Genomic DNA, 71,041 nt, shown 5'->3' with positions numbered 1-71,041 from the left:
ACACATTACCACTCAGGTTGTTCTTCAGTATAATCATAGGTGTCCTTCTGCCGTGTCATGGTCTACACCTATAATGAGAATTGCACCAGTGTTGGCTGATGTTTTGTGTTGCAAGAGTGGTGACTGTCACAGAATCACAGAATCCTAAGGGTTGGAAGGGACCTCGAAAATCATCCAGTCCAACCCCCCTGCCAGAGCAGGATCACCTAGAGTAGGTCACACAGGAACTCACCTAGAGTAGGTCACACAGGAACTCATCCAGCTGGGTTTGGAATGTCCCCAGAGAAGGAGACTCCACAACGCATCTCTGCCCAAGAACAAGAAACAGGGATGGTGCAATAATTAGAGAGGTTTTCAGAGATCACTTCTGAAGTCTGAGGGGCTGGTGGCATGAACAACGACTGGGTGAGCTACTGTGTTTCAATGCCACTCACAAAGGAGTGTTGACTATTTCAGTTTGCACTGGACACTTATCCTTCCTCCTAGTATATTTTCTGGGCTTCTTGAGGCTTGGCATGACTGAGGAGGCTAAATTTGGACAGGTATTATTGAGTGGAATATATATTCTGGTCAGGTGCCACTTTCTTTCCCGGTTAGTTCTATACATACATAGCTGATTTCATCATTGTAATGTGCTGACAGGTCCTCACAGGAGCAAAATCATTTGTCTGATCTGCTGCCTGGGCTGATTAATTGGTTCACTATGCAAAACAGCCCTACCAAGATCTAACTTTATTGTTGTGAGTGAGAAAGAATAAGAGGCTCATTTGGTCCTCACTCCTGCAGCAACAGTTTTCTGTAAACTCTACTTGTGGTGTTGGTAGAGAGAATCAGAATGTTTTTTGCATTATTCTTGTTGGATCTATTTCCCTGGATGTTTCATGCACCAAAGTGAATCTGCAGAGAATACTGCAAGGGTCATCAGCTCTGTTTTTTTGTTTGTGTACTTCTCTGTCTCTCGCATTCTCCTCTCCCCTAGAATTGCAACAATTGATCATCACTTAATGTAGGCACTGCCTCATAGAATCATAGAATGGTAGAGTTGGAAGGGACCTTTAGAGATCATCTAGTCCAACCCCTGCAGAAGCAGGGTCACCTAGATCAGGTCACATAGGAACATGTCCAGGCGGGTCTTGAAGACCTCCAAGGAAGGAGACTCCACACCCTCCCTGGGCAGCCTGTGCCAAGGCTCCCTCACCTGAACAGTGAAATAGTTCTTCCTTATGCTTAAATGGAACTTTTTTTGTTCCAGCTTCATCCCATTACCCCTTGGTCTCAATGAGGTTTTAGACACTTGGTGCAGGAGGGCAGATCCAATTCACTTAATAGTGAATTTCCCTTTGCAGTCAGTTGAGGCTGATATTTCAGAAGGCCCATGTGAGGAGGCCACTTCTCCCTAAAATAGTCTTTTCCAGTTTTAGTTATATTCAATAGGAAATCAAGCACCTCCAGACCATAATCCATCTTGTATATATTAGATATATACACCTTTTTTAGAGCAGGATTGTCATGAAGATCAGTAAATCTGAGAGTTCTTTCCTATAGATTTACCAAAGTGTATCAGAGTTGCAGAGTTGTTTGAAGATCAAAGCCATTCTGGTGAGGCCATCACACATAGCTGGTGGAGGAGGGATTTTTTCTGTGAGATGAGTTGAATGCACTCAGGAACGAGGACAATTCAGGCTGAAAGAGATCTCAGGAGGTCTCTACTCCAACCTCCTGCTCAAAGCAGGATCACTTTTGAGATCAGTTTATTCCTTGGCTGTCCACATGATGAATGAGTTTTCCCTTTTATCTGGCCTGACCTCACTTATTTCAGCTGGTACCTGCTGCCTCTCATCCTCCACACATGCACAGTAAAAAACATGGATGTAGTTTGGTTGGCAGGGGGCTTTGAAATGTGTGCAAAGCATAAGCAGAACAAGTAAAGGTAATCCCTAAGGAAGATATGAATAAATCCAGTGTTTCTATGTCTCTTTACATGTTACTAGTAATTATTTTGTTAAGTGATAAGGTGACTCATACTAGGTCAAGGTGCAAACACTGAGCAGAAGAGGCATTTTCAAAAAATCTGGAGCTATTTGTCAAACACAGAAATGTGTAAGACTCAAAACTGCCATTTTAGAAGAGTGTTGTTTGGAAACACATGACTTCTACAAATGTAAATAAGTGCTTTTCCTAAGAACATAAATTTTTCCCTACTGAATGAAGCATAACAACTATAACAAAAATTATTCCTGGGAGGACCTCAGAACTATCTCATTACCTTGCCAAGTCTGATGGTCACTGAGCTGTCCATGGGACTGCTCTCTCTCACCAGCCTTGTCCTGCTGAGCAATGTCCCTGCCTGGATTGAGGTTGGTCTCTGCCCCTCATGTGGCAGCCCTGTTCTTGCTGCTCCCTAAAATGATCTGAAATGGCAAAGTTTGATTTTTATGTGCAAACTTCACCTGTTTTCAAAAAGTCACATTTGCATATAGTGAACCCAACCTGACTGGTCCCATACTGAGCATATGACATGGCAAGCTTGGACAGAATCCAGGCAGGTAGCCTTGCCACAGGCTGGAGTAGAAGGACCATGTGTTTGGCAGCATTCCCAAGGATGCTCATGCTGTGCCACTTCAGCTGCACCGGTCAGACACCCCCATCACCACTGACATTGAATTCTGAGTGATTCCAGTTCACATGGAGACCTCCCAGAGTCCCCACACAGCCCACAGTACGCGAGCACTGGGAATCCTCAGGATGGCCAAAGGTGTTGCCTCCAGCAGCTGCCTGCCATTGCTCAAGCACCAACTGGACCAGAGTGCCCTGTCACCAGTTAAAAGGAAGGTCAGGGCCAGGTGCTGCAGTCTTGGAGGAATGTAACCTCCACAGACCTGGGATGATTCTTGGAGGAGAGAGCAAGTGCTCCAATAACATGCAGTCATGCTTACTATGGCTTTGAAAGCCCAAGTGCATGGTGGTAGCACAGGGTGCATGATGATATCACAAATGCTGCTTCAGCTCTGGGCTTGGACAGTCTGTCTCCTAACTCTTGGCCAGGAAATATTGGGTTGGACTTGGGGAAATTTAGACTGATAGTTTGAAAACCTCATCTTTTCTAAAAATGGGAACAGACCATCTGGGAATGAAATCTCCATCACTGGAGGGTCTGAGGAGCAGGTTTGATAGGCAGCTCTAAGGAATGCATTAGATGGTTTTCATCTTGTCTTTGGATGCAGGAATGGACCCTTTTGGCCAGTGTCCTTTTGATTCTCCAGTTACCACGAGACCATGCCTGCCTTTCCTTTGACTATGGAGCAAGCCAAGAAGTGAGAATTCTAACTTGGGACCACAGTTCAGTGCCTGGAATTAGATGGGATGAGCTCAGTGTTTAGCTGTTCATCCTGAGCTCATTAGTTAGCGAGTTACTAAATCTGCCACTTGAATAATTTCTGATAGGAACGAGACAGCTGGTGTCTGGTGGTTGCCCATTTGTATTCAGCTCGTGTTTGAACTTTTCTGACTACACTTTTGAATGATCCTGTTCACCAGCCTTTTTTATGCATTCTGATCCTGCTCATCAGGATGCCCACGTGGACCCCAGGCTGCAATTATTCAGCTCTATTATATGAAGACTTTGGAAGGTGGGTGAAGGCAGTGGAGGAATATCAGCAGCCTTAGGCTCTTGTTTGACTTCATTCCCATTTAATTCAATACTTTTCCAGTTGATCTGAGAGAGGACAGACCACTTTTAAGAAAACTCCTCTTGCTGATGTTGACAGAGTTAAATCTCTGGTGGTTAGTTGTACCCAACCCAAGTAATTCATCTCTCCACTTCAGGGCAAGTCTTGGCCATTGGAGAGGACGTTTTCACCATTCCCTTGTGGTACAGAAATGACAGGAAGGTTCCTGCTGCATGCATCAGAAAGCAAGCCCAACTCCTCTGACAATACCTGATGAAGCTGCAGAACACCATACTGATGCTACATGAATAAGTACCATTGCTATTTATCAGATTGCTGCAGCTTGCATAATACAAACTGCTGGAAGACCTTAACACACAAGGAAATCCATCTGATTCAATAGGCAACCAATTTGTCTGAGAGTTCTTACAACAGGGAAGCTCTCAATTTTTGCCTCTTTGCACTTACCTGATTGTCTGACCTTGTGCACCTAATTAACTTGCAATGCTGTCGTCAAGGGAATCCATGATCTTTCCAAACAATTTTGTGGCAGCTGGAGATCCTCTGTAGGGAAGACACAATCTGTTTTTTGATTGCTGTGTCCATTTTTCTCTATTCCCTTTCTGTATACCCTTTCAAAAGAATCGCAACTGAGGAGAAAGAAAACTAAAAGAAGGGCAGAAGAAATGCCACACACTCTTGAGACAGTGTTGTGTAACAGTAAATCTGAAAGAGAGCATCTGTAGATCGGAGGTTGAAATGTAGGTTGAAATTCCCTTCATCATTCATTGCAACAAATAACTCCTGAGTGTTTAGTTTCCATTTACATCTGACAGATTTAACCAGGGCATATTCATTCCCACACTCTTTTCCATCCTGCCAGTGGTGGCTCTGCTCCACTTGGCATCTTCAAGTACACCTATGGGTTCTTTTACTTGAACATAACAGTAGGGGTTGGGAGTTTTGGAGGCTATTTCTGTCTCTGACACTAACCACTAAAGGAAGGACTCAATAAAAAGGCTCTGACCTTTTAAAAGACAAAGTTAGAGTGAAGTATGCACCAAGACCTCCTCTGCTGAGAGACAGAAGAGAGAACACTTGTGGATATGTCATTCCACACCAAATATATATGTTTAAATAAGTAAAGTAACTGACCTCCAAGGTCAATACTAATAATACAATAGTAATGCCTCTATAATGCAGTGATGCTCCATGTTGAATGGAGACAATAGGGGGTCAGTTTGTTCTCCCTAGGAACAAGCAATAGAACAAGAGGAAGCAGCCTCAAGTTGCACCAGGGGAGGTTCAGGCTGGATGTGAGGAGGAATTTCTTTCCTGCAAGGGCTGTCAGGCATTGGAAGGGGCTGCCCAGGGAGGTGCTGGAGTCACCATCCCTGGAGATGTTTAAGAGATGGGTGGATGTTGCACTTAGGGAAATGGTCTAGTGGGTGATAGGGCTGGGACAAAGGCTGGAGTTGAGAATCTTAAAGGTCTCTTCCAGCTAAAATGATTCTATGATTCTAATAAGATTTACTAAGTATGATTTGAAGGCATCCATGAAATTTTAGCTGCTAATATGTGTCAGGTGTTCACAAATCCCCGTGCAGGAGCTAAAATTGAATTTGCTGTTATTTTTATCCAAAATCAGAAAAAGCAATGATGTCTGCAAAACTTTTCTCCAGTGAGAGAGATTTCCAGAAGAAATCCTTAACTGCATTAGTGCTACTTCTGAGACCAGACAGTGATTATTCTTGCAAATAAGGAGGAGGATGGAGAGCTCTTGTGGTTTATGTATGTGATTTATGTATGTGTAGGCTGCTCATATTCACTTAAAGGTCTCAGTCTTGCCTCGCTCCTGTCCATTGGTGTGCAGCAGATTACATGGGTGGTGCTGTAATTAATCAAAGCACAGTGCCCAGTGGTGGCCTCAGGACTTTCCTTTTCCCCTTTTCCCTTTTTTTGTTCCAGAGGATTAATTGTACTGCCCATGGTAATGGGCTAATAAGTGTTTGTTCTGTCTTCTCAGCACTAGCCTCTATTTGCTGTCTCTGACAGGTCTTTGCCTTTCACATCAACTTGCCTTTTACTCTCTCCCTGCCTCTGAAAACATGCTGAGTGACACTAATTCCTGTTAGAACTGGACTCTTGAGTTGGATTTTCCTTGAGTTTGTGTTAAATCTCTCTAGTCTTGGCTATCCTGAACATTTTGAGCCAACAGTGCACCTTCCCTCCTGACTGGCCAACAGTAAGTAAACACAGCACCAGTCTGCAACCCTGTCCTTGCAACTACCCACAAATAATCTCTTTCCACGCTAAGAATTGGCCATTTGTTCCCACTCTTTGCTCCTTATCTCTTCTCCAGTTTTTAATCCATGACAGGACTTTACCTTTCACCCTTGGATTGCCAAATTTCTCAATAGCCTCTTGTGCAGGACTTTATCAAAAAGCCTTTTGAGAGGCGGTGGAGTCTGCCTTGCCCTGCGGTTTCATTAACCCTTTCAAGGCATTCAAGCTGAAAAGTGAGAGCCTGAGAGGAGGAAGAAGATAACCTGTCACAGGAAGTTTGCTCGTTGGCACATCTGTCATCACTTTTTGTGTTTTCTTGGCCAAATGGCTTCCAGTTGCAGGAGTAATGTGTGGTTTACATTAACCTGCTTTGCATGGGGGTGGGCTGGTTGTTTGCTGCTTCACTGCACTTTGAGAGAGAGCAGGGGAAGGCCACTCAGGCCACTGTGCATTTTAAGGCACAGACTTCTTTTAGTCTCTAGGTCTTTAAGACAAGTCCAGAGTGACCGCTCCAGACCCCATCCTTGGAGACAGACCTGCAGGTATTCTGCCATGCCTATGGCACGTTCCCGCCTCACTTGTTAGAATGTGAGCCCGGTGCCATGTAAGATGGCCAGGAGCATGTGTTTGTGTGTATTATGGTATGGCTATGCAGGCAGGAACCACACAAGTGTTACTTGGGTATGCTTGGAAAGGCAGCTGGAGGTCGACATGTGGGTTGTCTCTAATATCCAGAGTCACAGGAGATGGCTTGCAGCATCAAGTTGGGCAAGAGGCCTCCAGAGGCCCCTTTTGACTCTGCTTTCCTTGCTTATGCTCTGACATGATCTTAGCAACATTTGGCACTTACTGGCGCTGTGCTTCCCTGCCAAATCCCTCTGCAAAGACTTAAGGCAGCAAGCACCTGGGCACTGCAGGGCCCTTCTCATTGTGCAGCCTCAGTGGGTGATAGAGCAGGGCTGGCAAACCCAGGCCCTTCACTCTGTTCAGAAGCTTCTGTTCGCAGTGACCAGCCTTTTCGATTTTGCATAATCATACCCAGCCCCCTCCACGGGCTGAAATCTTGGGCTCTCACAAGGAATCCCAGCCCTATCCCACCACTTCAGTATGCCTCCTTTATTGTCACCATGTCCCTTATCTACTGATAATGTCCCATTTATTGTTGTTGTCTCTTTGCTTCCACAGTATCAGGGCCTCCCAAACCCCACCTGAACCCAACCCAATCACATCAGTGTCTTGTCCTGAACAGACTTCCTTGCCTGTGGCCAGCTGTGGCCAGGCCTTTTGAACCTTCGCCTCACAAGATGTCACTTAAAAAGTGCTGCCAACTCTCAAATCTACAATGCCTTCACTTCAAAGCAAGATAGATGAACTCAGGATCTCAGGGCATACAGCAATCGTGTATCTGGCTTTTGCTCTGCTTCTTACATGCTATTTCACCTGTGTTATCATCATCATGGCTGGACTTCTGTTTTCACATGGTTTTGTTATCACCATAAAACTGGCAGACAGAGTACTGGCAGTAAGTGATCCCCCCTACATTTCTCTTTGCTTGTGACAACCATGACCATTCCTTCCTCATCCTCCAGCCCTGAGTCTTTGCTCCACTTGCATCCTGCATCTGTGCTCCTTGAGGCTTGGTCACACATGCTGCAGCACTGTGACTTATGCCAAGAAAATACAGCAACTGTAAGTGCATCTGGACAGGAGCTCTCAGGGTCCTTGGGGCAGGCAATCAGAATTTCACCATTGACTTTTGAATTTTATTTATTTATCTACTCCTGGCTGAAACACAGACATATATTAATTAAATACAACTGCTTGGGGTGTAAATAAATACAGTTTTGTTTCGTGTAGCACAGTCACCATGCAACCAATAGAGCAGGAGTTGCACAGCACGGGCTGAAATCTTGGGCTCTCACAATGAATCACAGAATTTCTAGCAGTAGTAGAAAATTTAAGCAGAAAGATAATAGCATATTTCAGTCACTACCTGTAATCTTTAGGGGCATCAAAAGCCTCTGGAGGGATCTGCTATATATAGTGAAGAGCCTGAAGAAATACCACTGCCAAGAAATCAATTCCCAGCTCATAAACAAGCAGTTAGCTGTTTACAGAGAAACAGCTTCAACCAGGATATATGACAGTACAAATACAGCTCCTTCTCCTGAGGCAGCTGCATCACCAAAGCTTTAACCCTGCAGGCAGTGATCAGAAAACCAGCCAGTTCTTGGAAATGTCTTATTTAACCATTTTGCCTCCTTAGGTAGCAAACAGCATAAACTTGTTTCCTGGGTGCGAGCCTTGCTCAAGAGTCAAAGCCACAGTGGTGTTGTGTAAATACCATTAAAAGTTGACAAAACAACAAACCTGACAACAAGAAGTAATAAAATATAACAGCCTGTTTGAAAAAGAAGGGAGGCATTCAAATCACCAACGTCACTGCTCGTGCTGGGAAGAGACCCTTCAGAAGAGCAAATCTGTCATCAGCAGAGCGCCCTCTGCAACCTCCTTTCTTCACCTTTTGCCAAGGTTTAACAGCTTTTCATTTAATTTTGGCACTTAGATACATGAATGCTCCAGCTTTTCTGAAATACTACTGCTGGCCAGGTGATACCCTCAGTTTACAGGTTTTGCAAAGTAGCTGTATTTTTGCTCAGAGGACTTTTTCCAGGAAGTTTTCTGACAGTCGTAAAAACAAGTGGTCCTGCCAAGGTTCTGGTTGAACTTTTATAACAGGGCCAAAAGTGTTAATCTGAAGGAGAACATTGCAAATATCAGAAATTCAATTGCATTCCCCACTCTTGCAGCCAAAAATATTGACCAACAAGATATGAAACCTGGTGTTACACAGTACTGGAAAGGGATAGGTTTTATACATAACAGGGAAAGTGACTATCATTTCCTTTAAATGTCATCACATAAAATAAAACTGAAAAAAAGCATCTTTTCTGCACCTGAAACAATAAAATACTGCTGTGGGATTCCTGCAGGAAGCATATGACTTAAATCTGAGTGAAGCAGATTTTGCTCAGCTCAGCTTGAGAGCATCCAAATTAAAACTGAGCGGCTTTTCTGTCCTGCAAAAACACAGCTTTTGCTCTATTTGATTTTGGGACTGACAAAAAAAGAGGAGATTGTTATGAGTCAGAAGCAAATTGTTTTAGTACAAAACAATTTCTAGTAAAATCACTCACCTCAACTGTTTTAATTTAGCTTTCTTAAGTGCGTTGCAGCGAGACTTTATTCAGCCTTGAAGTTCCAGTGTCTCAGGATGATATATATATCAAGCTCATTTTAAATCCCAAGTTTAACGCATCATGTGTTAGCTTTCAGCACCTGATAAATGTTATGGGTTTCCTAATGCTCTTGCAGAATTGGAACCACCAGTCTTGCCCCTCTCCAACTGTTGTTTGATGTGGCGTTAAAGGCTGAATATTTTATTAACAAAAGGAAAACGACACTTAAATTAAAACACCTCATGCAATAGCTCAACTGCATAATGCTCAACCTCAGATCAAATCTGTGCTCTTAGCTGTCTCCAGAACACACAAATTGGATAGTTTTGCCAATTAAATATTTTCTAGTAAGATGCTAGAGGTGGATCAGATTCAATAACCTGCCAGAAATCCCACTTGCTGGAACCTAAGGATGTCTTTTTACAAGGAAAATTGTCATAGCAAGAGAGTTCTAGGAGTATTCAAACGTTGTAGTCTGCTAAGAGCAAGCAGCATCATTTTAGGCACTTTGCACAGCCAGATTGAATCAAAATATTCAAGCAAAAATATTGAAACTGGGTGGAAACACCCCTAGAATCGTAGCTGTGGTGGTTGGAAGGGACCTCTGCAGCCAGCCTCCTGCTTAAAGCCAGACTCCTTCCATCTCTAGATGAGGTCAGATGTGGCTTTGCTAGCTACATTTTGAAAATCTCCTAAGACAGTGGCTGAGCAGCCTCTGTACGACCTGTTCCAGTGCTGTGCTACGTTCCTCATGAAATTATATTTCCCCTGCTATTGCTCCCAGCTGCAGGGTGGCCATTGTCTTTTCCTACACTGCCCTGTGCTGCTGAGGAGAGTTTGGCTCCACCATGTTTGTCATTGTCCACCAAGGAGTTGTACACAGCTCCTCAATTTCTCCTTTAACTCCTTTTTGCCAGACTAAACAAGGCCAGCTGCCTCAGCTTCCATTTCTAGAAGTGTAGAAGACCTCTGACCCTATTAGGAGAAATGTATTATGAATCTGGGGATCCAAAGAAGCCCCATGGTGTTTCCATGTTGAATGCAGCAGGCAAATGCTATTTTTAATGCACAGTCAGAAGGAAGTCCCATGGCCCTTTGTAGACTTGGCCAGTGATGGAAGCCTCTGACTGACTACAATAAAGAGCATGGCCTTTCCAGGAGAGCAGGGATGAGGCTGGTTCATGGAGGGTTAACAGGGCCATAGTCTCTGGAGAAATTGTCTCCTGATGAAACTTTCATTCCTCTGAGAGCATCTCAACCCAACTAGCTTGTTTCTTTAATCTCTTGTGTGTCTTCTCAGGGTGATTCAGATTGTTATGGGTTTTATTTGCAAATATGTGGTTTGCAGCTAGAGGAATGCTGGCTCTCAGTCTACGAGGGCTGAGGGAACCAGCTGAATGTCAGATTGGTGTGGGCAAGCACCTGCTGCACAATGAACACAACCCCTGCCTTTCTAAATCTCTCTCTTCCTTTCCCTGCTCTTTCTTCATACCCCTTTAACTTTTCACCATTGCTTAAGTTTCTTTTTCTGTCTTTCAGCTCCTCTTTTAAAAATAAACACTTCCATTTTGCCCATTTTTGACTTCTTTCCCTATCCTCTCTGTTCCCTGCCCTTCCTGGCTATGCCTAAGTCCTCCTGCCAACGTTTGAGTCAAACTTGCAGCTCCTATTCCAACTGCAATTATCAAGTGCAGGAAAAACTCACACTTTCTGCAGTAGGTCTGTAAAGCTGAGGTGGATTTGTAAGGGAAATATATTAGAGCCAGTGACAGCAAGCACTTGTTCCACATTCAGGAAACGTCAGTAGCAAGGGAAGGGCAGTCGGCTCTCTGAGTGTCTGGGGACGTGCTCTCTGTCTCCGCCGTGGTGGCATGTGGAGATTGTAGCACATTTGTCCCTAATTTACGTATGTCAGGCAGCCCAACTGGGGCAGCCACTCTTACTGGGTGAGCAGATGTCCAGCAATCCTGACACATCCTTTGTGCACAGGAACATCTGTGCTGTAGCACCGGAGCGGTCAGGATGGCGGCTTTCGGGAAGGCCTGGGGGAGCTATGGCTGTGGCAGGAACATCCACTACTGCCTGACCTTGCCATGGCAGATCTGGAGGGCATGTCCCTATGCTCCAGCAGGCTTTTGCAGCCATACAAGCAGACAGTGTCAGGGCAAAACAGGGGACCGGCAGCTTGCTATGTTGCTGTTGGTATCACTGTATTTTTGGTGCCTGGATTCACTGGTTTCAGCACAGAGATGGTGTTCCCTTTCTGTTTTTCCACTCAGATCATCAGCAGTGATGCTGAGGATTTCTTGGTGTCCCTTAAGCCCAGCAGAGATCCAATCTTCAATTATATGTCCCCTGAGCCAGGAGAAAAACCTGCAGCACGCTATGGAAGTACGTGGAATTCCTCATTTTGTAGGGCCAAAAATAAGCAGGTTTACTCATATAGATGTGAGGCCTTTTTAACCACTGTGAAGGAAGACAGGTACCTCAAGCCCAAGTGTTGTGAAGTCCCATTTAGAGGACTTTAGGATAGGGAGGACACAGTGCCAAACCTTTGGGCTTGCTGTCAGAGCCAGTGTCATCTGCTTCACTGGTGTCCCAGCAGCAGCAGCCCCTGTATGGCAGGATCCTGTGTGAAGCACTCTACATCTCTGAAGCCAACAGGGCTAGGTCTGGAGAGGCTTTAGTCATCAAAGAGTCCTCACCCCCATCCTGCAGGGCTGTTCTGAGTTTTGTCTGGAAATACAGTGCTTTCAGACCTGGGGTCTTAGGCTGTTGATGAAGCTGACTCCACATTTACAGGACCTAAGGCAAGGCAAGTCTGTAAGGCATGGTGACATGGTTACCTAATACGGAAAGCAAAAGCAGGGGAATGGAGGCATTGCTCCATAGCTTCTCCAGAAGCAGCATGGCATTGATAGTGATACCCTCACCATCAGATATCACTCTCCCCAGGGAACAAGGTAGTCAGGAATAACACTCCCACGTACAGCTGACAACGCAGAGGGAGCAATCACCACTCCAAACTTCCTAAATAGCATGCAGCAGCCTTGATCGTTGCAATTACCATCACCAGAGAAGGCAAGGGCCAGAGAATGCTCTTTCAGCCTTGACAAGTGTGGTCACCAGGTCACACATATTTCATGTTGTCAACAGGCCAGTGCATTAAAAGGTACAGGCTCTGGGTTGGACACACATCCAGGACAGAAGTAGTCTGTAATCATCTGATGCTGCTCCTCACTTCCATGATCTCATTGCTGGCATCTGTCAGCACCATCCTTCAGGGAAACCCCTCACTGATAAACGGTCTCCGCTCCTGTCAGGGACACGGTGCTGCTCTCACTGCCATGGCCAGACGTGGGGAAATCCAGCCTCTCTGGGTAGATTGGCTTCCATATTTGGTCTTCTACAGCAGTAGAAGAGATGGTGTCTTCATAAGGTAGAACTGACATAGGTCTGAGTGACCTTTCTCACATTGAGGAGCTCTTCAGCAGCTCCTAAATCAGGGAGCACTAAACCAAATGGCATCTCTGTAATATTCTGCATTTTTTATTCTCTCAAATTCCTGGAAAGGGAATGGTCATCCCACATTGCATCTCTGAGGTTTTGTGATGGCGTCTTCTGCAGCACCCTTGAAGGTCCTTAGAGGAAAACTGGCATCCAAGGGAAACCACCGCAACCAGGGCTTTCAGAAAGATAAATGTGCTGAAATTAAAGGCCACTCTTGACAGTGTTATATTAGTAAACAATCCCTTCCTTTCCTAGTCCCAGAGAAAAGTTCTCTCCTAGTTGGGAATGCAGCTCTCCGTGCCACAAGCTGAACATCTGAAATTAGCCAAGGGGTTTGAAGCCTTTGCCAGCAATGCTCAAACAGCATTACCTCCTGGATGCGTGCCCAGGCCCTCTCTGTCCCTGCTCAGGAGCCACAGCTGGTGGTGGCTCTTAACCCTTGAGGCCATCACGCAACTTCTCGGCCAACACAGAAAATGATGGAGAGCTCTGCAGACATCCTCAAAGCTGCCTGGGCCCGCCAGGCCTTGGGGAGAAACACACACAGGCTGAAGGCTGCATGGAAGAGCTCACAGCTACTGATGTGTTGGAGGGGAGCCCACAGAAATGCTGTGTCCCATGAGGCCACACAAGTGCCACACATTCCTGCTGCAGTTGGAGAAACCCCAGAGGAGAAGCAGGCCTCTGTTGTGTTATGTGCGATACAGATACAGCGCAGGCAAATAGTCCGGGGAACTGGCATCCCCAAAGACTTTAGCATCTGAGAGGAACCTAAAAGTACTGCTGTGGTCTCAGCTCCACTTGGCTTTTTTTCTTAAGGGTGAAAAGTCCCAACAAGCAGTAAAATTTGAGTTGTTGATTATGCCCTCAATGGCAACAAGAGACTGAAGGAGCAGCTGGAATACCTTTGCTTCTTCCCTTGTACAGGGATCTAGCTGGGCTCACTGCTCTGCAGCTGCCTCTGTCCACCCCAAGAGACTTGCCATCTGGGACTTGGGCTCAGCTGAACGCAAAGACCGACTATGATGCACAGTCTCCCTCCCTGTCTTCTAACCCCATTTCCCGTGCCAAAATGTTAAATACTATACCTTGTACCAAGAACTGATTTCACTTCAGGCATGACTTCACATCTCGGGCCCATGAGAAGCTCTGCAAGTCTCAGAGCTCATCAGAAACCCACGTTCCTTTCAGATGCCTGATAAAAAAATGAGCCTCTCCATCTCATCCCCTGAACAGATATTTCCTCATGCACAGAGGTGAAATTCTCCCTCCAAAATACATCTTTATGAAATAAATTTGCAAGTGACACTAGCTCCAAACTCCTCTGGGACACAGATTCCTCCAGCCTTGGTGTGCTCCTCTGGTTTCTCCTCTTTTTGCTGCCACAGCCAGAGCAGGCTGCTGGAGGTGTTGGCCCAATGTCTCTTAGCTCCACTCCTGGCTCTCCATTTCCCACCCACGTTGCAGTGACAGGTTGCTATGGTGTGGGTGGGCCAGGAGACAGCAGCACACAGATGGGAGACCCAGACAGCCCAGCAGTAAGGGTAAGAAGCAAGGAGATTCCTGGAGAGCATCAGAGCTGCAGGGGAATTGCAGCCACAACTGGGAAACACGAGGGAACTCGCACAAATCACTCCACATGCCACATTTATCCCTCCAGTGCTCATAGAAATGGCAGAGCCCAGCTACTGCTTGGAGTTTATTGGATTGCTGCTGGGCTAATGAGATTCATGGGAAAATTAAAAATTGATCAGATGAGCAAAAAACAATGTGTTCTGCTGGAAAAAAAAAAGTTGGCTTCAAGTAATTTTGCAACATGGAAAAGTATCTGTTGAGCAACGCTTGACATGGCTGAACACGTTTTGTGACTGGCTGGTGCGGGGTGACGGGCAATCATTGTGTGCTTGAAATGGAAGGGAAACATTTCACCGGAGTCCTTCTCTCAGGTTTACAGCTATAAAAATGCTTCTGTGATTGTGGCTTTTCTTTGCAACCCATGATAGATTTACTACTCTTTTCTCTGATACCCTAACCGATGTCCCAGGGAAAGCAAGCAGTGCTCTGCTTGGCTCTGGCTGCTCGCGCTTTGGGGGCACACGCTGCTTTGCAGGGCAGGCTCTGGTGTGTACATTTAAAACAAGGGCTACCCCAAGCCCAGTTGTGCAACTGGCTGTTTAACCCAAACAATAGTATTAACAGTCAACAAGCCAAAGCACCTGTAGCTGCTCGAGTCCCCAGCAATGACATCTTGCAGTCTGGATGCAAGTGTCCCCATTGGGCATTGCCTAGCTGAGCCCAGGTCTGGATCTGCATCTTGGTTTGCAAAGCCAAGCCAGCAGAGGCCCTGTTCAGCTGCACACACAGAGAAACATAGCACTATTTGGTGTCCACTTGACCATCTATATGGGGCTGGTGGCTGTGACAGGGATCCTGAGGCAGATTTGTGCCCATACAGACTAGCTGGACATCAGGTAGGCTGTGAAATGGCATCATCCACCCGTGTTTAGGCAATAACACCACATTGTCTTCATCTGCTTAAAGAGAAAGCTCTTCTTTAGCTCAATATTACTAGGACAGTGAGATTGTAATCAGGCTGATATCCATTCATACAGAGCTTCTCCTCCCTGCCAAGGCAATCAAGCCTGATGGGTTGATGTCATTGCTCTCCTCACAGAATCACGGAATGGCTGGGGTTGGAAGGGACCTCTAGAGCTCATCCAGTCTAATTCCCTTCTAATGAAGATTCCCCTTGTTCAGGGGGCACAGAAACATGTCCAGATGGGTTTGAAAACCTCCAGAGAAGGAGACTTCACATCCTCCCTGGGCAGCCTCTGCCAGGGCTCTTTCCAGCTTATGTCCATTACCTCTTGTCCTGTCACTGGACACTACAGACAAAAGTGTCACCCTATCCTCTTGGCATCCACCCTTTAAGTGGTGGTGAGGTCCACCCTCAGTCTTCTCCAAGCTAAACAGCCCTAGATCTTGCAGCCTTTCCTCATAAGATGTTCCAGTCCCTTGAAATAGTCTCCTGCCCTAAAGTACCATGATACAACCAGATACTTTAATGTAATACCTCTAAATTCAGCCCAAAGTTCTTGCAGGATCCCAACACTTACCATCCCAGCCTCAAAGCTCTGGCCGGAGGTTTTGGTGGCTGACAGCTTGCTCTCTCCCATGCAGTGTGCCAAGGCTGGCTCAGGAGGAGAGGCAGAGGTCTGCAAAGTGCCTTGGGGTGAGAAGCACCAGCAGCCCTGGAGCATCCCCTGCAAGAGCCACCTGCTCCCGGGATGAGGAGATGGAGCACCCCACAGAAGGTGTAGGACCTGTACCCAGCAGGATTTTAATGAAGATTTTTACAACAGGGATTGCCTCTAGCAGCAGCACTGAACATTATTAGTGACACAGTCAAAAAACCTGGGAGCTGCTGAGCATCAGGGCTGGGCACAGGGGAGCCAGGGTGCTGGGTCCTTTGAACGGGCCCTTTCCTGTAGAGTCAGGTGCCTTTTTGAAATGAAGGCACTGGCTCTCGTTTGCCTCTCTCCTGTGTGACTTGCTTGGAGGCTTTTTTAGTTTGATCTGCTGGAAGGGAGAGGTGAGCCAGGGCTGCCCTATTTAGTGTTACTCTTCTGACATCTCACTATCGCGCTTCTCTCCCGGCCGGACCAGCTGTTCCCAGCAATCCGTCCCACTGAGATAGCGAAACCAGCTAAACGTGCTGTTCCCAGCGTGTCCCTCCAGCCTACAAACAACCTCACGCCTTCCACAAGGCCCCTGTGCAGGACAGACACCCCTTTAAGGCCTCAAAAGCAGAAGGGAGGTTTGCAAAACTCGCCCTGAGCACTGTGGACCCAAAGAGGCTTCAATGCAGACCCAACCACGGCAAATCAAACCTCACCACGACATGGCTGTGCTGTCTGGTGCTATCTTGCCTTCCTTCCTTCTCTAATCCTCACTTTCCCAAAAGGTGAAGGACAACTGGCCCAGGTGACCAGTGCCATAAGCTCCCATCTATAGAGAGGAAAGGAATCCCATGGGAAAACCCAAGGAGAGCGGATGTACATCTTCTCTCTACACATACATATAATTTCTCTCATGCAGGGGGAGGGTATCCAGGTAGGATTGCAGCAGCCTGTGGCATCTCCCACAGCCCTGATGCAGCACAGAGAGGTTCAAATAAGGATGCACAAAGCATATGCTTGTGTCCTCCTGAGAAAGACAGAATACTAGCCTGGGCCACCTTGCTTCAGGAGCATTGCACAGGCTTTTGCACTCAGCAAAGACAAAACAGGAGTCTTGCAGGACAGATTCTGCTCCACTTCCTACCCTGTCCGCAGCAGCAGAAGCAGACAAGAGCACAGGAAAGCTCTGTGCCTTTGGCACAGGTTGTGTCCTGTCCTGGGAAGCCTCCTGGAGAAGTAAGATGGGGTCAATGCTCCTAGAAGTCCATGCGGCAATGTGTTGCAAACCACAGTGGTTCCAACAGAGATGAACCTCTGCATTTCAGCTGAGTCTTGGTGAGAAAGCTCCTGCAAGAAGGGCTCTGCTGAGCTGCTGCTTCTGCTCAGCTTCCCCACAGTGACACAACCACAAGTAGCACCAACAAAGGCCCTGTAATGTATGTAGCTGCATCTGCTTTGATGATTCTGCTGGAACAACCTAAGTGATGAGGGAGTTTTTTGCTCCCAGTCTTAACCCAGGCACACCAGCCAAGCCTAAATTAATTCCAAATGGCTGAAAAAAAGTTTGTGGCTAAAGTTGAAGGAATGAGCCTTGTTTAGTCTACAAAAGGAGGCTAAAAAGCCATAAGATAATAGTCTTCAACATGTGAAAGGTTGCTGTAAAATTGGTGGTCAGTCCTTGTCCCTCAGCTCCTGGTGGGAGGACAAGAGGAAATTGGAGTAATACCCAGCAAATGTGACTCAGGTTAGACACAAGGAGTAACTAAAAGGAGATTTTAACACTAGGCAGTAAAATTGGAGGTTTTGTTACTGAAGGAAGCCACAGACATCTCGAAGGGCTTTTAGCAACAGACAGGACTAACGTTGACCAGGAATAATCTGAGAATACTTGTCCCTTGCTTGAAGGAAATAGAGAAAACTTCTGGCTCCATCTCAACCAGAGATTCTGTCTTAGGGGCTGAAAGTGCAAATAGATGGGCAATACTAAAAGATAAAGCTACTTTAACAAGCCATCACCTGCAAGAACAAGCCACTATGAAATGTAGCACCCTAACACACACTCTCTGCTTACTTCCCATCTCTCATATCACAGTTACATATGTTGGTCAGTCCCTCCCCTAGCTTTCTTTTCTCTCCCCTCCCCAAGCCCTGGCCATGCTGGAGCAGGGCTGCTACATGATATTTACCAGGTATTTTTAGCACATGTATCACTATGGCATCCCCTCCTGTGTAAGAATGCTGAAGTCAGGACCTGGTCCTGCTGTGATGTTGAACCTGTGGTTCCCAAGAGCCAGGGCACGAGCTACTGAGCTGCACTTTACAGATTACACAGTTTACTAAATTTCAGGGCCAGATTGATTTATTGGTGCTGCAGACACAGTAGTGACCTCGTGTTGATCTTCCAAGGTGCTCCTGCTCAAAACAGGTGGGTGAAACCCCTCCTCACCCCAGCAAAATAGATGGAAGTGTCGAGCCTGTGACAAAGTCACATCCGATGACCTCCTGGCAGCCAAGTGCTGAACCAGCTGAAAAGGTCAATAGCATATCAGTCACAACAGCTGGATCTCATAGAAAACAAGTCAAGATGATGCATAGCTGGCATTGCAGGATGAACAGATGTAGCCTGCGTTGGTTGGAGCAGCGTGTTGATGTACTGAAGCAACTGAAAACAGACTCACACAAGCACAGTGTGTCACTCTCCTTCCATCCACTGAAACCGAGAGGGCTCACAGATGTTACTCACGGATTTCCTGGTGACTGGCAAGAGGCAAGGCAGATGTCAGGGCAAAATGTGATCTTGGGAAGGGCCATTTGCAAAGAGCTGTGTGGAAATGGAGCAGATTGCAAAGTAATGGATATAACCCCTAGATTCTATTTGCATTAGGACTCTGCAGCCTGCGGGCCCAGGCCCAGCAGCAGCATCATTGTTGCCACCCTGGACCAGGCATACCTGAAACCCAGCTGTGCCATTTCACCTGTTTGCAGGTGAAAGGAAAAAAAAAAGCCAACAAAGCAGCTGTTTAGCTCAGAGCATCTTTCATTGTCCAAATTAAAGGAGGCACGTGGGGCAAGGTGAGGAAAGGAGCTTGTAGGGAGTGGGGCTGTGAAGCCAGGAGCTCTGCCTGCCTGCTCTGTGATGCCATGCTGGCAGCACCTTGCTCCCAGAGCTCTAAAAAAGATTAACTTAAATTTAAAAAGGGCCAGAAAGCTAAAATAGAAGTCTAAAATAAGAATCAGAATCCCTCTGGTAAATCGCTGAGTTAGCTTGCCTCTATGGAGAGCCAGTTGTGTTGAGTGAGCTATTTTCTGGAGATGTGCTGAAAATAGCATGGGGTAGTCAGGGAGCAGAAGCAGGTGAGCAGGGAGACTGTGATTCCCCCAAAAAGCTTTCCTGACAGGTTTGGCACCCCAATGTATGCTAGGAGATATAGGGGATACAGCAGCGACCAGGAGATGTGGGATGGGATGGGATGGGATGGGATGGGATGGGATGGGATGGGATGGGATGGGAGGGGATGGGATGGGGAAGGTGGTGGGCTCAGCACTGCTGATTCAAAGTTCCTGGCAGGTGGATGTGGAACAGCAGGAAGGAGGTTTTCCTTACCAGGCTTCAACCCTCACTCAGACATGCTGAAATTAGATGCTAAGCCTTGAACTCAAATCCTCTGATCTTCCCGTTTGCATTCAGCACTGCTCTTGGGTTTTCCCTTATAAAACCTGTTTGTCAAAGCCACACAAAATACTTCTTTGGGAGACAGGCTATGAAACACTTGTCCTGAGATTTGCAGAGGGCATAGTGGGAAGGTGATGGACACTGGGGCAGTCAGGAGAAGCCACAAGAGGCAGGAGATGAGGGCTGAAAAACTTTGCTAAAGAAAATCAGCTTTCTCATGTGGTAGAAGGGGTCATAAAGGAAAGAAAAAAAATCAAACCTAATTCCCTGGTCATTGGTAAATCTGGGAAATCATCATCAAAACCCAAGGGTTTCTTTTGCTGCAGTTTTTTCCCCCTCAGGAGCAGCAGTCTGGCACGTGGAGCACTCTCTTGTAAATGAATAACCACTTCTAACGGAGGTATTTACAACATGAAGAGGTGCTGCTTGTTAGAAGGGTTTTGGTGAGATCACATGAAACTGATGAGTTCAAGCCTTGTGCCTGTCTGGATGAGAGCACAAGGTGGGGGGAGGATGGCACGGGAAAGCCTTTGTGGGTCTCAAAGAGGGAGGGAGGGAGGAAGGGAGGGAGGAGGGAGGGGGAGTTTCTGTGCTATTTCTCGCGGGCAGTTGGCTACATGTGCTGCTTCTCCTGGTGATGCACTGTAATAATCCTTAAGACAGCATCCTGGCCCTTCAGTCTGTGTTCCACTGAGCATTCTTGAGTAACCATCCCTCGCTGTAAGAACGCATATAGCCAAGTTTGGGAAATCAAAACTCTGAGTGTCTCACTCAGCGTGCTGCAATGCCCAGTGGGGGCTGTAAGGATCTCAGCTGGGCCCATGCCATGTCCCAGATCCACCTTAGGGCTGTGCAGGTTTATCTGTTTCCAAGGACCTGTGGCTATAACCACTCTCCTACACACGCTACAGCCTCTGGGCCCCAAAAGTCCGACAGAGCTCAGGAAAGCTCAGCCCTGCCACAGGAGAGCTTTGCAGAGCGGGCAGTGTGCTGCTGTCCTGCCCAAGAGCCAGGCTTACCCTGAGGCACTGGCCACTGCAGCAAGAAGAAGAGCTTCTCTTCCACACCCCTCTGCTTTCCTACGGGACCCCTCCCAGTCCCTGAGCTCTGCTCGTGGCATTGCAGCGGCGGGGCAGCAGAGGAGCCCCGGGCAGCTCCCCGTGCCCGCGGCGGCCCGGCCGTGCGGTGCAGTACTGGGGAGTGCCGCTGGAGGTCTGTGTGCCTCGCGTCCTCCCGCTCACCTCACGGCGCTGCGCGGGGCACGGAAAGCGCAGCAGCGCGGGCGCAGCCGCACTCGCAGCTCCCCGGGGCAGCCGCGGGGGTCTCCCACCTTCGGCTCCATGCTGGGGCGAAACCCCCCACCCAAAGGTGAACGTCAGAGGTTAACTGGCCTGGCTCTTCTGCACTCGGGAGGCCTCTCCTGCAGCTGAAACCCTCTGGCAGGAGACAGCTCCCGTCCGTTTCCCAAGGAGCTGCTTGCAGTTGGAGTGAATTCATCCTCAGCTGACTTGGATGACAGACAGGGCCATGCTGGAGTTCTGAAAATAAGGTTTGTTTATTTCCAGGGTCCTAGGTTTCTGAAGACCCTTGCTGTCACCCAGCTCCTGCAGCTCCACTCCTGCACCTCTTGCCTATATCCCCATCATAGCTTCCCTGGCCCCTGCTGCATCAGTTGCCCTGACGCTGTTTTTAATCAAGTTCAAACATGGTGTGAGTGTGTTTGCACACCCTTTTTCATTCTGGGAGGCTGCTCCCCCAATCTCCCAGCTCAGCAAACAGATAGACACAGCACAGCAGCTGTCTGACACAGAGGCAGCAGTTCAGCACCAGCACCGAGGATGCAGGATGAGAGCAGTGGCTCAAGGGTGGCTCACACTGGCTGCATTTCAGCACAGTTTTATCCAGTCATGACTTCAGGATGACTTCTTCCCTGCCTTGGTCTCTGTCAGGTGCCAGGCCATGTTCTGGGCTGCGATGTCATGGGATATCACTATGCGTTGTGTAAGTTTGTCCAGTGCAATAATACAGCAACCTCACCATCATGAAAATGCCAATGAACCATTTAAACCTCACAAGTCATTAGGAGTTCAATTTTAAAGGAAACATGGCATACCAGGATCACAGCATGCTCTGTAGAGACCATGGTCAAACCTCTCCTTTGGGCTTCAGAACAGAAGGTTCCTTCATTTTCCAGAGCCTGGACAAACTCTGGGGCTTGGCAGTTGCCTGGCAGTTGCCAGGGTTGTTTCGTGTCTGACCTGTACTCAGATCTCGAGTTTTTTCACTCAGATCATTTAGGGATGAAGGTCTTGCTTGGGACATATCCCTGAACTTTGGAAACCTGCCACCATGTTACATATCCAGAAAACATCTGCCCAAAATAGGTTTCTGTTCAGGCTGAGCAAAAGATAACCGAAATTCAGCTAGGCTGTGATGGGCCATGTGTTCTGAAGGGGGGAAAGCCAGTAGCTAAGATGAGCCAGAGATATGGGATGTTTTATTGGTGCATGAGGATTGAGAGAGGAAGAAGGCACAAGGATGGTGTAGGGAAAAGGTTGGCCATGCCCAGGAAAGGAATATTGCTGTTCTTCACAGCATTGCAGCTTGAAAGGGCAAGGAGATATTAAATGATGGGCTTTTTCAAGTAGCAGTGATGGAAAATGCAGGTGGCTTTCTTGAAAATGTGAACCCCACTGTTCCTGGCTTATGAAGAAGAAATACACTGCACTTGCCATGTTTCCTGCAAAACCAGAGCAGCACACAGAGAGAAAACCAAAGCAGGCTTCACAACAGGCTTCAGGCTGAAGCTGGTCTGGCTTTGACTTCGCTGGGGAAATAGGGACTCTGTGCTCTCCAGGCAACTCTTCATCTGATGCAGAAAACCAGTGACATGTGACTGTGTCCTGCTCCAGCAGGACTCACACCTCAAATACTGTGTTCAGTTCTAAGACCTTCACTACAAGGACACTGAGGTGCTGGAGTGTGTCCAGAGATGGGCAACCAGGCTGGTGAAGAGTCTGGAGAACAAGTCTGATGAGGAGTGGCTGAGGGAGCTGGGGGTGTTTAGTCTGGAGAAAAAGAGGCTGAGAGGAGACATGAGCACTCTCTACCTGAAGGGAGGCTGTAATGAGGTGGGGATTGGTCTCTTCTCTCCAGTAACAAATGTTAGGATACAAGGAAATGGGCTCAAGTTGCACCAAGAGAGGTTTAGATTGGATATTTGGAAGAACCTTTTCCCTGAGAGGGTTGTCAGACGCAGGCACAGGCTGCCCAGGGAGGTGTGTCCCCAGCCCTAGAGACTTCATGTGGCTGAAGTGCTGAGGGCCATGGGTATGTGATGGGCTTGGCAGAGTGAGGTTAGTGATTGGATTTGATGATCTCAAAGGTCTTTTCCAACAAAAATGATTCTATGATTCTATGACTGTCCTCCTGCCCCAGCTGTGAGTTTTGAGGGAGAAACTTTCCATGAGCAGATGTCCAGCGTGCCCTTTGCAGGGAGAACATCCAAGCCTCACTGCCTCAGCTCAGAGTCTGCCCTTGGCTCCCCAAAAATCCCCTTGCAGACCATAGTTGATGATGGTCAACATCTCTCCCCAAGCCCACGCTGGTCCTGAGGGGGATGCTGGGCTCACAGTGGTACCTGGATCTCTGTGAAGAGAAGTGAGCATCAGGCAGATGTGGGAAGTGGAATTTTAAGAGCTCCAGACACCCCAGACAGCAAAGGGGAGATCAGGCAGATGCCTTTCTCTGCCATAGGCTTTGCTTCTCCAGGAGTAGTCTAGGTCTCTGCAGCTGTCACAGCCAGAGTCCTCCCACCTCATGAGCAGAGGGAAGGGGACCTGGGCACTCACCCTGCAGCATCAAGGCCTGGAGGCATCACTGAGCAGGAAAACTGGAAATACCTGAAAATTTGCCTCAGCTCATAGCTGAAAGGCATTATGCAAGGAAAAGAATATCCCAGTCTGGATCAAGTGCTGGAAAAACCAGTGTAAGATCAGCTCTGCCACGAGCCCAACCCATATAAGGGATGATATATGTTGCATCCCCTGAGGCACCACACACATTGCTGCTGGAAGAGTTGGGGGCACTCTCTGGCTCCAGCAAGCAGTTACATCTCAGCCTCGCAGGCCAAGCTTTAAATGTGGCTTTCCTTTGCTCAGCCACACAACCAGCTCCCAAAAAAACCCCAGACAACCTTTTCACATCTCTTCCTGCCTTACTGTTGCTGAGCTTACCTTGGAGTTGGGGCATTCGAGAGTCTTATTTTGAGGTTTTTCCACCCCTGGTTAGTTTGATGTCTAATTTCCCTCTCCTTGCTACAGAATATCCTCTTCTCTGCTGCAATTTTATGCCTGTTTTCCTCCTCTTACCTCCCCCCTGGGTCCTCTTCAAACTCCTTCCCCTCTGCCTGCTGTCAGGCTGCAGTGCTTGCTGTGTAGAGGAGTGAATAAGGTGCTGCTTGTCCAAGTCCCATCAGCATCCTTAGAAAATCATGAGGCTCCAGCCATACTTTGGCAATTGCTAGATTAAACAACTGCTGTTAAAAATGACAAAAAACAGATGTTGGTGAAAAGTTCAGTCATTAACCTTATGTTCTTCTTCCTTAGCAAAGGTGGATATACATTTGTGCTGTGATGGCGTAAATTTTCTTCATAGTAGCTGGTACAGGGCTGTGTTTTGGGTTTGTGCTGAAAACAGTGTTGATAACACTGGGATGTTTTGTTATTGCTGAGCAGGGCTTGCATGGCATCAAGGACTTCTCTGCTGCTCCCCCTGCCCTACCAGTGAGTGGGCTGGGGCTGCACAAGATGCTGGGAAGGAGCTTGGCCAGGATGGCTGACCCTAAGGGATACCCCATACAACATGACACGCTCAGCAGATAAAACTGGGGGAAGAAAGAGAAGAGAAGGGAAGGGAGGGACACATTCAGAGTGAAGGTGTTCATCTTCCCAAGTCAATATTACTTGTGCTGGAGCCCAGCTGTCCTGGAGATGGCTGAGCACCTGCCTGCCCGTGGGAAGTGGGGAATGAATTCCTTGGTTTGCCTTGTTTGCATGTGCAGATTCTGCTTTCCCTATTAAACTGTCTTTACCTCAGCCCATGAGTTTTCTCCATGGGAGGACGAATGAGTGAGTGGCTATGTGGAGCTTAGTTGCTGGCAGGGGTTAAACCTCAGCAACATTGACAGAGCTGTTCATGACACAGCAAATTTTGTAGTAGCACTACCTTGCTGACCCAAGCAAGTAGCCAAAATTCAGGTGGCTGGAGGTTATTCACAGCAAGAGAAGGCACTGACTGTAGAGGCAGGTACTTTTTCAAAGCAGTGTTGCTAACTGTACAAAGAAGGTGCAAAGTCCTGCACTGCAAACCCCAAGAAATGAGCATCCTGGCTCACATCACCTGTGTTATTCCCACGTGCAGAGGAGCTCCGGTGCTCTCAGCTTTTCCTAGGCCACATGCAGTCCTCTGCCTTGCTCTGCATGCACAGCTCTGTCTCCTACAGCTAATTAAAGTGAAAGTCTCTGATAAAATCTGGCAAAAAAATCCCAACTTTTGTTTTTTTTAATCTAAACTTGCAGGACTAATATTACCAAGAGGACAGAAGTGTTGTCTCCCCAGGCCATCACACCCAGTGTCAGGAAATACTCTTCCTTACCTGAAGATGCTTTAAATGTCTACAGAACCTCTCCTTGTCCTCATGGTTGCACCAAGATGCTCTAGATAAATCACTGAATAATTGCTGCATAGCTCAGATTCTAACGTTGCTGTGATCTGGAGTGGGGTTTCTTCACCACAGTTGTTACTGTACATTAAATGTATATGCAAGCTCCAAAATCCCCATGCAGAAGAGAACAAAGCCAGCTGTGGGTACACACACCGTTTGGGAAACATATTTTATTCACAACCCACAAAATCCTTTCAATCCCAAAAAGTTGTAGGAAGAGGCTCATCTTCAGATATCCCCTGGGGAGACTTCCACAGCCCAGCTAGTCACCCTGCTCTCCCTTTATAGACAAACCCAAACCACTTTTAGCACATGATTCATCTGATCTATTTTAGAGGTCCACGTTGGGCCGGGAGGCTCGGTGCCTCCAAAGAGGCTGGTTTTCCCCCTTTGCTGTGCCAGGGGCAGCCAGCTCCAATGCCAAGGTCCAGCTGGCAGAGGTCTGTGTCTGTCAGCAGATGCCACCTGTGGCCTCTGGTTACCAGCTCATGGAGTTTCACAAGTTGGAAATCGTTTGGCACATTGGGTTTGATTCATGGCATGCAGATAGCCACAGGAGGAGGGAGCTGAGACAGACGGGTCATGGCATGTGGCAGGACTGGGGCCACTGGGATGTGTGCGAGGTTACTGGGAGTGGGTGACAGCCTCTGAGCAAAAGATTTGCAAATCCTCAGCCTCGGGGGTCTGGGCATGGGGAGAATGGCCAACAACACGCTCTCAGCTAGAAATAAGTGGCCCTAGGAGGAGCTGCTGTAGAGCTGCTGCAGTCAGAGGGAGTGCAGTCAGAGCACATCTCAGGATGCTAAGTAATCCCCCTTTAGGAGGATATTTATTAGGCAAATGCCTCACATTCACATGCACATCTGCAGTCAACAGAGACACTTTCACTTTTTTTTCCAGCCTGGCAAAGCAGGAGGGTGAAAGGCTGCGGCAGCCAAACAGTGCTGGGGGGGCTCAGCTCGCTCCAGGTGACAAATCAGCTGAAGTCTGGGTTGGAGGAGAACCTGGAAGTAGCTGAGAAGAGCTTTAAATATGGATACTTTCCCTCCTCTCTGGCTGATGGAGGCATTGGGAAGGACAGGGAGGGAGCTATCACTGCCATGCAGCTCCATCCGCCTGGGATCAGCCCTTCTGGAATCGCTGCATTAATATAACCTGAGGCAGCTTCTGCTGTCAGACAGTTAATTGCTGAGGTTGATTGATACAGCCCTTGATGAGCAAAAGATTGTGGCTGCTTGTAGCTTTTGCAGAAGAGAGATAGAGCCAGCAGCACCTCTCTCCTTGCCAGCAGATGCTGAGCAGTGGATAAAGGAGCTTTGCAGGGGACCTGCCTTGGCTTTCCCTGCTCCTTAAGTCTAGATGCAATGCAAGAGTAACTGCTCACCTGAAATTGTTTGCTTTGTTAACAACCAGACAGAACTCATCACTTCAAGAGTTACAGCAAAACCTAGTTGGAAGATGTTTCAAGTCATTCAAAGCCCAGGGTTGGACAGAGAACCTGACATTTCAGACTGAGAGCAGGGTGTGAGCTTCCCAGGAGCAATAATTCTGTTGTACATCTGCGGGGTCCTTCCTACGACCCATAAAGGGGTGCAAGTCCCCCTGACCCAAGATGAGAGCTGCAGTTTGGGAAGGATGAATAATGTCATTTTCAAGGTTGACTGGTTTGGTGTGCTAATCCAAAGCAAAGACAGCCTAAAGCAGATCTGCTGAAGGCATTCATGTTTCTTACTGAGATACTCAGATGTCCTCAGCCCCAGAGCTGCGCAATTTGCCTTGGTTGGCCCAGGCTTTTTTATCCAGGCTGTACCAGTGGATCAGATATCTATACAAGCTCCTGTGCTCTGAGCAGCTCTCACTGCTCAGAGCACTGGCACGAAATTCAGACTCTGAAATGTCCATGTTAATTAAATGAGTTCCATCCACGAGGTTCAGCGGTGGGTCATGGCATGTGGGAGATCTACCCTCAGGTGCTGGAAGTAAACCCGAGAGCAAAATCCTTAGCGACTTGGGATGACAACTGCGCTCTTACAGACTGAAAGCTCCTGGCAGAGCAGTTGCCAGCAAGCTGCTGTTAACAATATCCTTTTTATTCCAGGGGCCCAAATCTGCCGTCTGCAAACCTGATGGGCTTTTGCAATTGATTTTAGTGAGGCCCTTGGTTGTCACTGACATTTGCTTCAGTCAGTCACAGCTGCCTGCTCTTTCCCCATCCCTCCTCTCCCCCATACAGTGGCAACTCTTCCCTTCCCCGTTCACAGCGAAAGCTCAAATCTTGGCTTTGCAATAAGAAAAAGCAAAGTTTGGCATTCAGACAGCGAGGCAGAACTCAGGAAACCTGGTCCAGGGCTTGTGTCTTCCTCAGGTCGCTTCATGATGGTGCACAAATCACCTTGCTGCTCTGTGCCTCAGTTCCCTCACTGTGGCTGAAGATGATGGTACCCCCTCACCTCGAGGGAACAGGGGGTATTAGTTACTGCTCGTAAGATGCTCAAATGTGGCAGCATAAATGGTCAATAAGTATTTAGTGCCTTTCTAAAGATAACTCATCTGCAGAGGCTGAGGTCTGCAGCCTGGGACTGGAACTGGGAGCTGCCCTGGCTGTTACATAACTGCAGTGGGGTTGGGGTTGTTTTTGTTACTGTAGTTTTTTCTTAAATAAGCAATGCATCCGACTAGAAAGGATCCAACAAAAATAAATGCTTGTTTAATCCAGGCATATGGAAACTAAGCATTATTTTAACTATATTTTTGGAACAGCAGCCCCCTCTCTCTGGCCCGAAGTTTGCACAATTCAACGGCAAACGCTGCCCTGATTTTTTTTCTTATTTCTTTTCTCCTGTCCTCAGCCCCTTTGCTTTGGTGAGTTTGGGGCTGCCGAGTAACTCCCGAGTGCAGGAGTCCTACTGATCCTTGCTGAGGTGAGACGTGATGGGGGGGGGGGCTGCAGAAGGATGGAGAGCATCTCAAAGACGAGATGCTCTTTGGGCTGACCCATCCACGGAGCCGTCTGGCAACCGCAGCACCTGTGCCGGACCATCCTTTAGCATTGTACATTTGGATCTCAGGTTCAGCCAGTCGCAGGCTCCAGGAGCTGGCGGTTGCTCTGGCTGCGGTTGCAGTAGGTGCTCGTTAAGAAACGGGATCCCTGCAGGCGCCGGAGCCGTGCCACTGCCCCGCTCCGAGCAGTGCCAGCGCTGCCGCGGAGACTGACCACCAGCAGCTCCCACAGCCACTCGAGAGGGAGCTTCTCACGGGGGACGTCCGATGCTGCACGAGCCTGTGGGGTGCTGGCACCGCTCCTCCGGGTCGGAAGGTTCCCAATCCCTTACCTAATCCTTCCCCCTCTCCTCACTCTCATCTCTCTTACTCCTGAACACTTTTTAACAGAAGAGTGAAGCAACAGAGCCACAGTGAAATCGTCACGGTGAAATCAAGCTTTAGCTTGAAGCAAAGACTGAATCACCGCGCATCTGCCTGAAGACAAATGTGTACCCCGTAAGCTCCCGGGATAGGAAATCACCTGCCTGGAGGGGGTACGGGGATGAGGCTTTTAGGGGGTGCCCCTCGCAGGGGGATGCAGGGCTGCGTGCCGGGAGATGCACAGGTGCACCTTGCAGCAGGAAGAGACACAGATGAAACTTTCAGAGCAATGCACGTGTAGACCTCGCAGGAGGAGGCACAGCCGAAGCTTTTGGGGGGATGCATCCCCCGGGGGTGAAGCTTGCGGTGGAGGGTAGGTGGTTGCGGGGTCACGTCGCAGGGGAAGGCACGGACAGAGCTTTCGGGGAATGTATCTCGCAGGAGGGGGGACTGACGGTGGGAAGGGGAGTTCCGGGGCCCTCCGGCTGCCCGCCCGGCACCCCCCGCTTCCACCCCGTACCTGCACCGGCCGTGCACGGCGCATGCCTCGGGCAGATGCCGGCCGGTTCCAACCGGGAGAGGCTGAAGCTTTTCGGGTCCTGCGAAGAGGAGGAGCCCCTCCTCCTCTTCCCTGCGCATCCCCCCCCCCCCCCCCCAACTGCCGCCTCTTCTCTCCGCCCCGCGGAGGCGGCGTGGGCACGGGAAGAAGAGTTATGTTGGGAGGGGTGCGGGGGCTGAAATATGGGGAGAGGAGTTATTAGGGCTCAGGAGGGACTGGGGGCTGCGACCCGACCTGCGCAGAGCGGCCAGGGCTGGGGGTACCTCCGCGCCCCGCCGCGTGAATGACTCACCACGGAGCAGCCCACGCCGCAGCCCGCCGGGACACGGTGCGCGGCGACCGACCACAGCCTCCCCCCCAGAGCCTCCCTCCCGCTTCCCCCCTCCCTCCCGCAGCAGCTCCGCGTCCCGCAACCCTCCGTGCGCCCGCAGCGAGGGTTCCAGAAAGCCGGCGGGCGCACGGTGCTTTCGCTTACATCAGTATCAAAAATACCACCACCCTCACCTTCCGCCGCCCCCCTCCCCCAGCAGCGCTATATGCGGGCAGCGATGTGCGAGCCCCCCGGGAGGAAGCCGGGCCGCCGCCGCCGCCCCCCGCGCAGGGATGCGCCGTAGTAATTTGCAAGGGGCGGTGCGGGGATGGCAAGGGGGGGAGTCCCGCCCCGCCGATCACATGGCGACCCCGCGCAGCCAATGCGGGGGGCGCTCGGACCCCGGGGACCCGCTGCCCCCCTCCCCGCCCTATAAATGCCTCTCCAAAATGCAGTGGAGGTCTTTTCTCCCGTCGCGCTTGTGCAGCTGCTCCGCGCCCCGCGCAGCCGCTGCCCGGCGGCTCTCCGTGGCTGCTCCGCGCCCCGCTCCTTCCCCCTCCCCTTTTCCTTTTTTTTTTTAAATTTAAAAAGAAAAAAGAAAAAACACGTTTTTCTACTTTTTTTTTTTTTTAGGCCCCCCCATCCTGTTTTTCTCCTCCGCCCCCTCCCCGCGGCCGGTTTGCATGCATTGTCTGTCTCCCAAGATGGTTTGTGAGACCAAGATTGTGGCGGAAGATCATGAATCAATCCCAGGATCCAAAAAAGACACGATCATTGTTTCCTCCTCCCAGATGTGGCCCTCTTTGGCGGGCTCTCCTGCCTCCCCTCCACCTCCCCTCGGCTCCCCAAAAGAGGACCCCAGACGCGATAATGTCTATATCCGCGAATTCCACCCCTCCGAGCAGGAGGTGGTACGGCGAATATTTTACGAGGGTATCATGGAGCGGATCCCCAACACGGCGTTCCGGGGGCTGAAGCAGCAGCCCCTCACTCAGCTGCTCTACGGGCTGCTGGCGGGTGAGTATCCGCTCCCTTTTGGGGGAGGGGGTCCTGCGGTGGGTTTTCTAGCTTTGGTTGGGGTGTTTCATTTTTTTCCCACCTCACCTCGCTGTGTCTTCACAAAATGGTCGGAGAGGCGGGAGGAGCCGGGGACCCGCCGGCCCGGGCGCGCTGCGGCATCGTGCGGGGCGATGCGGGGCGGCCGCGGAGCCGCAGCGCTGCGGGGGGGGCCCGAGGCGGCCGGGCGATGCGGATTTGAAAGGTGGCGAGCCTAGGGGGAGGGGAAGGTGGCGGGTCGCCGCGTAGGTTGCGCAGGGCTCGAAGGTAGAGTCGTCCTTCCAGTTATTCCCGGGCTGGGGAGCTGGGGCGGGGGGCAGTGCGGTGAAGGCGAGCGGAGCGCGCTTTGCACCGCGCACTGCACCGCCCCCGCGCAGCGCAGCGCGGGGGGCCGCCGCGTGCCGGCGTTGCCTGGAGACGGCCGGGATCGACAGCGGAGCCCCCCCAGCCCCCACTTTACCCACTCCCCTGGAGTGAGCGGGATAACCCCTGCGGCAGGGCCGAGCCGGGGCGCGGAGGGCGGGGGGGTCACCTCCCCCCAAAATACACGCCCAAAATAGCGCCTGCAAGGTGCGCTCTCCCCCTTCCCCTGTGGCATTAATTAGTCGAAGCGGGGCTCGCACTATAAGTAACGTGTATCTCTCTCTCCTCGGAAATGTGCCCCCTGCCACGAGCAAGCTTTGGGCTGACGGTGGCTGCAGGCAGCACCCCTCCCGTGCCACAGCCGGGGGGAGAATGGGGCCCTGTGCTGGGTGAGCCCCCAGCAGGCAGTCGGGGTGCAGGGGGGGTCTCAGCCGGAGAGGCTGGGATGCTGAGGCCATGCCGGGAGGAGAGCCGCCGTCTCGGGGGTGTCCGCGGAAGCCCCCAGTGTCTTCGGCAGCAGCCCGGCACGTCGGCGAGCAGGGAGCTGGTGCTCCCCGTGATGGAAATAGTAATGCCGCAGTGAGAAGCACATGGCTGCGGAGCGGCGTGCCCGCAGCGGGGCTTTGCCGAGCAGAGCGGGGCCTGGGGGCTGCGCGGCCACACCAGCCTGTGTCGGGGTGCGGGGGCGGCAGTTCGGTGGCACCTGCAGTGGCAGGGCAGCATCCTTCCCAGCGGCTCTCTCCAGGCACCCCCTAAACTTCTCTGGGTTCTGTCAGCATGCTACGCTGTCACCTAACGTGATAATGCCGTGAGTTGCTGCAAATGTGTGTTTTGTCTGTGCTTGTTTTGTTTTAATAATGAGTTTGTATTCCCAAATCAACACTAAATTCTCTTTTCTGACAGGTATCGTTTATTTCTCTTCCTTATCTCCATAGTAATGTGCTTTGTTGTGACCAAGTCCTTCCTGCTGACCTGCTGTTTGCCCATCTTTCTGATGGGCATGAGGTACTACTTCAGTAGAAAAGTTATCCTGCACTATCTCGATTGTGCGCTGCACACGGACATGTCCGATATTGAGCAATATTACATGAAACCGCCAGGTGAGTCTGACTTCCCCGGAGGGAGCCTTCCCTTCCCTTCCCCCGGCCCTGCGCCGGGAACATGGCTGCTCCCTGCTGCCTGTACCTCTTCCTCCTGCCAGCAGCACCGAGCAAGCTCCAGAGTCACCACAATGCAGCTTTTGAGCTACACCAGGCACAGAACCACCTCTGGTTTTGGTTTGGTTTGGGCTTTTGGGGTTTTTTTCCTCTCCTCCCCCCTCCTCCCTAAAAATGTCTAGTCATCTCAGGCAGCCTCCATCTGCCCCCTGAGCGCAGCACTCCTGGGCCCCCTGGTCCCACAAGGGCTCGGGGACACTGAGGCTGGGCAGTGCGGGTTACTTACTGCAGGCCAGATCCTTCACAGCCCTTGCTTCTTGAGCTTGGTGTTTCTTTGCTCCTTGCGCTTGGTGTTAGCTCTGAGAGAGGGAGGAGGGGGAGATGAAAAGGCCTTTCTTAGCCCTAATGCATAGAGGAACCTGTTTTAGTTATTGTGCCTGTTTTCCTGTATTATTGAAGAACATTCCTTAATGCAAAGTGTTTTGGAGGAGGCACAGATCAGGTATGTAAAGGATGCTGCCCTGGTTTGACTTAATATGCATTCATCCATTTGTTCCTTAGGTACATGTAATTAAAAATAGAGTATCTAATGCTAATATGTTAAGCTGTAAAAGTTCTCTTATGTGGTTATTTAAAAAAATAAAAATAGAAATGCCCCTTTAGAACTTTTGAGGTGCTTTTTCCTTCTTTGTGGGCATACATCCACGTTGAGGACCAGAGCAAGGGGATGTCTGGGTAGTCTCTTGGGGTTTGAGGTTTGCTTTTAGTGGTTGGATAGTACCAGTGGTGAGCTGGGAGAGCAAGGCAGTGCCAGTATCCCACCTTATTTCCATCTTCTCAAGGTACCTACTCTTGTTTTCTCATGTGACCATATTTTCGCTGTATCACTGCTGTTCCCCAGGTGTGACAAACCTCCTCCTGTGCACTCTCCTATGAGAGGGCTCATAGGAGGTATCAGAGCTGCCAACTTTCCTTCACTTCTAATGTTCAGTATTACATTTTGCTGCAGTGATGCTCCTCCTCTAATAAAAATCCCCAAATATCTTAGATATGCTTGCTTTAGGTTTCGTTTCCCATCGTAGTGCATCTCTTGTACAGATCTTGTCCCATCTTACAGATGGGTTGTGTTCCATGTACACCACTTGTCTGTGTAAAACTTAAGCGATGATAACTTGTATTCTAAAGGCTCAATCTTCATTAAAGGTAGTGTCACAAAGATGAAAGGGCTCATAGCAAAACATTTCCCAACCTCTGTGATGTGGTTCAACAGCGTATTGTGCTGGAGAAAGTAGTAGGGGCCTCTTGGAGAATAAGAATGTGTAATATGGAGTTAGGGGATGCTTGATCTGCATTACTCCTTAGTGCTTGGGACTTGTATGGTCGCAGCTCAGGGCATGAAGCAAAATGCCTGTGTCTATAGCACTAGCATATATAGAAAATAAAGGAAAGGGACTCAAAGGAAGAGTAAGGAATGCCCTTGATTTGTTTCTGGTTTCAGCTGCGTTGCCAACACGGCTTCGAAACGTTAGCATTGCTTTTATTTGTTTTTATTTGGTACCTAAAAGAGCTGATTGTGATTTTAGAGCAAGTGCGTGGGTTTTAATTTTTGACAGAGTTTAATCAAGTGTAATTACGCTTCTGCCGTGCCATGAAAACCAGATTTATGGGATTGTCGGTGCTTGTTAAAGGTTCTTGATAGTGGTAATAAACAAGTTGGCTGGAGTTGTATTTAGGTAAAGACCAAAACAGTGTTGGGATGTGGAGGGTAGAGAGGTGTCCATGGGTCAGAACTGCCACCGCCAGCAGCACCTCTGCATGTGCCATGAAGCCGTGTGGTGCTGTTGGTGTAGCTGTGCATGATGGTGATTCCAGTGTTTTGCTCCTGTTTCCCCAGAATACAACTGCTCGATGTCTTCCCTGTAAGAGAGCAGTATAAATACAGTCACGTTGGAAAAGCCTGAGGTTTTGTGTGCTTCAGAGGCTGTCTGATCTGCCTCATCTGTCTGAATGTACGGAGAAAGGCAACGATGTGCTGTGGCAGAGCTGCCCATCCTGCCCAAAGGACAGATGAAATGACAATAAAGCCCCTTTCAGCCCCAAATTTGTCTTTTATTTGGCTAGTTTACAAAGTAGCACACAGGCAGAAACGGTTGGGGTGGGAGTGAGAACAGCTTGTCCTGTGTGTTGCTCCAGCTGAGATACTAGTGAGAGCTTTCTCAGTGAGGTGTTAAGAGTAAGAAATGGTCACAATGAGGGTCAGGGGATGTGGGAACAGGGACCCAGAGAGGCTGGAGATGGCCAGACCTTGACTAGACAAGTTAAAAATACCCAACCTGATGTAACTGCAGATTGGCCTGGCTTTGGCTGGGAGTATAACTAGACAGCTTTGTGCTGCTGCTTTGGAGAAGCCCTGCTTGAGTATTTTTTTCCCAACATGGAAAACAGAGGAAGGGAGCATATCTGTGGGGGATTTGTGAATTCTTCTTAGGGTGACAAACACAAAGGTAGAACTGGAATGGGGTCTTAAGGTCTCAAATTGTGATGTTGATTGCGGCTTTGCTGAGGTTTTGGCATCCGTGGCACTTGTGGTTTGTAGTGTAGTACCAGGGGCTGGGGTTCTCTTGTACAGAGCAACTACAGCAAATAGCCTCTGGTAAGGCAGGTGTCTACAATGAGGGGATGTTTTAACTCTTAAAACAAGGAATTTTTGACGCTTTTCCCAAAGCACCTGCAGAAACTGTAGGTTGGTTTTAAGACTGAACCATAAGGCTTGAAGTTTGCAACACAGTTTAATGATCAGTGTCCAACAATCCCATGAGTTACATCCTATTGGAGGGTTTTCTTCTGCAGTTTTTCTGAACCATTTGCCTCCAAGTTTGTTATTGTTTTAAATTTCCTCAGCTGGCTTTTGTAAGAACCAAGAAATACATGCTGACAGTGATTTTGCAGCCACTCACGAGCCAAAATGTGTTTATTTTCTCTTGCCTTCCTACACTTTTATGCCAAGGATCTGGCAAGATCTTTGGGCCAGTGCTTAACTTTGAGCTCACACACAGTGGGGTGACTTGAAATTGCTGTTGATTTGAAAGGAGTTGCTTGTGTCAAGTCCTGTGCTGGGGTCTTAGAAGGTTGAATGGTTCAGACACCTTCCTGAGGTGTAAAATAGCACTTATTGGATTTTTTCTTTAATATTTTCCTTCTTCGTAGGCTATGAAAGAAGGCACTGAGGTGGGGGGGTTGGATAATGGGCTTAATTGTCAACTGGAATAACTCAGGCTCTAGTAAACAAAAACAACAAAATAAAGAAGGAATTAGAGTTCTGCCTCTTGCATTTCTCCACACAAATAAGAGGAGCACAGCTGGAGCTGCTTTTATGGTCTGATGACTTGGACGACTAATCAATTTTACAGTGTGTCTTCATTGTAAGCTTCTGTCCCAGTTGATTGTGTTGTGTATTTTTTGCAGTGGTTGGTGTGTTAGAGAATCTCCTGGAGAGCTGATGGAGAGCAAGATTGCTTGTCTCCCATGCAATTTCTGCTTCCCAAAATGAGCAGAACCAGGGCTTTGGCTGATGGGCTAGCAATGTCTTTCTGAGGTGATTTGTTATCTCCTGCTGCTGGCTGGCCTGGCAGGGTCTGCTTTGAGGGGCTTTGGCTGATGAGGTAGCAATATCTTTCCAGGGTGTTTTGGACTGTTATCTCCTATTGCTGGCAGGCCTGGCAAGGTCTACTGTGGGTGTGTATACGTGTCGTGGTGGGAGATCTGATTGTGGTGGGAGGTGGCCCTTGCTGGGGATTTTGGGCACTGGCAAGGAGCTGAGTGGCTGCATGGAAGGATGGGCAGGCAGCCTGGAGAGCTGTGGTGGTACAGTGGCCAAAGCGGTTGGTGCAGGAGGTACAGGGTCCCATGGTTAACCGTGGCACCCTGCACTTTGCAGCATGGGCTGCACATCTCATGCTCCTTGAGCGACTGGGTGCCTCTGACTGCCTTGTTGTGGGAGGGAAAGCGTGCCTCTGTTCCTCTGCCTCTGTCTGGGGAGAGCAGAGCCTGCCTAATCCACTGCCCTTTGTCCCCTGGTACACAAGAGTGAAGGTGAAGAGTCTGCAGTGATATCTTGACCTTCCTCAGGAATAGCGCCCTAAGAAAGAGGGGCTCCAGGGTAGCTCATTAGGGCACAATTCCTGTGGCATGTTCCTCAGCTGAGCCCAACGAGGGATGTCCTGCCCTTCTTGGCATAAGTTTTGGAATCACGTCCTTCTCAGGGCACCAGTTGAGATGGGGCAAGAGTTGGGTTGTGAGAAGGTGAGATCCTTTTGAGATCTTCCTTTCCTTCAGTGAGATGTTTGTCTGGGTAACAAGCCAGTATTTTAGTTGTGCTCTTGGATTGGGCTCAGCAGGTTTGATGCCAGAAGGACAGAGGTGACACCAGAGGAGTTGAACCTAAGTCCTTGCAAGGGAGTGAACAGCTGGATGTGAATCATGTGGTTCCTGCTAACTTTACTCAGTGAGTGCTGGGCCCTCAGAGGACTGTGAGGTGAGCAGCAGTGAATTTTGGGGTGCAGAGAAAGTACAGGGGCCACCTTGGGAGATCTTCAACCTGGGAGCTGCCATTGCTCTGCTATGCCCAGACACTTTGCAAGCCAGAGGAGTTTCTCCCCACTACAGAGCCCCCAGGGCAGAGGGGACGGCCCTGGAGCCCAGTTCTTCCACATTCTGGGTAATGGTCAAGCTGCTAGATAAGCTGCTAAATGATAACATTGTTTGGAAAGAATAGAGCAGCCCTTGCCTAGCAAAGAAAGGGCTTAGTTACCTGAAGCCAGGGGAATACTCAGAGCTGCTGCTGCTTCTCAGTGGAGGAATGTGTTTTTGGAGAGCCCTGCCCCACTCACCTGAGAGGCAGCTGGAATCTGAAGCATCCCTATCTTCATCATTTCTTGCTGTCTTATGCTGTGCCCTGACCTCAGGGATCTTCCAAACCCCTGATTGCTGTCCTGTGTGGGGGTTTTCATGTGTGCCTCTCCTCAAGCACAGCATAGGGCACTAGGGAGTCTGGAGTGGGGTTTGGGGCTGGAAAACCCAGGGGAGAGGCTGTGTCCTTATCTCTGCCTTGGTGTTTCACAACTATGCTCCTTATTGCTGCTGGGTCAGGTCTTGTCTTCAGTCAGCAAAGGGTCTGTCCTGTCTCATTGCTGGCATTGCTCTGTAATTCAATGAGGGTCCTTCAAGGGATTCAATCTCCATATCACAGAGATCCTACAAGATTAGGGTTAGAGAACTTTAATGTATTTTGTAGTGGGAGGTAGCTGACTATTTCAGAGGCTGACCTCCTGCAAGGGGGTCAGTCAGGGATGCTGCTGCTTAGCAGTTGGCATTGTTGCTTTTGAGTTTCTACAGTTAAGCAGCACTGGAACTGCTGGTTTGGCATTTCTCATCTCCAGTGCAGAGTTTATTGGGAAACGAGAGGAAAACCATCTCATATTTCCAAATGTTAGGGATGTGCTTAGTACAGCAGTGGTAATGAAGTATTCTGTATTTGTTTGAATGATGTAAAATGTTTTTACAGTTGGGTTGCCTCTCCCAAAACCCCCCTCTTCCGAGGTGACTTGTGCTCCATCACACGTGGCTGCAGGTGAGCCTCAGCTTTGCCTCTGGAAGCGGCCGTGTCCTGAGAGTGCTTGGCGTGGGCACAGTGGGCAAGGCCTAGGGCAGCCAAGGTCAGCCCCAGCCCACAGCACAGCAGCTGCCAGAGCTGACTGAGGGCTTTCTCTGGTCCCAGAAAGAAGGGATGGGCCGAAGGCAGCTCAGCGCTGTACCAGGCAGAGCAGGAGGTGACCCAGCCCGCGGCCCTCAGTGCCGAGCTGTGCACAGCAGCTCCGCTCAGCCCATGCCAGCAGCTCCAGCGTCTTTCTGCCCCACAGCAATCACAGATTTTTTCCACTTTGGGGGGTTCAAATAGTGTGAAGAGCAATGCTGTTAGCCAGGGGCTGGCACATGGGAAAACTGAAGTTATGTGAGCAGAGCAGCCTGTGGCTTGGGGGCTGTTTCGTCCTCACAAATGGAATAAGCACAGGCAAGATACCCCAGCCTTCCCTCCCTCCTGTTTATTTGTTACTGGAACAGGAACATATGCACAAACCCATTCCTCAACATGTGTATCCATGAGACAAAAATAGCTCTCCCTTCAGATTCATGAGTTTTGGCATGGTCCCATGTCAAAATTAGACAAAAATAGACTTCGTAGTAAGTTTTGTAGAGCAATATAACCTCCTTTATTTTCCTGCATTCAAAAATCCCCTCCAAAGATAGTCCCTCATTGCCATGGCTGTCAGTCAGTGCAGCAGCATTTGAGTTGTAGCCATGACTGGCTGGGTAAGGAAACCCTGCCAGCAGGTATTCAGAAATTCCCATACATGTGAGTGATGTTCATGACAGTACACAATGTAATGTTTTCTTCCTTCTCTTGCTTTCTTAGGAATGGCCAGGATTTAAAACACCCAAAAGTCTATTTAAGGTTAAGATTTTCATAGCAGCCTAAATCTGGGCTCTGTGTGAGGTATCTAGTGACGAGGGTTTTAAAACTACAAAGCTTTGAGATTTGCTTGACACTGAATTTTGGATGTGAGAACATGAACTGAAAAATCTTATTCCCAAGCACATCATTATATTCTATTAATTATATTTAGTATTATGTTTAGCCTCTTAGATTTATCCAAGAGTGTGTGTAGTCAGGTTGGTTCTTCCTAGTGTTGCACAACCAAGGGCCTGAATACTTCAGAAATTATCATTGCTCCCTATCTTCACAGAATCTTAAGAGTTGGAAGGGACCTCAAAAGATCATCTAGGCCAACCCCTCTGCCAGAGCATGACCACCTAGAGTAGGTCACACAGGAGCTCATCCAGGTGGGTTTTGAATGTCTCCAGAGAAGGAGAGGTCGTAAGACCTCTAAGCATAGTGAAAAAAAGCAGTTTGTGTAGAAGCCTAAATGCACAACTTGATTTTCAAGAAGACTGACCATTGAAAATCTCTCCAGATTTCTGAAATTCCTTCTGTAGGTTTCAATCTTTATTCCAGCAGGTTATATTTAATCACTCAGGATGAAGATGGCCAGGAGCCACTAGGGCAAAGACTAAGGCAAAAAGAGACTTAGCAGTGTTTTCCCAGTACCTGGTTTTGTGAAGAGCCAAAGGGTGTACAGGCCTTTGTTGTGCTTTCTGTGTCAGGGAGCTTCAAATTATATTTTTAGACCTTTTTTTTCCTTTTATTTCCCCTCCCACCCCCTGTAGGAAGCTGAGGAATTGTTTCTTTTTTCTCCCAGGTGGCTAATGAAAGCAGTCTTCAAGGGAATCCAAGGATAGGAGGTGTCTTACCTAGGTCTATTTACACATCTATTACAAGTAATCAAATAAAGTTTGGGGGGGGGTTGTCTTTGTTTGGGGTGTTGGTTTTTATTGAGAGCCTTTTTATTGAGGCCACCCTCAATACTCCATTTGTAGTGGTCTGGTTATAGTCAGGTAGAGCCTGTGGTACCTGGTACAGATGGCTTTGAGCCATTCTTTTAAGTCACCTTGACCTGTTGGACCCCAGCAATCAATTAACTATTTATGAAAGCATACACAGTGTCACTGATTGTCTTCTATAAGGCTTTGAGTGTTTCTTTCAAGAACTGAAAATGTTCCTTCTTATGAGGTGACTCTAAAATTTAGACCTTGACTCCCACAGTTTAGTATCAAGCTGAGATTCTGCTTTAAAATAGGAGTGAAGGGAAACTTTTCAAAATAAGTAGTGGGAAACATGCTTTACACATGTATTTTAAATGTCTGCATGAGATACTGCTATTTAAAGTTGGATTTGCAATGGCATAAATGCTGATAGAAAAATACAACATGTTAGTTACATGTGAGAATGTACTGCTTGGAATGGTAGCTTGCAACTAATATTTGTCACTTAAACTTCACGTGCTGCTTCTAGGATTCATCCAAGTGGCAAAACTGGAAGCCAGAGGTTTTATGAGAAAATGATTTTTTCAGTTCAGGAAGTGGAAAGTAAAAGACAGGATAGTTTTGATCCAAATGAAGCTGATTTACTACACCCTCTGTTTTTTTTAGTGGAAAAAAGCAAAAGAAGCAAAAAAAGGTGGTGAGTGGTGAATGTGATAATTTTTTCAGAGTGAAACTAAATTGTTGATTCTTTTATATGCTTCCTGAAGAAACCAAGATTAGGCTGAAGTATCTGTTTTAAAAAAATACAGATTATAGTAGAGCCATGATACAGTTAATGTTTGTTACATCCCAGGCAGATCCCTCTGTTCTTTGTGTGACACTACTAAATGTATACTGAGCTAGTGCTGGGCTTGCCCCATTTAGATGAGATGTTCAGGCATTTTATACTGATGTAGGAGAGGTGGTGTTGAGGGGGACTGTCTCCCAAATCCCAGCAGCTGGGACATCCCCTGTGTTTTCTTTCCCAGCTGAAGATCTTTGATGAATTCAGGAGAAATGTGTAAACTGTTTTGAATTGACAAAGACCTGTGTTTTTATGTTATTTGCCTAGATTTATCCTCAGTCCCTAGTAATTGCTATACAAGCTGCTCCAGCTCTCTCTTGCCAATGTGCTTGAATCCTGACTTGGAAACCCTTATCAGAGATGCAGGTTTATTTGCTTTTTACAGTTGTGGCTCTGTGCTAATGCTGCTGATTGAATGGGGGTGATGGACCAGCTGCCTGGCTGTGAACGACTCCTCAGTGCACCTCACATACAACACTCATTTCAAGGGCTATCAGATGCCTACTATTGAGAACCAGTAGTGGTTCCTTGAATTATGTTATCCATTTTCCCCTCTGCCTTCCCCTGCCACAGCAGTTCTGCATCCCAGTTTTCCCAGTTTTGTGTCAAACTGCAATGTTTGTGTATTCATCCTTTGAGTTCTGCTTGGCTCTCTTGTCCATGCCTGTGTTGAGTTCTCTGCTGAGTTTGTCAGGTCTGGTTCTTGCTTCGTTCATCGCTTCTGGCATTTCCCAAGAGTGGTGGTCCCACACCCAACATCCTTCTTTGTATGTCTCTGATCTTCCCCTTCCTCACATGCTTTTAAATTGATGTCCCTTTGCTTAATTTCATTCTATAAGTACTTTCTTCCCCTTAATTTGTCATTTGAGTGTTTTGCATGGTAAACACAGGTTGTGGGGTATTTTTTTGGTAGAATACTGAGAATAACAAAAATGAGAAAAAAGTTAGAAGTCAACAGCATGAGAATATTGTGTCTGCTAAGCTGAAAACAGAGTGCATCAGTTCACAAACCCCACATGTCTGCGGTGGGGACAGAATGTTTTGCCTAAAGGCAACTGAACTGCCAACAACAGGATTTCTTGCACCTTCTTTAGAGCATCTGACCCCCATCACTCCCAAATGGATCTAAACATGGGCTATTGATCTTTTCCACTGTGATTTTTTTTTTTTTTCCCTCTAACCCCCATTCTTTCCATTTTAATAGGATGTATAAAATGGTTATTGCAGTCAGAGTACAGCAAAAAGCCCATTTCATTTGCTGAGATCAGGGCTTTTTGTTCTTTTTTTGGAGGTGCCAAATCTGTTCATCCTCCCTGGAACTAGATAACAGCATCAGAAACACTGTGTAACACTTCTAGTGGGAATCCAGGGAAGACCTAAATCTGTAGTCTTTCAATTTAAAATAATGTTTAAATAGTAGAATTGCAAAGAGAAGCTTTTGAAAAGAGCCTGGTTTTGGAGCACCTGCCATTTGTAAGCACTGAGCAATCTTAGGTGGTGGGACAAGCAATAAAAGCATAGAAGAAACCCCATTATTGTCTTGCATAATAGCAGAGAGCATCTTGGTTAAGTCCTTATTTATGGTGGGACTTGTTAAAAAAGAGAGACAGTGAGCAGGGGGAAGATACTGTACAAAAGAGATGCTAATGAGAGATTTTGAAACTGTTTAAAAAGAGGTGTTTGTAAAACATCTTTTCAAGGTTTTGCTGCCTTTAAGAGTCCATTAGATTCACTTAATGGCTATGAAAATATACATATGGTGTGGCTTCAGAACCTGCAAGTGTGCAGAGGCTAACATGAAGCTGTGCCCTTGGGCAGTGATTTTCATTTGGGAATAAGGCATCATCGGGTTTTACGGAGCTTTTTTTGAGCCATCGCTGGTCTGAAAAGCATCTGCAAGGATCCTTGAGAAAGGGGAGCATTTTTCATGGGTAACTCAAACAGCCAAAGAGGGTTTCGGTGAAACTGTAAAGAAGACCCTCCAAACTCCACAACATCCCAGCCCCATTCACTGAGGCTGAACTCTGGGACAGTATGGCTTAAAAATTCAGTGGAACATTTGCATTGACTTAATCATGAGCTTAAATCCTTTGTCTCTTGGGAGTTTAGTGTGTGCTTGGGCACATCCTTCAGTATGGGTCCAAGTGCTCTTTTGATGTTTACAGGAGACCTTTGACGTAAATGGGAAATGCAGTGGAGGAGTGAACCTTGAGTTCACTCTGTGTGTGTGCTATCAGCTGCCTGCAAGAGGAATTTATGCTGCTTTAGGGAGAACTGGTGCATTGGAAAGAAGATTTACAGCTGTGAACCTGCTCTTACAGTAATTCTTCCCTGGTTTAGCATTGGTTATAGGGGTTTAGTGTTATTTAGTGTTGCCTTTGTAGCAACATTTTGATCCAAAGATCCTCAAAATACTGTGTTTCTATTCAGGTTTGTGTGGATGTGCATCTCTCTGGGCTCTGTTTGCTGTAGGTGCTGTTCATATTCATAAGTCAATCCCCTTTCTGCAAGATGCTTGGTGAATGAGTGTGCTGCAAGCTGATGGTACATGGCATGGAAGTATCTGCTTTCAGTAGCCCTGAAGAGGTCCCCTTCATTTCCACCATGTCTTCTCTATGCCTGTTACCTACTCACTCTATTGATTTATTTTGCAAATGCTTCCTAAATCCCCTGCTCTCATGAATGGTGTTGAGGCTGGGGCTCAAAGGAAGCCCACCCATGGGGATGTGGGGTGTAAGGGGGTGGTACACAGTCAGGTACACAGGAGATCTGGGAGTAACTGAATGGTTATGGACCATCTATGGACTTTTTGGCCAGGTTGGTCTGGCATGGTAGTCTGAACAGGTGGCAAAGGAGTCGTTTTTCCTTTTTACTTTTAGAGCTGCAGAGATTTACACATCTAATTTTCACTTTCTGTTAAGGCATCATCCACAATGGATCCATTGTCTGTGCCCAGCTTGACAGATGTTCATGTATTTGTGGATGTAGAACTTTGTTACGCTGCCACATTGAATAAATGGTCTGGTTTAAGTCTGGAGTAGTGGAGTTCAGTAGAATGACACCCAAGGTGCATTGGCTTTGATGTACTGGAAGAAAGATGTAGAAATAACAACAGTGGGCATCCAGGTCTGTGTCGTGGCAGTGCTCTGCCTTTACATAGGGTGTTGCCACTGGTTTGCTGAGAGTTAAAAATTGAGGTGATAGGTAGTGATGGAGACTCAAACTGTTCAGGAGGTCTTGCTGGGGTCTGCAGCGTGGTTGCTGAAAGGAGACAATGCTGAGGCTTTGTAGAGGACTTTGGTTTTCTAGACAACGGAAGGAAGTGAACTGTAGAACTCCCATGGGATGGGGAGGAGCCCTTTACATTAACATACATAGGTAGGACATACAGGAGCAACCTAACACCAGAGCTTAGTTTGGCTGATATAGACATAAATATGACAGCCCTGCAGGGATTAAATACTCACAGTAAATCCAGACAAGTCATAGAATCATTTTGGTTGGAAAAAGCTTTTAAGGTCATCAAGTCCAATCACTACCTCACTCTGCTAAGCCCATCACTAAACCATGTCCCTCAGCACCTCAGTCACATGGCATTTAAATATCTCCAGGGATGGGAATTCCACCACCTCCCTGGGCAACCTGTACCAGTGTCTAAAAACCCTCTCAGTGAAAAAGTTCTTCCTAGTCTCCAATGTAAACCTCCCCCTCAGCCTCCAGGCTAAACATCCCTAGTTCCTGCAGGTGCTTCTCATCAGACTTGTTCTCCAGACTCTTTCCCAGCTCCAATGCCCATCTCTGGACACGCTACACCACCTCAGTGTCCTTCTTGTAGTGAGGGGCCCAGAGCTGAGCACAGTATTTGATATATGGCCTCATCAGCGCTGAGTACAGGGGGACAGTCACTGCTCTGGTCCTGCTGGTCATCTGCCTTCTTGGCCAAGTCAGCTTCAGGATTTGATCTCATTTAGTGGGGTGAGCACCTCCTTCCCTGCTCTTACAGGGGAGGGTGGGCTGGTTGGCATGCTTTTGGATATGAGTCATTGCTGGAGGAAGCTTTCCAGTGTTTGAAGCGTGATGATGTTACAAGCACTTAGGCACTATTTGGAAGGTTTGTTTCCAGAGAGGTTGGCTAGGTATTCATTTATTTGTGTGGGTCAGAAGTTGCATTTGCTGCAAACTGAAGTGTTAGTCATTTTGCTGCCTCTAGCCTTGGATGTCAGAGGTGCATGGCAGACCTGCTTTACCAGGAAAAGCCTCATTTCTTGGCTTGCTGCAGGTGGAAATTGCCTCTTTCATGTTTTTTAATCACCTTCCATGCCAGGTTTAGTGTCTCTGCAGACACACCGTGCTGCCTTAATGACAGAGAGGCTGTGGGTTTCAATTCCCTTGGTATTTATTCATCTGCTCCTTACCCAGAGGTTAGGGGAATAGGTTTGATCCATTGCTTGGGGGACTCATGCTAAGAGGTCAGACAGGACTGGTCCTGGTGAGAAGTGCTCAAAGAAGGCCAGTTGCTGAGTGGCTGAGAAGGACAGAAGTACTGGGCTGTGCTTCAGGGCCTCCCTTGCTCCTCGCCCCTTGAGCTCTCCCCATTCCATTGCAGTGGGTTTTAGGGGCTTATCTCGGTGTGGCAGATGGTGACTATTCATGTGCTGTGATATGATGGGGTGTTTGGTCCTATCTGATTGTAGCTGGCATCCTTGTTGAATGCCCAGGTTCTGGGAAGGGTATGTGTGCAGCGCTGTTTCAAGCTGCTATGCTAGAAATAAGACAATATTTATTGCTTGCAACAGGCTCAAGGAGATCAAGCCATGTACCATCTGACTTCAGCCTGTACTTTACACCAAATCTGTGCACGGAACCTTTTCTTTTATTCTGATGTCTTCCTCCATGTTGAGTAATGAATTCTTCACTGTGACTTCAGAGAAAATACAGCTCTTTGTGACTGGTGTTTCACTCCTGTAGATTATTAATACAGTGGAAGGTCAGAGGTCAGGGAGGTTTGATTCATTATGTTAACAACAAGGCAGGCTTCTTGTGAAGCTCGAGTTATCTGCAGAAAGGCTTGGAGTGCAGCAGAGTTGTGTTTGTTGTGAGTGGTAGGAGAGCATCATGGTACCTTCTCTTTGCCATGTTGCATTTGATGAAATGCAGTCTCCTTTTTGGCAGTTCCTGGTGTACCCCAGGAAAGAAAACTGAGGAGCTGCTCTGGGCTCTGAGGCTTTTTTTGGTCCGTGTTTCTGCACCATGAGTACTGTGAACTGCTATTCGTTGTTACTGCTCATTGGCTGCTATGGTGATGTCCACATTCAGGGGCTTTGGAGGGCAGCAGGAATGTACTAAGGGAGGAAAACCCTCCCACCATGTTCTACAGCATGTTATGGCTGATTATGTGCATCCTTACAGTTGAATGTAGTGCCACTGCCCTTTTCTATCACTTCTCTGCTTCACAGATGTAGGTTTGGATGTGCTTGCAGGAACCACTCAGCATCTGCCTCATCCCGTGCATTGGGATTAGATGCTGTAAAATGCAGTTGGTTTCCTGCCAGGAGTGACCTGTTCCCAGCCCTGCCCTCCCTGATGCCCCTTTTTAGGCATGTCTTGGGAGTTTTGTTGTGAGTTTTGATGTCACATTTTCAGTGTGTAAATGTTTTTAGTCCATCACTTTTTGCTCTAGTAGGTGATCTGGCTGTAAGGGGAGGCAACATTGAGCCTTGTTTTCTGACTGATTTAAAGACTTTGTATACCTAGATGGGATATTCTGTCCTAACACATAGTTATGCTGTACCGTAAGTTTGAACCTGCCTCTCTGGTGTAGTTCATCTTGCCTGCCTTATTGCTGGCTAAAAGTAGCTGTTTGCAGTGAGCCATGTAGGCTTTTGCTGTGGTCACCCCAGAGGGGGATTCACCTCATTGACCTCAGTTAGAGCAGCATGAAATTCTTTGGAAGCCCTCATAGAGCTCAGACTTGCATTTTATTACTTAACCTTAAGTAAATGTAACGTTAGTTTCTCTGTTTGCTGTGAAGCATTTAGCGCAATACCCAGGTAGCTACAGGCACTTCTGTTGAACTAAAAGGAGTCTTGGCTAAATTTAGACGAGACAAGTAATGATGGATGGTGAAAATAAAATCAATTCTATCTGTTTTCCCCACATGATTTATAGCCAGGCCAATGGCTAAGCTAGAAGAAAGTCATTTGATGATTATTGCTCGGTGCCTTTTAGCAGTAATGCATATGAAGTAAAAGTCAGCCAACAAATAATGATCTCTAAAACACCCAATAATTGTGGATTTTTCTCTTTTTATTTTTTTTTCCAGTATTTGGAAGTGGAAAGTGCTGTAATGTAGATTCAGTGCTTTTCTGAAAGCAATAAAGCCATAGAGTGAAAGATTGATGTAGAGGATGGAGAGCGAGCCTTAACAATGTCCTTTTAAGGAGCTGGCTTAAAACACAACCCAGCAACACATTGAGCTTTGTAAACTAATTTAACTAATGAGAAGCTAATTGTCACATCAGTCTTTTGGGGCAGTTGCTGGGAGGGCACAGGCTAGCAAAGCTGGCAGAAGGGCTTGGTTTCCTTTTTTCCTTCAAACTGGTATCTAAGAGACAGTTTAAATTCTAAGGCATTGGTTTACTTGAGGTCTGACTCTGCAGTTGATGGGTTTAGTGTGGATTTCAGCTGCACAGGGAACATCTACTCTGAAAGTGCTTTAAATAACTTTTTTTTCCCCTGATTTTTGTCCATTTGTGTAGACCAGTCCATTCTGCTAAGTCAGCTCTGCTAAGCTGGGTCTCATTGTGCAGTTACTCCCGAGAGGACAATGCAGGGCCAAAATTGCATATTCTACTCTTTATCCGCTCCTTTAAGCTATTTAATTCTTTGCTTATCAATAACAATTTCTCACATGCACAAACCACAGACAGTTGCCTGGTTTCTCAAAGTGTGCTTTGTCTTGATGACCCAGCAGGCAGAGCACAGTCACTGGACTGGGCCCCATCTGCCCTGATAACCACACATCCCTTGTAACTACTTCTGCAGCTTTTCCTTGAACAGTTGTTAGATGTTGGGTTTATTACAGTCTTTGCTTTTCAAGGTGTATCACAGCCAGCAAAAAGAGCCAAATACAAAATCCTTAAGGTCCTACTGCTGGACTTCTTAATATAGCACCCTCTGAGATGTGCTGGCAGGGCTGTCTTTACCCTGTCTGCAGGACTTCCAGGGTTTTTTGCTGTCTCATCAAAAACTTGCTCCTGAGACGTGCCAAGTGCTTCCCAGGGCTTTGCTGAGCTCCTTGGTGCTGTCACACTTGGCTGCTGAGCCCTGTGGGACTGAAGCCTCTTGGAGAAATGCCCCCATGAAGTGCTGACATGAGGCACGGCACTAATGGCATGTGTTGATCCAGACATCTGGTATGGGTCCTGCAGAAGCTTTGTGTGCATGGTGGGGTGTGTGGGTAGGAGCTGCACTTGTACGTGTTTCAGAGCAACAGGGTGAGGTTTAAAGCAAAGGTTTTATGAACATTACAAATGCCTGATGGGTGACAGTAGGAGATGCTGCTAAGGACCAAACCTGGCCACTTCTGAAGCCCATTTGCTGCAGAACTTCTTGACTTCTTCCATCAGAGTAGAAGTAAACTACAGCTGTGTGCCTCATTTTATGCTCATCAGCTGCAGAGCCACCCCTGAATTCCTGTCTCCTGGGGTGGTTTGAGACCCGTTGCTGTTGTGGGTCACAATGTTTGTGGTAGTGAATGTGAGTGGAACTGCACCATGGCTGTGTTGCAGGTCAAATGCTGGATGTCCCTGTCAGCCCACCCATCCCCTCCTGATGGCAGCTCTGGAGGCTTTGCCTCAGCTTACACATGGTGGCAAGTAGCTCCAGCCCTCAGTAACAACAACTGCTAAGGGGAAAGGTAGCGAGGATGGAAAAGAAGGTCGATGGAGTAGCAGCTGAACTGTTTGCTCAGGACCAAATCATCTATCTCTTCACGCTTTGTAGGTGATCTCGTCGCCTGCTGCCCCGTGAATCAAGAGGTGTCACCCACTCTCAGCACACAGATGCGCTGCCCTGTGCGTTTCCAGCAGGGAATGATTTATAATGAGGCAATGAATCCTGCAGTGGTGGGCTGTGTGGAGTTATTTATGGACAGGAAAGGGTCCCACAGTGTTTCTAATTTCATGCATGAATAATTCTTGTGTGTCCCTGACGTTTTTTTGTTCCCCTATGGCTGGGTCTTGTCTGGTGTAGAGGGATGCTCACGGGTGTCAGGAGTGTCAGAGTTGGGGTCTCTCACATCTCACCTGGTTTCTGTGGCCATAAACTACTCTGAAATGCCATTATCCTGTAGGGGCCCCCCAGGAATGCCTTTTAACTGAAGTGTCGAGTTATTAGCAGAACTTGTGGAAGCTGTTAGGCAGCTCTGCTTGAAGCCAAGGAGAGCTAGAAAGATGGGAGAGAGAGAGAGAAACTCAAGATGGAGGTAAGGAGAGATAATAGGATAATAACGTGCCTCATAAACACAGCAGTAAATCCCTCCCCATCTTGACTAGTTGAGCAGTTGCAGTCAGTAGCTGCTGCCTGTCCTTGGTTAGTCTGTATGCTCAAGCTGCTCATGTCTGTGGCAGGGCAGCAGCCGATGTGCCCTGTCTGTGCCCCAAACTCCTCCTGCCAGCAACAATTCACATCACAGCAGCCATGCTGTCCCCAGAAGAGCCTCCTTTCTCTCTTGACATTGATGTAACTTGGCTGCTCTGCCCTGTGTTTCGCTGAGGACGGAGGGGAAGGAGGAGGGAGAGTTGCCTCAAGCACTGAGTTCCTCTGCTCCCTCTTCAAAAGCCAGACAGGATAAAAGGACAGGGACTGAAATGGCATCAGCAGTGCACAGCCAGCTTTGGGCTGGGGACTCTGTCCACTTGCTGCCATGCAAGGCCTGTCTCACTTAAAGCTGTGTATGTGAATAGTGTTGGCAGGAGGAGAGGCGAGATGCTGAGCTTTGGGGCTTCTCTGTAAGTGAGTGATAACTGCACAGCACTGTGTCCAGTGCAGGACACTCTTCCCTCTGTACTACCTTTCTTGGACCATCCCTGCTCTGGCCAAAATCACACCAAACAGTGGCACGGGAGGCTCAACAAGTGACTCCAAGGGCAAGTATTTAAAGCTTCATGATGCACCAGTGCTGCATTTCCTCTGTGCTGGTATTGGAGTGCAGTGGTGGTGTCAGTGGGTTGCAGAGAGGAGTTTGAGAGCATTGGAATCACTGGGATTAGCAAGCCTGGCACTTTTGGCAAGCTTTTATGGGGGTATATTAAGAGTGGGGAACATGGGCAATTGCAGATCCTGTCCTGTGGGAAGCACAGGGATTATTTGGGGGTTTGGTTTGTAGGGGTTTTTTCCCCCCTTTTGCCCTTTGTAGCATCCTGGGGGAAAATCTGGGATAGAGAGAGTTTTCCCTGAGTGGGATGCTGTTTCTCCCAGCACAGCTCACACCAGTACATCACATGTCTGCCAGGGATGCAGGTTCTTAGTTTTTAATTTCAGGGGGCCTGGCCACAGTTTCTCTTGATATCAGCTTCCTTTTCTCCCCGTGGCCAGTCCTGGGATGCTTTCCTACCTCTGCTGTGAGCATGCATTGGAGCTGGTGTTCTTCTGGTGGGTTCCCAGCAGTGGTGGTAGCTGCTGAGTGGCTCTGGTGGTTCCCTCATCTGGATGATGCTGTGAGGACATCACCTGGGACAACTTTGAGAGGAATTGCTCACATTTGCATTGCTGTGACATGCTACAGCAGAGCTGAAAGTCACAGCCAGTGCTTGAAGGGACGTTGCCTTGAGAAGTCACATATCTGTCTGGAAATTATGTTCCACAAATAATCTCAAAGTGTTCCTAAGAGCTCAGCTGTGGGAGACAGCAGTGCCATGCTTGAAGAAAAAGCCTGGCCTGCCTCTGGACAAGGTTCCCGTGCTTGTCTAGTGCTGACCTTCCAAAGAAAACTCCTTCCCACAGGGATGCAACCACACTGATGCAAATCAGCCCAATTGGTGGTGGCCGAAGGAGCTGCTCTGTCCTCTCTCCAGCCCTGTGGGAAGCAGGGAGAGGTTTTAACTGGCTCAGCCCCTCTGTGGGTGCTGGCACTGGGAAAGACCCAAGTGTGAGCTCAGGACACTTTTGGAGCACAGAGCTTTGCTTACTCCTGTGGAAATACTAGAATTTACTAGAAGACAATGGATTTTAGAAGTAGCTGTCACACAGAGCTTTGGGAGGTTTTTTTCAGAATAACACAGTGCTGTTAAATTCTAGGGTTTGGGGTAAATGGTCCTTGCATGACAGGAGACTTATCTGGAGGACCCTGCTGTAGTCAGTCATGTAGGGCTGGTGCTGGTGGGGAAGGCTGATGTCTCATTTCCACCCTCCCCTCTTAGCAGTACTCTCTGCTATTGCTTTTGGCTCCAGTCTTTCCACCCATCCACCCACCAGCCTTTTATTCACCAAAAGGTGTAGAAGAATTTGCAGCAAAAATAAACGACTTTATTTTCACCCACTATCCTTGTTGGCTGTGTGGGGGAGAGCTGAGCAGCTCCTGACAGCGGGGAGGAGGGCTGCAGGCACAGCCAGGGGATCGCTCGGCATGTCCTCCTCAGGCAGGAGGGGTGTGCGCTTTGGGAGCAGGATCAAGGGCAGATCCTGTGCCGAGGAAGTCTGTGAGGTGAGCAGATTAGAACAGTCTTTTTTGGTCCTCCAAAGCTGAGAGTCATCCTCAAATTTAGAGCAGAAAGACACTGCCATCGTGTGCTTTCCATCCCTGGGTGCCATCAGCTGAGGAAGCATGTTGGACCTTGCCTTGAAGCATAAGCAACCCAAAACTATCCTCCTTGTTACACACATCACAGCCCCAAGGGATTTTTGTCATAGGGTGGTTTGGGTTGGAAGAGACCTTTAAGGGTCATCTAGTCCAGCCCCCCTGCTATGGCCTGGGACATCTTTCAGTACCTCAGGTTGCTTAAAACCCCATCCAGCCTGTCCTTGAACATTTCCAGAGACAGGGCACCCACAGCTGCTCTGGGAAACAGTGTCTCACTCTTTTGATCAGAACAAAAAAACTCTTCCTTTGCTTCAGGAACTCACAGGCAAAAGCTGTACTAAAGACTCTGTGTGGTGAGGCAGTGGGCTGGGGGAGTGGAGAGAGCTATGCAAAGGGGCTGATGGGCTCTCCGTGGCTGCTACTTCTCCCCTTTACCTGTTGGCAGCTTTGAGAGGTCGGGTTGGATTGGGAGGCAAGGGATGGTGATGCAAAGAGGCTGAGTGTTTGGCTGGAAACAGCTAATGCCTCCTGTAGGTCCCTCCAGTGCTCCTAAGTGGTGCTCACAGGGCAGCTGTAGTTAAATGCAAGCTGTCTATGAAAAATAGACTTTGGAGTTAAGCTGGAGAGGTTTTAGATGACCAATAGCAACGAGTTGACAGGGGGTCCCCAGAAAATGAAGGCAGGTGAGAGTGAAGGTAGAGCCCAAGAGGCTGCCACGAGATGAGCATGTGAAGAGCAGGGAGAGTTGTAGCCATCAGGGTGTGTGTTCATCTTTGCAGCAGTGATTATTTTCAGATAGTGGTGTGAGAGCGTAAAACGTCAGCTGCTGCTATTAATAGCACTGCAAACAGGGCTATTGCTTGTTACTGACAGGTGAGATGAAGTTAATTTGAATTCATCCTAGGTATGAAGAAGTGAAAAAAAGACAAGCCCTGATTCAATCCCCTTGGTCTACAGAAGGTGGGGAAGAGACTCCTTGCTCCAGCCCTGGGGGGTGGTGGCTGTGTGGGGTGGTTTTCCCAGGGTGCTTCTACCCTGCTCCAGAGTTCTGCTGGAAGAGTGGATATGGTGAGGAGCTGCAGCTGGCTGGATTGCTGAGGTCATGCTGAGCTTAGGTAGAAAGCAACCAGAAGACCTTCAAGGTTCATGCTCTGAAACTGGAGGCTTTGCCCAGAGGAGAGAAGGTCTTAGCCTGAGGTCAGCAGCACATGGTGGGACTCCAAAAAAGCTTCAGTAGCAAATCCCCATCTGAATAGGATGCAGCTGCCTTCCTGGAGAAGGGATTTGAGAAACCTGCAGGTGAAAGGTTGTTCCTGGGCTTACAGCCACCTTGGGAAATGTGTCTTTAGCAGACTGGAGGGTCTGGGCAATGGTGGTCCCCAGAGGTGACACAAGCCCAAGGTGGGTCGAAGTCTTAGGAGCTGCTGGTACTGATGTAAACGAAAGCCAAATGCAGCTCACGTTGTTTCAACAGATGTGTCCTGTCTACTGCTAATTATAAGCGTTGCATGCACAGCACACCCCGGGAGATGTGCCAGCTACTATTTCTTTTCATGTGGAACTTAAAATCATTATAATTAAGCTTTAAAGTTGTAAGTAAAAACTAACAAGGAGTGCGGGTTTGCCATCACGCTGCCTGAAGCCAGGATGGATGGGTGCAAGGGCACGGCCTCTGTCCTGGAGGGTGGTCAGAGGGGCCTGGGGGTGTGCAGGGCCTTGCGGGCTCTGCTGTGGAGAGCACAGCCAGAGCTGGGTTTTAAATAAGCAGAAGACCTAAAACAGTAAAAATGTGCTGTTTCACAAGTGTAAAGCATTACTGAGTGAGCTTTAGCAGCCTCTTGGGCCTGGTGGGTGCAGAGGTGAGAGGCTGTTGCAGAGAAGGGAAAATGAGGAATAAAAGCAGGAAGCAATCATGTAGCCAGGGCCAGGAGGACCCGGTGTTGGCAGCTCTGCTTTGAGGAAAAGGAGATGACTTGCTGAAGAAGCAGCTCAATGAGGAATCGCTGCCTGGAGGAGAGGGGTGCGGTGGCTTTATGTTGTGGCACTTTTAGGGGCTGCCTCAGGGTCAGATGAGTGCTGGGGATGGCACCGTGTGCCCCCAGGGGAACATCCCACATGGGGAGGCTCATGAACCCCCCTTTTTGGGATATATCAGCTGAGCTAAAAGAGACGGCTATGCCCAGAGGGGTAAGGATGGCCGTGGCCTGTTTCATGGTGCGCTTGCCCTGCAGCCAGAGCAATGAGGGGCTAGGGGGTGTTGGGCAGAGCTGCCACATAACCAGGGGTTTGAAACAGAGCAGAAGAGGGTGAGCTGTAGCCCTGCAGTTTGTATTCAGACAGAAGGCAGCTGCTGGGTTTCAACACTTGCAGGTCTTCATCTGGGGTCGTGTATGAATGAATTCCATTTTGAGATGCAGGTGAAGATGGGGCAGCGAGTCATGCTGTCAACGCAGCAGTGGAGGAGAGAGATCTTAACTGCTCCTAATAAATGGGTCAAGATGGGTCCCGGTGTTTTAAAGATTAGCTGTTGACCTAGATAGCGACAGCGTGACGACTTGCTCACAGTGGGAGTACAAGTGAGTGTCACTGGAGCTGCACGTGGCTCTGAAGGTGGGGCTGAGCCCGGTGTGCTGTGGGGATGGAACATGGGCTGGCTACCCCAGCTTCCTTGGCACCCAGCTTTCCTTCAGCAGCTGGGCTGTGCCATGAGGAGGCATGAAGGACCTCATCCATCTCTTTCTGGTGGTTTTGTTGAGTTGCAGGGTGCGTTTGTCCCATGGGCAGCAGCTGGGGAGGCACCTCCCGCCACCCCGTGCTTTGCTCTCCAACAGTAACACAGGACTCCGAGTTGCCTCATTCATTTTCCTCCTTCATTTTGCAGGGGGAATGGTGCTGCGCACCCCTGAGCACCAACTTGGGCTGTTTTAATGCTAGTCACTGTGGAAATATGCTGGGGATGGGGTGGTTGGCAGGGCTGATGCTAAAGATGGAGCTGCTGCCCAAGCCAGGTTTTCTTTGCTTGGCACCGAGGAAGAAGGCTGCTGCTTCTGGCAGGTCACAGCATGCTGGGGGTTTCTTCTGTGATGGGGTCCTCTTCCTCTGAATGAGGCCACGTTCCTCCTAAGCACTGAAAGTCAGTGCTTTTCTTCTCGGTGAGAGCCTTGTCGTGCCTCTCATGGCCTCCTATAATTGAATAGTGGCTTTCTTGGGTGTTAATTAAGCAACATCCAAGCTAAAGTTGCAGTTGCCCTGTGCTGACAACACTTGTCTTCCCTTTTCAGTTGAAGACACTTTTCCTTCATCAGGATTTTCTGTAAAGAACTTTAGTTAAGACCTGAGTAATTCATTACTTCAATTTCATTTATTGTTGGGTATTTTTTAGGTCTCCTTGCTGATGTGGTGCTGTGATAGTCTGGAGTTAAAGCAGTTTCTCATTTAATGCTTGTTGGCCAGTGTGAGCAGTGGGATGAGATGGGATGAGTGCTTCTCTCCAGTGAGTTTTGGTATTATTTGAGCTTCATAACAGGAGATATGCTTTCTGGGGGCTGTATATGGCGTTTTCCAGTCTTGATGCTCTACTGGCTTCCATGGCCCCAGTTTCTCACTTAACAGCATCTCCCTGCCCAGTTTGGATTTTCTATCTGGAGCTGTCTTAGGCAAGTCCTACACTGAGCTCCTGAAGTCTGTTTGCCTTGGGAGCAGAGCGTCTGGAAAACTCAGCTCCCAGTAAAGGAGGAGTTTGGCAGCAAAGTGTGCGAGGGGCTGCCTGTGCTGCTGCCAGGTCCTAGGGTGGGATTCAACAAGCAGCCAAAGGTGGGCTCTGCTGAGCTGGGACTCACTGCAGGGAAGTTACTGTTGATTAGGTGAGGGAGCCTTGGCACAGGAGTCTCCTCTGGAGGTTTCCTAACCCACCTGGACATGTTCCTGTGCCCCCTGATTGAGAGGACCCTGCTTTAGCAGAGGGCTGGACTGAATGGTGTCTAGAGGTCCCTTCCAACCACAACTATTCTGTGATTCAGTGATAATGGTAAGACAGGAGTGTGTGACTGTGTGCGAGTCAGAAGGCACCCACCATGTGCTGAGGGTCGCTGTGTGTCTGTGATGGCAACCGAACACAGTTGTAATGCTTGGTCCTTAAAAAGCTTGGCTTGGTTTGTAGTGACTATCCTGTGCATTTTACTTTGGAAAACAACATTCCCTTCATTACCGTGAAGGGAAAAGAAAACTTTGTCCTTATTTATGGAGGTCGTTGGCCCCCATATGTGACAGGTGATTGCTGACCCCAGGCCTGCCTCCCATCAGCGTGTTTGCCAACGGGTGCTTTGCCTGCCTTACCCCTCCGGGGTGGCCAGTGGCTACATGTCCTGCTTTATCTCCCACAGGCTCCTGCTTCTGGGTGGCCGTCCTGGACGGCAACGTGGTGGGGATCGTGGCGGCACGGGGCAACGAGGAGGACAACACGGTGGAGCTGCGCCGCATGTCCGTCGACTCCAACTACCGCGGCAAAGGCATCGCCAAGGCCCTGGGCCGCAAAGTGCTGGAGTTTGCCATGCTCAACAACTACTCCTCCGTCGTGCTGGGAACCACGGCCGTGAAGATGGCAGCCCACAAGCTCTACGAGTCCTTGGGCTTCAAGCACGTGGGGGTCGTCGAACATTACGCCCTGCCAGGGATGACGCGCTCCTTACTGGAGAGAATGTTTTTCCAGCTTCGCTACCACCGCTACCGCCTGCAGCTGCGGGAAGAATAGAAACAACCCGACCGACCAAGCGAAAAGAGAAATAGGGTGGCTTCTTTTTTTTTTGTTTTCTTCCCTCCTCCTCCTCCTCCTCTCCCTTCAAAAATAACCAATTCCCCAACGTTTGGGTTGAGTCCCGGTTCCCTCCTGTCCCTTGTCTCGGCTCGCCCCGCGCGGCGGGCTGGCCGCGGGTGGTGGTGCCGTGGGACGGAACCCAGCGCGCCGGAGCAGCCGCGGCCTCTCCTCCCCACGTACCTCCGTAAAGCACAGGAACTTCACTGCAGAATAGCACCCCTGCTCTGGTGTACATAGTCTCCTCCTCCAGATGTAAGATAACATAGCAACGCATTCGTAATAGTGCAGAAATACTACTTGAATGCAGTCCTCAGTATTTCACGCACCAGTAAGTAGAATACGCGTTCGTCTTACTGTTATTTACTGGTTAATAGTTTTCAAAGAAAAGGTGGGAGGGGGGCAAACCCCCAGCCTCTCTCCCTCCCTCCCCGCCCCAACCCGCTTGCTACGATGCATGAAGAGGAAAGCGCGCGCTCTGGCACACACGCAGCACCGGCCTTGCACTTGGTGCGGATGTGCCTCGCTCTGCCAAACGTCTGAGATAGCCTGGGTGCATCCGGTCACCACGACTCCGCTCCATCTCCCCCTCCTCCCAGCTCCTTCCTAAGCCAGCACAGACTCAGACCAGCTGAACTCTGAGCCCCGTCGTACCCTCGTGTGAAGTTGAGCTCAAACCCCGGTGTCCCCTGTGCTGTTCCGTAGCCACACGTCACCTGCAGCCCTGGGCCACGCTCCCTCCGCATGTGCGTTGGACTGTTTTGCTGCCTTTTTGTTTTGGGTGGGGAGGGTGTTGTTTGTTTGTTTTGATTTTATGTTGTTGGGTTTTGGGTTTTTTTTAAGGGTGGGGTAGTCTTTTTGTTGTTATTTTTAGTTTTGGCTTCTGCTGAATGGTGTCATTGAGGCATAATGGAGGCTGCAGTTCCTATGGCAACGCATTTGCACATTAATGTGTGCACCAAATCTCACCACTTCAGAGAGGCAACCTGTGATAGACAATTGCATTTTGGGGAGCACCAGGGGTGGGGGGGGTGAAGGGGAATATACTTATTATCTTAACCAGCTGCTTGTTTGATAAATGTAGATGGCCTCACTGCAGCCTTCCATCAAAGGTAATTAACTGCTTTAATGATGTCAGATTTGTGAATTGTACAATGCAAAAAGCAATGCAAAGCAGATTCGGCATGTGTCTGTACCTGGTATGTATGTACAGTGCCTGCCAACTAAAGAATAACCAAGACTTACAGCTTCTTCTAGCCTGAGGTATCAACTTTTATAACTTATTTAAACAAATAGCAACTTTGCATGAATTACGTCTTGGGGGGGTGGAAAAAGGAATTGGTAGGGTTTCATTTTCCAAACGTGGTATCACAAGTATACAGAAAACCATTTCTGGCTGCACTTAATTTGATGGGGGTGGAGGGGTTCAGCTCTGTTAATACACTTTAAGGGAAAACCTCTCTAATGTAGTTCCTGGAGTGGGCAGGGGAAGTTACTATTTTATGAGGTATTATGCAGGGAGGAGGGGAGGAACCACCACCTATGGTGATGAGCTTGCTTAAAGGGTAGAGCATGTGTTAACCACGCTCACGCTTGCAAACACAGTGGAAGCATCAGCAGGAGAGCCCCAGGAGGAGGATGGCGTGGGGCGAGAGGAGCCTAGGATGCTCCTACCTCTCGCTCCCACCCAGAAATGCCCTTTCCTCTCCAGCCAAAGCTTCCCCAGCACTGAGACGTGGCTGGCGATGCTGAGTGAGAGCAGCTTGCCTCGCCGTGGCCCTCAGGGCTGGGCTCGGTGCAGCCTGTGAGGAGCCAGAGGAGCGAGTCCCAGCAATAAGGGGGGAAATGAGGATGGTGAAGGGCACTGTAGCAAGAGTTTCATTAACAAAATTTCTGTATGGGGCACTATATTTTTAAGAGTCTTTCTATGCTGTACATTTCTCCTGAAGCTGAAATAATGTACTGTTGGTAGGGGTTTTTGTATAGTGTACAGAAATTGGCAGAATATTTTCATGCTGCATTCAGTGATTTATTAACCGAAGTAAAATAGACAAAGTATAAAGTGTTAGCAAAAATTGAAAGAAAAAAACAAAAAAAAAAACCAAACCACAGAACAGTTTGTGCCTTTTTTTTAGTTTATTTTTCTGTTGCTATATAATCACTGCACTAAAACCTTTCCAGATGGGAAAACAAAAAACAAATACTAGTCTCTTAATAAGGGAGGAATACATAAAGCCTAAATTGAGCATTGATTTTTTTTTTATTGGGATATTTAATTGAAAGAATGTTGCTGGTTTTATTTGATACCTGTGCCTTTGTAATAAAACTCCACATCCTGTCAGAAAAGCCAAACCTGGAATAAAACCCACCAGATCCCACAGATGCAGAAGTACCATCAGGTTACCAGTATTTTTCTTTTAAAACGTGTAAAACTTAACTGATGATGTTACAGTGTCTGATTGTGATACCTGTTTGAGTTGCCTGGGAAAGAGGTGCTTTGGAAAGGTGCAGCTTTCGGGATGCTGCTTGCATTCCTCCCTGGGCATGCTGGGTGCCGGCAATGCACTGATAAGGATTGAGTCGTTGCCACTTGGCTGGTAGCTGCTGAGCAAATTTCTTCCCTTCATGCTTCTGCCAGTTGCTCTGTGACCAGGCTCTTTGGAAAACGTCCAGCTGGTTGCTCCCGGCTCCCCAGCCGGGACAGCTCGTTTGTGAAGGAAAGGGCTGGCTGCCAAACAGGCAGGGTTTTGCCTTCCTTGGAAGAGGGAGAGGGCTGGCAGGTGACACACCGCTGCTCCCGGCCCTGGTTTTTAGTGGGAAGCCCACCATGTGGCTGCCAGAGCTGCGTCCCTGGTAGCAGCAGTGGGATGAGAGCTCCGGTGGTGGTGCTGCTTTCCCACCCAGAGCTGCTCTCAATAGGATTAGACAAGTGGGGGCTTAAAAGCATTAAGTGACGCTGACGTTTTATCTGCATTCATGGGAAGGTTCCCTAAGCTCAGGCTCAGCTCTGGAGTCAGAGAGCTGCTGCTCTGTGTAGCCCCTGGGCAATGGACCAAGCCAGGCTCACCTGCTGCCCGCCCAGGGTCCAGCCTGCCTCGCGCCCACGGCCTGGGCCAGGGGGCTGAGAGTCCGTGGTGCAGCTCACAGGGTGTCACGTTGAGGTTGAACTGCCTTTGGGGGATCCATCCATCTGCCTCTGTCAGGGTCCACTGGTTTAAACAACACTGCACAGAAAATATGCCACAGCTCATCGCTGTGTCACTGCCACTGGCTTTGCAACCCACTTTGGAGAGCTTCTGGCTTCTCCTGCATCAAATAGCCATAGTTGGCATAGCCCTGCAACTCCATCCCCCTTTCTCCTGGCTTGAGCCTCCTGACTTAGCCCAGCCCAGCCCAGCAGCTGAGTGGGTGCAGAGCAGCACACAGTGACTGAGAGTTTGGTCCTGAGCAGCAGAGTTGGTGATCTGGACTGATTGCCAGAAGCCCTTTGAGGTTCTGTTGTTGAGTCTTGGTTCTAACAGACTCTCATATCAGTGTGAGATGGAAGGAGATGCTCCTAATTTATTTTGGTGATTTTTTTTCTTCCAAGGACACTTCTAGCTGGAGTGCAGGGAAGCATGGAGCTTCTCTTGGGTTTTGGCCTCAGTTGGCTGGTAAAGCTGCTTCAGCTTTAGGTGGAGGGTGTATTGGAGATATGAAGGAGCTTGCCCCAGCTCTGCCTGGTGCCTATGTTGGCTTTGTCATGCCTGCAGGTAGTCACAGCCCTCGGTGGCACTGTGCTGTGCTCTCCTCACCTGGCAGCTCTCTCTGTAGCCCTCTGGCTTTTTCTGCTAATCCCTGTGCAGTTGGCACTGCTCAAGTGTCCTCTGCTTGGAGGGGATGGGCAGAGCCATTGCTCACTGCAGAAGGCACCAGGTGTGGTGCCCAAAAATTGAAATAAAAACCCAAACAAATCAAAACAAGAAGGAAACTTTGCATTGCATTGCTGTGGCTGAGGTCCACAGCCTCGGGGCTGCCCTGTCTCCTGGCACAGCCTGGGCCATTCCCTCTGCAGAGAGCAGGAACAGCCTGCATGTCCATTAGGGACGTGGCCTAATGGTGGGCTTAGCAGTGTGATTTGAGTGGTTGGACTTGATGATCTTAAAGGTCTTTTCTATTCACAACAGTTCTGTGATTCTATGATGCTGAGCAAACTGGCTTTTCAAGCACCTGTAATATTTAACAATAAGCTCAGTGGGAAGCTTGTCCCCTGAACAGATCCAGGCCAGTTATGCCGAGCAATCAAAGCAACGAAGACATTGTATTCTAAGCTTCCTGGAAACCCTCAAACTGCTCTTTGCTGTGAATTCATGGTGTGTTTTCTCCCCTGCATGGCCCATCCCTTCCTACCTCTGTGGTACACGCAGTCTGGGGAGCAGCTGGGGAAGTCGCAGGGCACGGGCTGCTCGGGGCATGGCCACCAGGCACTGCAGCTGCAGGGCTTTGCGGGCTGGCCATCACAGCAGGAGCTGGCTGGCAGTGTAGTCAGCACCATCAGGGAGAAGCAGGTTTGGGGTAAAAGCTGCTGTTGGAAGCGAGGTGAATTGGATGTTGTTGTGAGACTGGAAGGGCGCTGTGTGCCCCGCAGATCCGAGGTGCAGCGGCACTCCAGGGTTGAGCTGGTTGGCAGCGTGCAGCAGGCATGGTGTGGGGCACAGAGGCAGGACCAGGGCTGGCTGTGCTGCAGAGGTACTTGCACCCCCAGGGCCAGTGTCACAGCTCACAGAGCACAGGTTGTTCTTCTGCTACATGTAAGATGGTTCCACCTAAATTCTTGAAATCCCAAGGGCCAGCTCTGTATCTTAACTTGTTTCAGCACCAGTGGATAAACAACCCTGGGGACATCTGTCCCTGGGGCTGCGATCTGGACAGTCATTCCCCTGCTGTGTTCATCCCTGTGGGGAGTGAGAATGATACTTTAGGTTGTGACATCTGAATTTAATAGTCCCAGTGTATGAAAAGGAAGAAGAAAGGTTGGCAGGGCACTGTCAGGATTTGGATGTGTCTGTTGGGGCCCGTGGGGCTCCGGCAGTGGGAGCAGAAGGTTCCCAATGTCAGGGGGGGATCAGGCCCTTTCCTTGCTGCAGCCACCTGCGAGGGCAAAGTCCCATGGTCAGAATTCCCAAGGGAACTGTGATTTTACAAATACCCCTCATGATCCTTGCTGCTGCCCATTGCTCACTGAACCATATCCATCTCTAGTGCAGGTCCTGCTGCCTTTTAATTTGTCAGCTTTGCTGGCTGAGGTGCAAATGGATAGAGACTAACTGCAGGGATTTCCAAATTGCCAAACACACAAAGCCAGGAACCAGCTCTGGGTACTTCTGAATTAACAATCTCCTTTTCAGTGTGCTGGGAGCCTGTGATTCGTTAGCACTTAGCCCATGCTTTGGTATGCACTCTTTTCAAAGCTTAATAAAGGCATTTTAATTCCACACTAACTGGAGTCTTGCAGTGGAATATACTGTACCACATAAAACAAAGGGATGTAAACTGTTAAATAAAATGCAAAGGGATCATTTTAATATTTTTTTTCTCCCTCAAAGTAGATCCACACAGAATCTAGAGGGGGGAAAAATGGTATGTTCCTGCATCCTTCAGTAACAGGCTTTGCACAGAGATTATGCTCATCTCCCACCAAAACAATGCTACCTGAATGGCAACTTGAAGTACCTTTTATTTGAAAAGTGAGAGGATAGTTTGAACAAGAGAGAGCTTAGTTAGAACACGGTATCATTTCAAACAAGCAGCTCTGAGTCAGCATTTGGAGTTGGACGGCTGTTTCAAATCACTGTTCAGCGCTATCTCGGTGTTACACGACGGTCAGCTGCGGGAGAGAAGATGCTTTTGACATCTGGATAGTAGGAGATGGACTTACTGATAGCAAGAGCATAACAAATAAATAATGCACCTGTACATTTATTTGTAACATGTTTGAATTGCAGAAGCAGCTGCTGCTACGTAAGCATAATGAACACACAGCTAACGTTGGTTTCAGTTTCTTTTCCTCCACAGCTTAGTCATTTTGACTTGTAAGATGTATATTTGCTTTTTTATACAGAACGACTTATATCCTTAGGTTTAACAAAGCATCCGTTGCTTTGTGAGCTGTACTTAGATTGTGCTGGGCCGATAGCTTTAAGCAACTTTGTGTGCTTGTGTTATTTGATTAAAGCGAAAAGTCTTCTTGAGACAAAGGAGGTAAAAGGGAGAAACTAATATTTTTGGGGTAGCGTTAAGCAGACGTGTGGTATGCATTTGGAAAATGTCCCATGTCACTTGAAAGAAACCAAACCCAACCTGGGGCTAAATTACTTACCAGAATTGCTGGTGTTTAAAGGCAGTGGCTTTTGGGTTCGTGGGTTACAGGTTAACCTCATGCCTAAACAGCAACTCGGATTCCCCCAAACAGCCTCTTACTCGGCACCTCTTCACCGTTGTGCAAGACCGATGTGAAATTAGCCTTGTGTTTTCTATGTTCAGCATAGTCTGTACTGTACTTTGTAACGGGAAGTGGCTACAAGTCCTCAAAGAAAAACAAACATGTTTTAAAACAGCAATAATTACCACTGTAAAGCAAAGGAGCACGTGGGGGGGAGAGCACAGGGGGGTAGTTAACAAAGGTGATCCTGTTAGGAACGCACTGGCTCAGTGCTGCTGTTGCACGTGGGGAGCAGGATTAAGTACTAGGGAAGGCCGTCAGTCTCTGGGCTGGACTCCACCGTGGCAGAGAGCTCAGCTGTGTAGGGTCCCTCCACCTGAGTCATTCTTTTAAGGGTGAGTTATTGCAAATCCTGCTCGTGGTGGGAAAGACAGACACAAGGGAGAGCTGCGAGAGTCACACAGAGGAAGGTGAGTGCTCCTTGCTGCGGTCTCATACCCTGGTGTACTCTGCTACTGCTCTGCTGGGGCTGGACAATAGCAGAAAGCAGAACAAATGACTAGAATTCTTTTAGGGAAGGCAGCAGGGGTCAGTTCTGGTGGAAGGCTGTGTGCATACCATCAAGGCATAGCGATACACATCAGTTCCTCTAGTGTGGCAGAGTGTTGAGACGTGTGCTTTGGGCATTTGAGCTGCAGCCTCCAGAGAGTTACCCCGAGGCAACACAGTCCCTACAGCCTCGGTCAGGAGCCCCGGGAGCCAGCCAGCTCCCGAGGGACACAGGGTGTCCTCGAGCAGGGGCCCCAGGGGTGCTCTGCACAAATGACTTGTAGGTACTTAAGTTCTGTTCCTGATGGCCGCTGTAACTGTGAAAATTAACCAGACCTGCTGTGATAAATTTGGTTATATAAGGTTTATTTGGTTAATTTTTTATAAGTGAAAACTGAAAAGATGAAAGAGAATTGTAATATGAAAGCAACTGCTGTAAATAATGTACGAATGAATAAAATCTAAAACTTATGTCAGGTTTTTCCTAAACTGTATTGCTGTTGAGTTACTGACACCACAGCACAGACAGTGCCTGCACCTTTCCCAGCTCCCACTCCAGCCTGGGCAAGCACCACTCATTCCCTTTCTGATGGATCAATAGGTGTATCTGTCCGTGTGTGTGTCGTGCATGTCCTTGGATTGCATTTCCACACTGCTTTTCCAGCTCGTTGGCTAACGCTGGCACGTTCAGAAGCATCAGTGTTCTTGGAGCTGCATGTGGAGCCGTTCCTGGGCATTGCATTGTGTCCTCTGCAACAGGCCCTGCCCAACCTTGGCCACCAGACACCAGTCTGCCCGAGGCCACGGGCCTCCATTGCCACTCAAAATCCCACCTGAGATCAGACAGCTCTGGGAAATGTCCTCTTGGAGCAGAGGACAGAACAAAAACTATGCAGTGCCTTTTTTTCTGCCATTAAGGACATGAAGTGACAGAGTGAGCAGTATTGGTGGGGATGCTTTCATGGTGGAGATCCATCTGTGGGGATGCTCAGAGCCACACAAGTGTCGCTCCTTCCCTATGCATTTCCTTAGGTGTGAACCAGGAGAAATGGGCCATTCCCCACTGTTTGTGTGTTAGACATGCACAAGGCTGTTTTTGACCAACTCTAGAGCACTTCTGTGAGGCAGGGAAGCATTGGCCCCCAATTTGGGTGGAGGAAAGGGGGCTCAAGCCTTTGGTCTAATTAAATACCGTTGCAATAAACTGATTGCTGCTGAAACAACCTTGAGGGAGGTTTAATCCTGAAAACATTTTTGGTGGCAACCAGCTGCTCAGGCAAGAAACACCCCCTCCACTTCTCCAGCTAACTGGCTCTGGAGATCCCCCAGGCAGCACCCCCAGGCTGGGCACTGGGTGCTATCTCCCTCCCAGCAGCAGTGGTTGAGGCTTTGGGATGTGAGGTTATCTGGCTGAGCAGTCAGGCAGCCTTATGGAGCATAAGATTAATGCCTTTGCCATACGGATTCAGCCCCTCTCACTTGTCTGCTTTATCCAGATGTGCAGACACCCGACAGCAGTATCTCGCTCAGAGGGGGAGGATACAAACACCTCTGGGACTGATAGTGATGTGTTGTGGGATTTGGGGGAGTTCTGGGTGGAAACCTGTAAGCTCATGCATGTGCACAGGCTTCATTTTATACAAAAGCTATCAAAAAACCCCACCCTAAAACTGCTTTAGTGAAATCACAGGGAAGTGACAACAAAAGCTTGCTAGAAGCTGTGTTGTGGGTGTGCTGTGGGCCTTAAAGCACCTCACTTGGGCTCTGTCTCTCCAGTAACAGGCCACACATCTCTGTCCCAGTTCCCTTTTCTTCCCCTTCGTGGTGAATCACTTCAGGTTAAAAAGTTCCAATTCATGGGGACAAGGACTTGGTTCCCCTGCCCTCTGTTCTCAGGCATGGGCTTCATGCTCCAGGACCTCCTGATCCCTTCCTCTGTTGCAGGCTCCTTAGCACGTCCACCACCACCTATATACACCTGAGTGCTTCCTAAAAGGCCAAAGCAAACACAAACAGCAGCAACACAAACCCACCTCATGCTGACCCCTGTGCCATAACCGTGGCCTCCCCTCAGTGCCTTGGTACTCTGCCAAGAAAAGGAGGGAGGCTGAGGCTGGAGCAGGGCAGGGAGGCCCCTGGGTCTAACAACTGAGCACATCCAGCCCACAGATTTGCTTTTATCTTAGCCAAACAGCCACCAAAATATTGCATCCATCTATCCACCTTCCATCCATCCATACTGGCCCACCTTTTGCCAAGAGGCAGAGCTGTGAAGTCTCCACTCGTGGATACGCAGCCAGGCCCCACCACGAGCCCGATGCTCACCCCGTCAGCTCCTTAGTGCTGGCTAAGTTTTGTCTACCAGGAAGCCTGAGAAAATGGTGCTGTGGCAAGCTCTGGATGCCACTGACTTTCCTCCAGTCTTCCTCACAGCTGGAGGAGTTGGGTTCATTTCATATCTAGGCTTCACCAGCTGGGCCTCCTTATGCTTATCTCAGCAGCAAGGGCTGATCAGCAGCAGGGAAGATTATAATGATTTCTCTTAGTTCAGGTTTAAGTGTGTCCTGAGTACATTGAGGAGAGTGTATTTGGGGTACAATTCACTTGCAGCAGTGACTGTGACAAGTGTGCTCACTGCAGTGGGATGCATGGTCTGCTCATGTAGGACATCCAGTCTTGCTGCTCCAGGTGGCATTTCTACTCCATCAGCAGCTCCCCTTGACAAGCCATCCCACTACCACCCACCAGCCTCACAGAAAGCTGGAATGTCTGTCTTATGAGGAAATGCTGTAAGAACTGGAGTTGTTTAGCCTGGAGAAGACTGAGGGAGGACCTCATCAACACATAAATGCCTAAATGGTGAGCCCCATCAAGAGGATGGGGCAACACTATTTTCTGCAGCATCCAGCAACAGGACAAGGACTCATGCACATAAGCTGGAATACAGAAAGTTCCACAAAAACAGGGAAAAACTTCTTTGCCATCAAGTGAGGGAGCCCTGGCACAGGCTGCCCAGGGAGGGTGTGGAGGCTCCTTCTCTGGAGGTTTCCAAACCCACCTGGACACGTTCCTGTGTGACCTGATCTCGGAGAACCTGCTTTAGCAGGGGGTTGGACTGGATGATCTCTAGAGGTCCCTTCCAGCTGTGACCATTCTATGATTGTATGATTCCATGAAAGATCTCAATGCCTGATTGGCTTCAGACAAAGGAGCTGCTATTGAATCTAGCATTAGCCAGACTCTGGAGTGCAGGAGTCAACCTGAAGTTTCCTTCACCTGTTTGGAGTCTTTCGCTGAACTTGCTACCACCTTTCTCTACTCCCTTAAGCATCTCCTTGGTTCACACCACTCCCTCCCCCTGTTACACAACTGTAAGTACCACAACTACCAGCTTTTCTGTTTTAATAAACAGGACAAACTCGTGTATTCCACTGAGGGTGAAGGTGCCCCATCTCAAAGATTGTTTTCTGTTACAGTTATTTACAACACTCCTGGCCCAAGAAGCAAAGCAAAACAGCTTCTTTTTACTGTTCCATCACCTCAAGGTATGGTCACATTCCTCTGGAAGCAAAGATCTTGGAGACAGCTTCCTTTTGAAATGGACTCCTAAGGCATGGCAGGGTGTTTGCTTGGCTCCCTGACATCCTCACAGCCCACACCTTGGCATAGTGCTGCTCTGTTATTGCCAGCATGCATTCAGGCCCTGGCAGTTATTGCCGATGAACTTCTCCTGGTTGGTCTTCCTAACGAGGTGAAATCTGTAGAGCTCCCAGCTCTGACAACAGCAATTCCACATAAAATGATGGAATACCAGCTACTGGCATGGGAGGATGATGGACCACGTTTATGGTCATTTATGCTGATGTCATTTCCTAGAAAACTTGTCAAATTTGTCAATAAATTAACCTATTAATCTACATGAGGCATGTTTTTCATGCTTTTCCTTGCTTGACTGCATTTGCAAAGACAATAAAGTAAATTCAACACCTGAGGTCGGTCATAATAGCAGAGGAACGAGCATTGTGTAGATGAATCTCCTCATATGGGTGTCAAAGGCAGGGTCAGATGAATCATGCTCCAGAGGTGCTCATTTCTCTCCATTAATGATCAGTCCGAAGCAAGTCTAGACCAGCCCAGCAGTAGATGTCTATCCTAGAAACACCTAAGGTGACATAAATCCTAACAGGATGAGACTGTAGAAAAGCTCAGTTGTGCCTAAGAACTCAGGGAAGCTGAAGGACAAACAGTATCAGGTTCTGTAGCAAATATTCCTTGAAGCTTTAAGGGTCACATTCTCAGTCACCAAAGCTGAAGCCTGAACAGTGAACTGTGCTGCTGCCTGTTAAAGAATCACAGGTGCTATGGTAAAGAATCAAAGGCTGTGATAAAGACAAATTACATTCAAAAAGCTCAGTTGGTCATTGGTCTGGCCCAGCTCCTGCTGCATTAGTTAGCTGCATTATGATTTCATCTTCTAGAGAGAAGTGTGGAAAGCAATTGCTCACCACTAATATTTCTATTACAGTCTAATTGCTTAGATTTTTTTTCCTAAACAAGACAGAAATGGATAGAGTAGGAAAAGGCCAAAAAGCTGCTTTGTGTTCCTCTGCAGAGAGGCAGGTGGGATGGAAGAAAGGAAGGCTACAGCAAACCTTTGGTTCCTTTTTATTTGTATTTTATCACATATTTAATCTTGCAGCAACCCTGAATAAAGGCGTTAAACTAATCAGGATCATTCTCTCCGTTCATCCGTTTAAAGACATCTTTGGTTTACATCTGGTGGGCTTATTTGTGAAAATAGAAGCTCCTACAGCCTTCTAAGCTGAGACACTTTGTTTCTCAAGTCTAGGAGAGAATGGCCTGTATGATGAGATGGGCTACCAAGATTAATCTTTTGCACTTTCTTCTTTGGGGAAAGATAAAGATGAAAGCAGACAATGAGTATTACAGGTTGGGACTTCCTTTAGGAACATTTTAAGGAACATAAGAAAAAGGTAGATGCCAGAAAACCATCAAAAAACCTGTAAGTAATTATAATTGTGCACTAAGAAGACATTTTGGCAGAGCATCAAGGAGAAGGTACTGAACCAGGACCCACCAAGTGTGTCCCAGGGCAGGCTGGTCTCACTAGCAGCATCAAAGAGTGTTTGAGGGAGGGATGAGCAAATGGTTACAAATGTGTGTTCTTGGCCTTTGCACAGTGTGTAAGATGGAGACCTATTCCTTCTGGTGTCCCATCAGAGATGAGTTTCTCCTCCAGCTCTTGAAGGGTGCAAGGTCTTGTAGCTACTGCAGTCATTAGAAGGGGAAAGTCAGCCCTTCAAACCCAAGATGTTCGCATCAGAAAATGAATTTAGGATTGGATATTCTCCTCAGATATGGCCTTTCCTTTCCTTTCCTTTCCTTTCCTTTCCTTTCCTTTCCTTTCCTTTCCTTTCCTTCCCTTCCCTTCCCTTTCTTCTTCTTCTTCTTCTTTTTTTTTCATGGCCACAGAGGAGCTGAGCAATCCAAGAGGAGTTTGCAGGGTATTCAGTCCTGTTTGACTCCCTTGGTTTGACAAAAGTCCCCTGCCTTGAAAAATGACCTCATGCTACATGTAAAAACTGCACAAATAACTAAATTTTTGCTCATGCTCAGAAGGTGAGTGAGAGAAACCAAACTCAGGACACACTGTGCCAGACCTCTTAAAGCTGAATGCATGTGGCACATGCTGAGGAGCAGACATTCTCCAGTTAATGCTGTAAGTAAAGCTTATCATGAATATATCCAGAGATTAACCACAGGAAAAAAACCACAAACCATGTTACATTTTATGATTCTGCCTCACATTGCAAAGATTAACTTTCTGTTCAAAATATTCTCTAATACAACAATGAGGCCTAAACCAGGGGGTTTATTGTTATTAGAATGTGTGTGGATATCAATTCATCATGCCCTGGGAAGGGTGGGGAGAGGAAAAACAGGTGAGCAAATGAAACAGTGAAGCCTTGAAAAATTAAAAACAAAGAAAGAAAAGAAAAATTAAAAGAGTTCACACTGAAAACTAATTTCTACTTGTGCAAAACTGTGGAAAAACTTCCAGTAGCTGTTGTGCTACTTTGGTTCGCAGGCAGCAGAATCTGCATGGCTGGCACTTAGGCACATTAAACTGCAGCAAAAATGTCCTTGATATGCTATTAAATTTTCACAAGGCTGAAGAATTCCTCACTGATGCTAGATCTGAACTTTTTATCATTGCAGTGTTAGTCCTCTAAATGTCAGATTATACTTATGTTCATACACTAACTCCTTCACTCTGGCCGTTGGGACAAGGACTGCAATTCCCCTTCACGCTTTATGTCTATGTAGTGTTTAAAATCCATTATTTGATGTTTTGGGCATCCTGGCAAGATTCCCTCACTGTGACTTGCAGAAATACTGCATTTAGTGAAGGCAGATGCTGGGTTTTCACCCTCCTTCTAACAGAAACACAATAGATTTTGATATGAATAGTAAGGCTCTCTAGAAATACAAAGGACATGATTTGACTGGCTAAACATAAGGATCTATATTATTTGAGACACCCTATGTTTAGACGGCTTGAAGTGAGCCCAACCAGACTGCATGCATTGCTCTGGGAGAGCTCATCAGCTAGAGAAGCAAGCAATATTGTTGTCTTCTCCCCTGCTCTCATGCCAAACTCATCAGTTTTATTATATGTTATGTTTGCACAGCAAATGTGCACAAGTCACACAGATAGCTTGAGCACTTGCAAGTTATGTAGTCTGAAAAATAAACACCCTTCCCCCTAAGGGACAGTTTGTCTTCCTTGACTCTGAGCCTCTGAGAACTCAATCAAATGATTATCTGCTATTTCCATAGTAGCCTTTTATTAATATCAGTGTCATGACAGCTCTGGTCCTAGGAATGTGCCATGCCTATGACTAATTAAACATAAAGGTAGATTTCAGCAGGACAAATAATAGTGAAATGAGCAGAGTGCACGTTAGAACAGTTCCTTTGTCATTCACTTCAGCAAGATTAATCAAAACATTTCAATATGCTAATAAACTGCAAAATTATTCATTGAGATGGTTTGTTCCTTCATCATGTTGTAGTGTCAAAGGATTTGTCACCAGAGCTTCCACACAGATTTTCAGTGCTTTTTGCATATGCAAAGAAGTCTTCAGGGAAAACGGCACAGAAGCTCAGGCCCTGCAAAAGGCCATGTCAGATGTGTAAGGGCTCTGATTTTAACATACTTTGAGCATGCTAAGAGAGAATAACATATTGAAGTCGGTCTTATTTTCCTTCTTGTGCTCAAAAAATGATTCTTAGGAAGCTATTTTTAAAAGTTGTATGGTTAAACTGAAGAAATCTCTTTTCCTCGACACACAACAGCCTGATACTCCTCGTATGTAAACAACTACCTGTGTAATTGGAGGCTATAAAGCTCATTCTGTAAGCACTGGGGTGACTGGCCAGAAGCCACAAAGTGTTGCTTGTGGTGAGGCATGTTGTTGTATAAAATCTGTGTTAGGTGGAGAAGGAGGTCAGGGTAAGGAATAACCTTCTACATTGTTTCTTTGTTCCCTTCCCACTAAATCAGAGGATATTAGGCACATCTGTTTACATTCACTGCACCACTAATGAGTTTAATAAAGGTTGTGTGACTTACATATTGTAGAGCTGATGAAGACAAGTTCAAGCCACTATCACTCCAGTGCTTTTGGCTCTGAACACAGTGCTCTAGGCTGGAGTGGCTGAGCTGCAATGCAGTCCTCAGAGTGCAGCTGCCCAACCCGTGGTGAGGTTAACTCTGCCAACTGCATGCATTGTAAGAGATGGGCCAGAGTATTGCTCCTCTTCCCTCCTTTCCTTCAGGAATACCCACGGACTGAGGCTATAAAGGGATTCCTCCGGGCCTGTGGGTCTGAAGGAGGTGTCACAGCAGGGAAGTATCGTGGTGCAGAGCTTCCTACAGGACCTTCAGCAGAGTGCTTCACAAATGGCGCTTGCAGCCACGCTGGGCTCCCTGTTGTCGCATCACCACTGAGCTACTGATGCTGCACAAAGAATTAATTCTCATAACAGACATGAGGGCACTTG

General features: G+C 48.2%; 1 protein-coding gene across 1 annotated transcript; it reads left to right on the top strand.

Annotated features, from left to right (window-relative positions):
- The first annotated feature begins 30,195 nt into the window (after positions 1-30,195).
- Positions 30,196-55,923, top strand: NAT8L (N-acetyltransferase 8 like). The gene is made up of 3 exons (XM_061993776.1): positions 30,196-30,529; positions 31,867-32,031; positions 55,556-55,923. The coding sequence occupies exons 1-3, from the start codon at positions 30,196-30,198 to the stop codon at positions 55,921-55,923; spliced, it is 867 nt and encodes a 288-aa protein (XP_061849760.1).
- Positions 55,924-71,041: the final 15,118 nt, after the last annotated feature.

This window comes from Colius striatus, chromosome 3 (genome assembly GCF_028858725.1).
Source record: "Colius striatus isolate bColStr4 chromosome 3, bColStr4.1.hap1, whole genome shotgun sequence".
Taxonomy (NCBI): Eukaryota; Metazoa; Chordata; class Aves; order Coliiformes; family Coliidae; genus Colius; species Colius striatus.
Note: the sequence above shows the minus strand (reverse complement) of the source record. Positions and strands in the feature narration are given on the sequence as shown.

Coding starts and splice junctions, on each gene's coding strand:
- NAT8L (XM_061993776.1), top strand. CDS start 30,196: ATGCATTGTCTGTCTCCCAAGATGGTTTGTGAGACCAAGATTGTGGCG. Junction 30,530..31,866: donor GCTCTACGGGCTGCTGGCGG/GTGAGTATCCGC, acceptor TTATCTCCATAG/TAATGTGCTTTGTTGTGACC. Junction 32,032..55,555: donor ATATTACATGAAACCGCCAG/GTGAGTCTGACT, acceptor TATCTCCCACAG/GCTCCTGCTTCTGGGTGGCC.